At 34.1% G+C, this 64,982-nt stretch overlaps 1 protein-coding gene across 1 annotated transcript; it reads right to left on the bottom strand.

The window, feature by feature from the left end:
- Positions 1-16,108: 16,108 nt before the first annotated feature.
- On the bottom strand, positions 16,109-38,191 carry LOC103486131 (uncharacterized). Its single transcript, XM_008443987.3, has 10 exons — positions 37,655-38,191; positions 36,590-36,710; positions 36,333-36,418; positions 35,526-35,925; positions 35,004-35,104; positions 34,411-34,477; positions 23,450-23,677; positions 22,625-23,083; positions 17,212-17,284; positions 16,109-16,397 (listed from the first exon to the last, which is right to left on the bottom strand). Exons 1-10 carry the CDS (start codon positions 38,068-38,070, stop codon positions 16,153-16,155), a joined length of 2,196 nt encoding a protein of 731 aa, XP_008442209.1. The 5' UTR covers positions 38,071-38,191; the 3' UTR covers positions 16,109-16,152.
- Positions 38,192-64,982: the final 26,791 nt, after the last annotated feature.

Raw genomic sequence — 64,982 nt, 5'->3', positions numbered from 1 at the left:
TTATGCATTCTCTTATCAAAATCATAAATTATTCTCAAGAGTAGGTTTTATAGGTCATCTTTACCCTTGAGAATGTATTGTAGAGTGGGTTTAACCTTAGAGAAAAGTTCAAATCCATCAAAGAAAAGCACTTTAGTTTGTTGATGCCCCTGTCTATTGTTTTGTAGATTTTATAATTTTATCTTGTTTTTCTTTCCATCTTATTAATCCATCATTCCCTATTCAATGAAGTATCCTTATTTCCTTTTTATTATGACTTGATTTTTCTTAGGAGATTCTGTTTGGTGGATACCCTAAAAGGATAATATGTTTTAACCAATTTAATTGCATTGAACCACATCGATCTCACTTTCTATTTTTTCTTTTTGTCGAAAATTATATTATCTTGTTAATTTGAATTGACCTTTTAAATTAGCATGTTATTTGAAATTTTAAGAAGTTTAAGATGTAGGTGGTCCTTGCAAAAGAATATGTGATTAAGAGTATATACATAGGATATCATGTGACCTTATAAGGCATATTGTAGAACGAGGGGTTCCAAGAAACTATTTAAGATTTGATTAGCCATCTAAATTGCTTCCGCTTACAAGGACACTTAAAAACAAGACGGAATAGAAGTTGTTCTCCATTCATAGAAAATTGGTCGATGTCGACTTGGTGCGATTTAAGGTAGTTTATCCATTGGTTGAAACTAAACTTGAATTCCTTGATTTCTGATTATTATTGTTTATCTTTATTTTTTGAAACTAATCTCCAAAAATTTCTCATTTTATTAGTCAATATTTAGTTTGCCTTGAAAGCTCTTTCTTAAAGATTTTGTAATGAAAAATATTTGAAAATTAGGAACCTAATTGGTAAACCCTTAGTATCAATATGATTTTGATTATAAGGATTGGTTAGACATGGATTGCTGCTTTAAGATCAATATCTTGAAACAAGAAAATAAGTTTTTTGTCCCAACATTCGAACATTCCACAAATAGGATAATCAATCCCACTTGAATATTTCAAAGTTAAAGAAGTTTTAATGCTAATCTTGAAAATAAGCACAAATGGTATCAGAAACTCATCAAAACAACTAAGTATAATTACTAAATTATCCCTATTTAAACGTCATTAAAAAGGATAAATCTGTAAAATATTAAAATTACATCATAATTGTTAAATAAAAACTAATTAATAAGTTGATACTTGGTCGATTCATATCATCCTCTCCTTCTTTTGAAGGATTCATTCTTATATCAAAATCAAAACCTTGTAAAGCAGTATAGAAGTTATGAGAAGAAAGCAATGTCAGTTCCTTAGCACTTCCCTTGAATGGTCTTTCTTGTAAAGCATCTTCGGAGTCATAAGATGTCAAAGATAGACACCATTTTGTAGTCCTAGTTCCGAAGGAATATTGGTCTTTCCAATCTTCAATCAGTTTGTGACCATCAAAAGAACTTGTTAACTCATATGGAGCTTTGCTTTAATACAATTTTTGCATATTTTTTCTTTTTCTTATATTTCTGTTGCTTTTGTCTCAATGTTATGCCTTTTGTCTTCCAACTCACACAAAACAAGTTTTTATTCTCTTTGAAGCAATGATACAATAGTAGGATCAAACATTATTTTAGACTCTAATGGAGTACAAAGTATGTCAGTTTCAAATTTCCTCCCATCTACTTTCTCTACCCCACTACCATTAACACATGCTTCTCTAGTAATAAGTGGTTCAACAATGGTGCCAAGATTACAATCATTTGAGTCTTTGCAATTTAATGACTTAGTTGACAAAAAAATCATGTTCACGCATTGACTTTTGTTTACTAGTGGTGGCACTAACATGGAGCTTAGATTTTAGTGTACCTTGAAGATTGTCTTTGTAATAGCCTTTTTATTTTTTTAATTTATTTATCTTGATGGCAATATGCACAATTTTTTCTAAAGTCCTCACAAGGTTGAATTTCTTTTCGATCGACAAGCATATTGACATTCGTAAAATTGATTCATGGCAGCTTTCTGATCCTCGTAAATGATCATTTCCTTAATTTTCGATCAAGACGTTTTCTCATCAATAGCTTAATTTCTTTCCATGAAGGTATTTCATGATTTTTGCTTCTCCTCCTTTTTGAATAGAAACGATTCCTCCACGTTAGTGCATATTCCTTGATTGTTGAGACAATAAATTTTACATTTCCTTTTTTACTATAGTGGTGATGATAGAAAAAATGCCTTCAATTTCTTCCTTCCAAACAAGGGTACTCCTCAAGATTTGAAGTACTTCCAAAGAACAATGGAAACATACAGCCATTTGTCAAAACTTTTCTGTGTGTACATGACTCGTGGAAAACCACTTGCTTGTAATTCATAAAAACTCAGCTGCTTAGTTGATGTACCTATTTGACCTGTTGTTCCAATATATATATATATATATATATATATATATATATATATATTTTAATTAACAATCCATGTCCTCAGGTTCTCCAATTCCGGATTTTTTTAATTCTTAATTTCCTTTAATTTTTTTGCTCAGACTTCAGTAACTTCAGTTCTACAAATAATTTGTTGCCTCATTCATCATTTCCAAATAACTCTCCTCTTTCCATCTGAGACTCTTAGACTTGTCGATTTCTTCTTTCAAGATGAACTTCATTTTTCCTTCGATTTCAATTCAATGGCTTTGTTCCTTTTCTTTTCTTTTCAGAACAAGAACACCAAATAAAAACTAAACTAAATCTAAAATAAATTTAGAATACTCACGGATACATTCTATCTACAGTGCTTGAACTCTCGATAAGAAAATCTTAAGATTTGATACTTAGAAACCTAATTGCTGAACTTCTAATATCAATATGATTTCGACCCTAAGAATTGGGTTAGACATAGATTGTCCTAAGATCTATTATCAATATCACAACCATATCAAAACACTAAAACAACAAATTCAAGTTGTTTCTTTAAGACAATTTTATTCACCCTCTTAAGACAATTTTGCTCACCCCGGTACTCGAGTTTGAGAGTAATTTTCTGTTGGAAAATGAACTAGGGTTAGATGCAATATAATTAATATAATTTTTTTTCTCTAACCCTTAGAACGTAAACAGACTGTGCATAAACAATTAAGTCACAAATAAACATACCTCTGTGTCGATGTTCTAAATTCCAATTGCCTTGTTCTGATAAAGATGATCCACCAAGCTCGCCGATGTTTCAAATTCGAATTGCCTTGTTCTGATAAGATTCGTATCACTAAAACGTTGCAAAATCAACGGGGTTCTTTGATAGTATCCACATACGAATTGAGATTTTGACTCCTCAAATTCAGAATGAATTTTATGTCTTGGCTTGTATGTAAAATAAGACCCCTAAGGTCTTATTTATAGGCTTCCTAGGGTTTTTCCTAATAAGTTTAGGATTTCTAATGAGATTCCAATTCTCTAATTGAACTTATTAATTACCTACCCTAAAAATAATTCATAACGTATTCCAACCTATTATAATTATCGGGTTAAAGATAACATTTGAATAGATTAATTCTTATGTTTGACATTATGATAATCTCTGGTCTAAAGGATCAAAACAATCAATTATTAGAGGCAAGTCCAATTCTTATTATCTAATAAGAAAATATGATTATATTTTATATCTTTACATATATAATCAACATATGATTATCAATTATAACTCATACTAATCTTAATTTATTATTGTTCCCACAATATTAATCGATTAGAAACATTTAGAATATAATAACATATTCATGGATATTATTATACTATAACATACAATTGAGTAATGATTAGAATAATAACTTTTATTAAATAATTAAACAATAAACCAATTATCCATAAAATTATTATAGAACAAACTAAAAAACCAACATTGTCTCCCAGGATAGAACATATTACCTTTCTTCTAGAAGTAGCACCATGTCCAGAAGATCAACAAACAAAACTTTATGGATGTACCAAACTTTCTTCAACGATTTTTAAAATGGATACATATTGCAGGCACTGGTTTAGACCAATTAGGAATATCTTCCAAATTTTGAAGCAATTCGACTTCTTCTCCAGCCTTATATATCTAAGGTTATAAATTTAGATTCCATTGTGGATCGTGCTATAAGACGTAACCCCTTGTGGATTTCCAAGATACAACCTCACCTCCAAGAGTGAAAACGTAACCCCTTGTGGATTTGGAATCTAGTGCTCGATATTCAGTTGGCATCATTATAACCTTCAAATACAGCATGATATCGTGTATAGTGTAAGGCATAATTTTTATTATGCTTTAAGTATCCCAAAATTCTCAAGATAGCTTTCCAATGGTCTTGACCTGGATTACTTGTATAGCAACTTAGCTTGCTTACAACATAGCAGGACGTGTACAACTCATGATGTACATTAAACTACCAATGATGCGAGAGTATTCTAGTTGTGCTATACTATCTCCATTATCTTTACCTAAATGGAGACTAGCATCAAATTGAGGTCTCTGCTATCACAATGTCATATTTTTTATATTTTTCAAGCATTTTATCAACATAATGTGATTAAGACAACACTAACCCTTGTACTTTGTAGGATTTTAGAAATTTTAATACTTAGTATAACATATGCAACACCCAAATATTTCATCTCAAATTTATTGGCCAACTTTTGTTTAGTAACCGTAATAATGTTGATGTTGCTACCTATAACTAGCATTTCATCAACATACAACACACAATGACATGATTATTTTCATTACTTTTGATGTATACACATTTGTCATATTCACTAATTTTAAACCCATTTGCAAGCATTACATTGTCAAAATTTTCATGTCATTGTTTTGGTGCTTGTTTTATAGACATAGAGAGACCTTATTAATTAGCAAACTTTTGTTTCTTGATTGAAGAAAACAAACCTTTCAAGTTGTTGCATATAGATCTCTTCATCCAATTCACAGTTTAAAAAGGTCGTTTTAACATCCATCTGATGTATCTCAAATCCATGCAAAGTTGATATTGCTATGAGTATGCGCATGGAAGTAATTCTAGTAATTGGTGAGTAGGTATCAAGAGAGTCAAGTCCTTGTTGCTTGTAACCTTTGGCAACGAGTCTTGCCTTTTATTTATCTATTGATCCATCGATCTTTATTTTTCCTTTAAAAATCCATTTGCAACCAAATGGTTTACTCCCTAATGGAACATCAACTAGTTCCCAAGTATGGTTATGCATAATGGACTCAATTTTACTATTCACAACATTTTTCCAATATTGAGCTTCTGGAGAGAATATGGTCTCTTTAAACGTTTGAGGTTCATTTTCTAACAAATATGTTAAAAAATCAGGCCCAAATGGTTTTGAGATCGTCATCATTTTACTTCGTTTAAGTTCCTCATCCTTTCTTAACTCAACATTTGATTTATTGTGAGATCCAGTCGTTATCGCATCAAGAGAACATTTTTGTAACCTTGTTTCAAAAGACATTTTGTGTAGAAAAACATTATCAAATAATGTTGCATTCCTTGATTTCATAATTTTATTAACATGTATATCTGAAATATCTAATTTATGAACTAGAAATTCATATGCACAACTATTGCTAGAATAACCAATGAATATGCAATCAACACTTTTTAGTCCTATTTTAACCATTTTAGGTTTAGGTATTACAACATTTTTGCTAGGCACCCCCAAACTTTTAAGACTTTGTACGAAGGTTTTCTTCATTTCCATTTCTTATAAGGAATATTTCGTGACTTCTTATAAGGTATTCTATTTAATTAGTAATTTGTCGTTAACAAAGCTGCTCCCCACAAATTTTGGGGTAAACATGAACTTATAAGCATTGCATTCATCATTGTCTTTAAGTGTTCGATTTTTCCCTTTAGCAATTCCATTTGATTGAGGTGAATAAGTAGTAGTAGTTTGGTGAATAATATCATGTTTTAAACAAAATTGTTCAACAAGAGGACCATATTCACCTCATTGATCACTTTTTATTGCCTTAATCTTTGTGCTTAGTTGATTTTCAATCTCATTTTTAAAAATCTTAAACATTTCAATTGTCTCATCTTTGCTTCTCAACAGATAAACGTAACATGCAATCATCTATAATAGTAATAAAATACCTTTTTCCTCCTCTAGTTTTCACAAGTTTAAAGTCACAAATATCACTGTGAATTAACTCTAAAGGTTGAGTATTCTCTCAATTGAAGGAAAAGGTGTTGTAATGCTCCAAGTTTAGAAGGGGCACATAAACGAACCGATATCATATCTGAATGAGAGGGATCCTGAGAACATGAAAGTAAGGTTAAGAAAGACTTAAAAAAGATTTACTAGTTATTACCTATACCAACAAGTGGACCTTTCTTTTTTGTGGCACGATCATAGGAACTCCAAAGTTAAGCGTGCTTAGCTTGGGAAAATTCTATGTTGGGTGACCTAATTCTGAATCTTGGGCCTGGTGCGTTACAGGTGCTTTGGTCATTTTTTATTCCAAAATAGATAAAGAGACCACGAGGACCTACTATTATGCTCAATGTAACTCACATTAGAAGTTTAAGATAGAAGAAGGTGGTGAGGTACAATGAAAATGGAGTAGCTATTGGTAAGAATGGAGCGAAGTTAAAGTCTTTCAAAGGGTATGTAATACATTATCATGTCCCTATCACATATACATCTTGGAAAAGTGTGCCTGCAGAACTGAAAGATTAGATATCCAGTATAGTTGAAGTATATATAATTTCCATGTGTTTATATTGTTAATGTTCCTGATGTATGTACACTTTACTAAGTACTTTTAAATATTTAGGCCACATTCGTTATTAGTCCAAGATCTAGGAAAAACATTCTCCAAATTGCAGACATTTCATTTTGTCAGTTCAAGAACTGGTTAACAACGAAATACATTATGCCACATAAAGATGAACCACAACTTCTACAAATTCCACTAGAAAAGTATTCATCTATTGATCAAAATCATTTCGAAGAATTTGAAAGGTCAAGATTATGTGAGACTTTTCAGGTATGAACAACGTTTATTGATCAAAATCATTAGGAAGAATATTTGTTATTTTCTCACTAACTCTTTATACATTTGAATGTAGAAAACAAGACGATTGCAACAAGATTGACGATCTAAGAACAAGTACAATCATAGAATTTTGAGGAAAACATAAATTAAAGGCTATCATTGATAGCAATTGATAGTTATTATTGTATAATAGTAAGAAGTACAACCATAAAAAGATGTTGCCAAGTTATTATTGTTTAAACATATCATTGATAGCAATTAACAACAAGTACAACCATAAGAAGAAAACCAATGTCCAACATCTACATCCACTTGAACTTCAGCCTTCAATAGGCCAAGTATCTCCAAATTATAAAAAGATTGACCTTCAACATTTCCTTTTGATCATCTCAAGATGGCAAGAATAAAACTAAATGTGTAAAATACCTCATTATTATATTAAATAAAGAATAAGATGTACAAGAATACAAACCACGAGATTTAGGACATAAATCTAAAAAAACAATCGACTTCAAAAACCTTAGTACTTGAAAACTCAAAGTTAATGGAATAATTTTTTCATTAATTTTCTTTAAAAAATAAAACCAATGTCAACCGTTTCCACAATTTTAAACATATCATTGATAGCAATTAACAATAAGTACAACCATAAGAAGAAAACCAATGTCCAACATCTACATCCACCTGAACTTCAGCCTTCAAAAGGCCAAGTATCTCCAAATTAAAAAAAGATTGACCTTCAACATTTCCTTTTAATCATCTCAAGATGGCAAGAATAAAATTAAATGTGTAAAATACCTCATTATTATATTAAATAAAGAATAAGATGTACAAGAATACAAACCAAGATATTTAGGACATAAATCTAAAAAAACAAAATCGACTTCAAAAACTTTAGTACTTGAAAACTCAAAGTTAATGGAGTAATTTTTCATTAATTTTATTTAAAAAATAAAACCAATGTCAACCGTTCCCACAATTTTAGTATGACAATTTTTTATAATGCATAACAACTAGAGGAGTCGTAATGGGTGGCAAAACCAATTAGACAAATTGCAAATGAAACTAAGGTTTTTTGGATGTATAGTAAAATTTGTAATTATATATGTAACATACTGAATTTAGGAAAGGAATATGAACGATCTGATAGCACATCTAAATGAGAGGGATCCTAAGGACATGAAAATAAGGTTAAGAAAGGCTTAAAAAGAATTAAGAGTTTAATCTATACCAACAAGAGATGCACCTTCCTTTTCGATGGCTCAATGATAAGAACTCCAAAAGTTGGGGACAACTCAATATTGGGTGACCTCTTGGAAATTTTACTAAGATGTATGTGAGTGAGGACAAAGCATGTTGAAAGGACTCGTGTTGGTTTGTGGGAACATCTTTCACTCTAATAAGCCTTTAAGACAAGTAAGAATGATGTTGCCATATCGCAGGGGATGTAAAGAAATGTTGGGGATCTGAATTCTGAATCTTCGTTTGATCCTAGGCCTGGAGCATTTCAGATGGTATCAAAGAAGAACCTTTCCCAGTAAGATGTGGTTCGAGGATAAACCAAGCAAAAACTGATGGACATGTAACATCTTAAGTTTAGGAGGGGGACATGAATAGTCCGATATCACATCTGAATGAGACGGGTCCTAAGGACATGAAAATAAGGTTAAGAAAGCCTTAAAATGAATTAAGAGTTAATACCTATACCAATAAGATCCACCTTCCTTTTTGGTGACTCAATCATAGGAACTCCAAAGTTAAGTGTGCTTAGCTCGGAACAATTCTATTTTGAGTGATCTCTTGGAAATTTTCTTTGGATGCATGTGAGTAAGGACAAAGCATGCTAAAAGGACTTGTGTTGGTTTGTGGAGACCACTTTCACTCAAAATAAGCCTTTAAGACAAGTAAAAATGAAGTTGTCAAATCACAAAGGAATGTCGGGGATCCGAATTCTGAATCCGGTACCTATGGCGTTACAATATTTGGTTTTTTTTTTTTTTTTTTGTATTCCCTCTCCCATCTATGGATTTGAAGTTATGATGGCAGATGACAAATAAGCATGAGAAAGATTGGAAACCCTATTTTGTTTACTTTGTATTTCAAATTTGTTTTTTTTTTCTTTTTATGAGATTTAATGTTTGGGTTAGTTGCATACATGGTAAAAATGTTTAAAATAATAGCATATATGGCACAAGGATAAAATAATTGCATGTATATCATAAATAATAGTAAAAGACTAAAATACTCATGTCCAACCACCATTATGGCGTCTCTTGCCGAATTTCTCAAATTAAAAACTATTTCTGATGGCATCTATCAATAATAACAACTATCACCAATGTCATTTACCACTAATAATTACTATCAGTGATATTTGCTATTATTGATAGCTTTCAATTTGAGAAATGATTATTTCACACACTTCTTGATTTTTTTCCGTTGAAAGCTATCACTAATAGCTACTAGGGGTGAGCATGGTGGGCCGAAAAACCGAAATGAACGACCGAAACCAAACGAACTGATTTCGGACGGTCAAAAGTATAATATGGGCGATCGGGTTCGGGTATTAGAAATAAAAAATCGAATGCTGGCGGTCGAGTTTCTTTAAGATATCGGTCGGTCTGGTAAACCGATCAAACCGACTCTTTTTTTTTAAAAATATATATACATATATATAATATTTATCAACTTAGATTATTTTTTTGACTCCCCCTCACGCCGCGTTTGTCCTTTGACTTCATTGGTCGTCGCAGATCTCTCGTTTTCCCTCAGTTGGCCATCGAATCCGTTGGTCGTCCGCTGTTCATCCCGTTCGTCGGTGACTCGCACTCCATTCATCCCGTTCATTTAGGCCGTCACACTCTGTTCATCCCAGCTCGTCCATTCATCGATCGTCGCAGACTCGCAAGTTCGCTGTCGTTGGCCGTCGCACTCTATTGTCTGTTCATCGGCCGTCGCAAAGTTTGTTAGGTATTTTTTTCTTTTCTTTTTGCTAAATCTTGCAAATTTTTTTGCAAAATCTTCCTTGCTTCATAAAACCAAACCTAATTTTATATCTCATTTGTAAAACCCCTTTCAATTTCCTCACTATATAGTGTATCCCTTTTTCTTTTTTTTTTCCATTAATTTTAAATTTCATTTCAATATTCTTTCTTAAACTCAATATTTATTCTCCTCTAATTCAATTCAACATTAATAAAATTATAAAAAAAATAAAATAAAATAAAAAGAAAAAGTGAGAGATTCATGGTATAAAGTGATCAACAATAATTACCTTCTTACTTAATATGAAATCAAATATTTTAGATATATAGTTTTGTAAGCAAAGTCATGAAATAGGTAAAGGTTGTGCGATCTTTGTCGGTGGGCATTGGATTCATGATTGAAACTTGGTTGTTTGGATGTAATAAGTTACACTTTTAATTAACAAAGTTAGCCTTCAAAGATATACTTTCTGTTTTAATTTTAGAGACAATTGCGAATATAACAACTATACCTAATGAATTAGTAGATACATCATACTTCATAGTTCATAGGGTAAAACAATTTGCACATCAAAATACATAACTATGGAGTTGAACAAAATTTTAATTTTAATTTTAGTTAATTATGAAGTTGAACAAAAAATTGTGAAATGGTCCCATCATTTAGTTCTTATAGATTTTATTCTTTTTTTTTAATGGAATCTTTCCTTTGGGTTTCTTTTATTCTTCCCACACACACTAAAATGGAATATATTTTTTTTACTCTCATTATAGTTAAATCAAATGGATTCAACGGATATGGAGTTAGAGTGTGATGGGAGCTATGAAACTTCAAAAATCGTAAGGGACAAAGATACGAATGCCAAGCGTAAAACCATTGATGTTGATTCATATGGGAGAGAAGAAGTTCCAAATCCCTCGAAAATAAGGAAGAATGTCAAACAATCAATAGTTTGGGACCACTTTGAGAGGCTTAAAGGTGATCCTAATGACCCTCGAGCTAAATGTAAATATTGTGGAGTTGTTTATGCATGTCATTCTAAACGTAATGGTATTGAAACTATGAAGCATCATTTAGAAAATTGCAAAAAGTACCCTTATAAAAAAAAAGAGAGACCAGACCCAAATGACATTAGCTTTTAAACCTAAAGACAAAGTTGGGGATAATTCTTCTTGTATGTGAGTCATTTAGTTTAGAGGGTTGTCGGGAAGCTTTGGTTGAGATGATAATAGTTGATGAGTTGCCCTTTAAGTTTGTGGACGGTAAGGGATTTAAGAAGTTTGTGGATAAATTAACATGTGGAAATCATACTAGATTTGTTGTTCCATCTCGATTTACTCTGGCTAGAGATGTGCTTAAGTTGTATGTGAATAAGAAGAATCGTTTGAGAGACATGTTTGTAAAAAATAAGTATAGAGTTTCTGTTACCACTGATTGTTGGACATCGGGACAAAATATTAATTACATGGTCCTAACGGCACATTTCATTGATTCTGATTGGAAATTACATAAGAGAATACTTAGTTTTTGTCCAATTGAGAATCATAAAGGTGATACTATAGGTAAAACCATTGAAAATATTTGAAGGATTCTGGCCTTGATAGGGTAATGACTTTGACGGTTGATAATGCAATTTCGAATGACACTGCTGTTGCTTATCTTTTAAAGAGATTCAATAAAGGATTATTGTTTGATGGAGAATTTCTACATGTTCGTTGTTGTGCCCCATATATTGAATCTTATAGCAACTGATGCTTTTAAGGAACATAATGATTGTATTAATAGGATTCGATATGTTGTGCGATTTATAAGGTCTTCTCCTGCTCGTTTTTTGAAATTTAAAAAGTGCATTGAACTTGAAAAAATAGTTTGTAAGAGTTATGTGTGTCTTGATGTTCCCACAAGATGGAACTCCACATATATGATGATTGAAGCTATCGTTAAGTTTGAAAAAGCTTTTGATAGATTAGAAGATGAAGATGCCTCTTATAGACATGATATGTCACCGAATAAGGAAGATTGGACAAATGCTAGGATGTTAATATGGTTTTTAAAAGTATTTTATGATGTGACATTGAAGATTTCAAACTCTTTGTATACTACTTCAAACTTGGTTTTCCATCAAATTACAGTGGTTCAGAATTGTATACATTTGAATGCGGGTAGTTCAAATGCATTGTTAGTTGAAATGGCTAATAACATAAAGGAAAAATTTGAGAAATATTGGGGGAACAATGAAAAGAATAATTTGTTGTTGTATGTTACTATTGTGTTGGATCCTCGAAAGAAATTAAGATTTGTATCTTTTTGTTTGAAATTTTTTTTTGGTGCCGAGGTTGCTGAATCCATGGAAAATGTAGTGGAACAATGTTGTAGACGTCTCTTTCATGTGTATAGTATTACTCAAAGTGGGAGTAAACAAGGATGTAGTAGTACTAGTACAACTAGTACACAAATTATTTTAGGCTTGGATGCTAATATTGATTTTGATTCAAATGAAAATGTAGGTGAAGATCTTGTCTACGACACGATTGTTGAGGAATTTGAAGATGATGCTACTACACCTTTCGAACAGGGGTCTTCGAAGATTGATATCTATTTGTTGGAAGCTAATGTTAGGACCGAAGGTGATTTTGACATACTACAGTGGTGGAAGATGAACAGTGATCAATTTGAGGTTCTTGGTCGTATGACTAGAGATATTTTGACTATTTCAGTTTCTACTATAGCGTCTAAGTCAGCTTTTAGTACTGGAGGGCGTGTTGTTGACTCATCACGCTGCTCATTGGCTCCTAAAATAGTTGAGACTCTCATATGTACTCAAAATTGGATAAATTCTGATCCAATAGATCTTCAAATTCAGCATGAATTGGAAGAAGCTTCAAAATTTGAAGAAGGTATTATTTAAATCTTTACATGATATCTTTTGTAGTTGTAATGTGTAACTTTAGTGAAATCTTAAATTATTTAATAAATTCTTGATATTGATTATGTAGGATTCCGGGTGGTTATGGAGAACGAAAAGGAACTTGAAGACCTTCTAGATTTTGATAAATTGTCAATTACCGACTAGGCGATTACTAACTAATTATGATTTAAGACTTGTAATATTTCTATCGACTAGACTATCATAGTGTTTGTTTATGTTTGTTTATGTTTTACTATTTGTGACTCTTAATAGTAATGTGGTGAAGTGAATTGAAATTGAATGTATTTGTAACTCTTAATTGTATTTTTTAATTCACTTTGGTAGTATGTTAGTTTACGTTCTTATTTTTATGTTGTTTATTTTATTGATTTGTGTAGGAATTATGAACTAAGAATTGAAATAAATAGAACTAGATTTTATTTTTTTTACATAAATATATGGTTTTAAGACAATATAAAATATATATCATAGAGAGTAGAGACGTAGATTTTTCTATTGAAATTAAAAAGAGAAATAAAACATAATAATGTCATTCTTATTTTTTAAAATCGTTTATCAAAGAAAGCAAGAAACACATAGCGGAAGGAAGGAAGGAAGGAAGGGAGAAAAAAACCCCGACCAAACTGACCGAACTGACCGACGGTTGGACTGATCGATTTTGTTGGAAACGGCGACTAAAGCCGGTTTTCCAACTTTTGTGTCGACTTGTAGTCGGTTCGGGGTGGTTTGGTCGGAAAATCGACCTCGACCGCCCGATGCTCACCTCTAATAGCTACAATTAGTGAATATCACTAATAGCTATTATTGGTTGTTATCACTAATAGCTACTACGAGTGATAACTTGTCGCCCTTCCGAATATTTTTTCTCTATTTTCTTAAATTGAAAGCTATCGTTGATAGCAATTCATAGTTATTATACTTTTCTATCACTAATAGATCGTGCTATTAACTATACCTTTTAATTTGAAATATATGTTATCAGTTAATATAATTGAAAACGACTATCAACGATAGCTTTTATCATGATAGGCATTGAAGGGTAGAATAACTTTCAATTTAAGAAATATGGTTTCAATTGCTATAGTTAGCTACTATCACTGATAACTTCTATCAATGATAGCTTTCAATTTGAGAAATGTGATATCAGTTGTGGTATCACTAATATCTTCTATTGGTGATGTTGTTATAAATTGATATTACTGATAACTATTATAGGTAGTTTTTCTATATTGCTATCAACGTAAAATGATATCACTGACATTATTTATTAATGATTGAATTAGAGGGATATCGTTGATAGCAACTATAAGCAATATTATTAGAATGATACTTTTTTATAAGCGATATCTCCTTGGTACTTGGTAAACATATCAATTTTGAATTGATGGGATTTAATTAGACTATCAAATGATATTTTTGATAGCTACTATCAATGATATTCTTTTATTACTATCACTTACAATATCTATCAGTGATAGCAACAAAAGAATATCCTTGATAGCATCTATAAGTAATATCTCTAAGAGGCTACTATATCCCAATAATATCAAGGTAATGCTACTATAAAGTAATATTGGGGTTGTTTATTTTTAGCATGAATGGATAAAGAAAAGAGATCCGATTAGCATGCTATTGGTAATAGCTTTGAATAGCTAATAACATACCGATAGTATAAACGAAATTGATATATTAAATTATTAATTTCATGTTATCCTATCAACATTTATATCATTTAGAAATTCAAAGCTCAAGTAATCAGTGATAAACTTTTGAAAAATATATTGGTATATTAGACATGATGTTATTGATAGAAGCCATCAATGATAGCATGAGAGGAAGAAAACTGAAGGGAAAAATTTACATTTTAATAAAATTTACTATATGATCGGTGAAATTTTGCTATTTTTGCAAATATTGTTCTATATTATATTTATTTTCTAATTTGAGCTATTTGGTACAAATTTCCTTAATTTTTTCATGTCTTTCTACGTCATTTTTCTCCAGCTTACCAAACTTTAGGAAAATTTCGATACCACTTGTTATTAGAGAGAGGGGAGAGATTCATATTTTATTTTTCTCTTTATTCTTTTATTGTGAACTTACCTTTTCGTTATTCTTTTATTATTGTTGTCATTATTTTAAATAATGTTATTGTAAACGTAGTTATAACTCTTTTAACCTGTGTTTAATAGATATTAAATTAGAGAGGTCCAATAATTTTTAGATTAAACTTTTGGTATCAATCAATATCATTGGCCATAAGATAACAAGTAACATTAGAAAAATCAAATGGGAAATAAGTATCATTAGCAATTAGTACAAGAATAATATACCAAATAACAACAAATCATAATCAATCAGATAATAATCGAATAGTAATTAGTATCGTTAGAAATCAATATTAAATAATAACTAAACAATAATCACACTACATTTAGTATCATCAGCAACCAAATAAAAATTATTATCAATTAACAATTAAGCACCACTTAGATAGAAAGCTAATATCCTTCACGATCTATATAAGATAAGAAATAGTAATTAGTATCCAATATAATTACAATCAATATCTTTAACAATCAAATAATAATCAATATCAAAAAACAATCGATATTAGTAATAATTATCATAATCAAATAGTCAGACAACAATTAGCATCATTGACAATCAAAATTAGATAGTAATTAGTATCAATTGATAACTCATATTTGATAATAATCAAACAACAATAAAATAACAATCAATATCTTTGGCAATTAATATCAGATAATAATCGGACAACAATTAGATAACAATCAACATCATTGATAACTAGTATTATATAATAATTAAAGAATAACTTGATAACTATTGGTATCATTACCAATCATATTACAATCAATATCAGGGAACAATCAAAGATCAATTAAAATCATTAGTAATTAGATAACAATTAGAGAATAATTAGGTATGAAAATGACATCATATACTTATATGACAACCCAACCTTAATAAGTGGACAATAAGACACGATTCACATTTTTAAATATAAGAGACATTTTGGTCATCCGAGCATTTCAATTGGGTTGGACTAAAATTTTTTATCATCTTTCTAAAATCATAAAACATTGTATACGAGCCTAATTTTAACAAATCAATTTGATATTTTTGCAATTACCCCTTGTAAAAACAGGCCAATCACAACACATACGCTTAAATATATATACACATTTATAACTTTTTATATGTACACTACTCAACCCAATTAATATCCAAATATTTTAGTCCTGTAAGCCATTTTTCTGTGTCCTGAGAAATATAGGGTTTAGATGGAGCTTTACTTTCACCATCAACATCATTCGCAACTACATAATCACTCTTCCTATCTTTGGCAAAGCTTGGTTGTCTGTTAGGATGTCTCACTTTTAGCGACAAAAGACGAGAAACTTCATGTAGGCCACCCCATTTTTCGAGTGCCCGTGCGATGTCGTACCTCCCTGCAATGACAAGACATTGTCAAAGTCTTCTTACTTACATATGATATAAAAGAAAGAAATGTTTCATGAAGTAATGGCAGAAATTGAGTCCACTAATCTTATTATATCACTCTGTATGTATATGATATTATAGTCTATACGTGTAATTAGGTATAATTGTCCTTTATCGAAGTGTACATTTGTTAGGATACTTTCTAACAGTACACAAAGAACACTAAAAGATGGATAGAATTATACTGTAACATCAAAGAGAAACTACGATATAACTCAACGCATTCTGTTTATATCCCATATTCCCAAATTCCCAATTAGGAATTACCACAAAATTCTCCACACCTTCCTCCCAACCCAGTCACTCTATTTATACCAACAGCCTTAACCATCTTTGCTTAATTACTAATATATCCCTCCTAATTCCCATAATAATACTCTACTACTAATCAATAATCATATTAGTCGTATAACGTTCTTAGTTTAGAGTTTCATTGTACACCTATTTAAATCTGAATAACTCTTAACCTAAATAACAGCAAGTATTTTTCCAATACAAGTACATGGAATGAAATCCAAGAATTTTATGAGTGCCCAACTAGGTGTTTAAAATCTACCTACCATAATATCTTAAATTCGAGGGATGATTCAATGATGAAAGAAAGAGATTAAGCATGCCAAAACGAAGGTAGCTCAATTAGCATAGTGCTTTTACTACTGATTGAAGTTAGAGGTTCGATTCCTCCACTTCAGATTTTAAAAAATAATAAAATGAAAAATAAAAAAAAAAAGAAAGGAGATTTTATATTCAGTGGCTTTGTACCTGCTCGTTCAAAGGACTTCCTACTGGGCATGTATGATGGATCCATTCCCCAGCTCTTCTGGAACCGATTTATCTGTTTATTTGGCAACATAATTCATGATGTCTTTTCAACAAATAACGCATGAAGCAAACATCTTCATCATTCTAAAGGCAGATGAGTAGCTAGAATAAGAAGTTTAGTATGACAAATGATTAAAATATTTAAAAAAATTGCTTAGGTTTACTTGGCAAAAAGTGATTCTCATTTGTTAAAACCACCTGTAAGCATCCTTAAAAGGTTTCTATTTTTGGAAAGATGTGTTTTACTTAAACAATCTACTGTTCGTATATATTGGTATTAACTTTGCGATTACAAGAGAATGATGATAAACTCTATCTGAGAGTGAGAAATACAGAAAACAAAAACACAAAGAAAGAAACTATCATTAAACTCAATCTGAGAGTGAGAAATACAGAAAACAAAAAACACAAAGAAAGAAACTACCCGCTGCCTTACCTCTCTCTCAAGGAAGTTCTTCAGAAAACTCTCCACCAAAAAATAATCCCCCCTTCTCCTCCCCGTAACTTTCTTATTTCAATCATTTTCTCTAATTAATTGTGGTCCCACCACTGTGGTCCCTCTCCATATTGCTCACTCCCCCACTCGCACGTGCGCTATTATTCTTCTCTCTCCTACTATATTTAAATACAATCGCGTCTAACATTACATTCCTCCTCCAAAATCACCTTGTCCTCAAGGTGAAAATCTGGAAATTGTTGCTTGAAATCATTGCAGTCTTCCCATGTTGCTTCATGAGGTGGTAGACCCTTCCAACTAAAAAGTACTTCCCACTCTCTTGTCGATGGGTTCTTCCGATAGCCAAATACTTCTTCCGGTATGGTCAACCACTCTTGATTCTCATTCATATATGGTATAAGCTGATTCACCTTGGCATGATCACCCAATGCCTTCTTGAGTTGTGATACGTGGAACACAAGGTCTACTGAAGAAGTAGTTGGTAACTCCAATTTATAAGCAATATGTCCTATTCTTTCCAGAATTTTACAAGTCGCAAAGTATTTTGGAGACAATTTCTCATTTCTTCTCTTCCTCAACGAAGTTTGACGATATGGCCTGATTTTCAAAAACACCAGATCTCTTACTTGGAATTCCACCTCCCTTCTCTTCATGTTTGCATATTTCTTCATCTTTCTTGAGTTGTTCTAAGGTGTTCCTTCAAAGCTCCCAATGCCACGTCTCTTTCCTTCGATTGCTGGTCCATTGTGGAGTTAGGTGTTTCTATGTTACCATAGTATATCAAAGGGGGAGGCAATCACCCATAAACGGCTTGAAAATGAGTTATTCCAATTGAGCTCTGATATGTGGTGTTGTACCAGTACAAAAACACCTCAAGTCTTCAACTCCTTGATTTACCACCTCAATTTGTGCGCCTAACTACAGGTGATAAGCTGAACTTCGGTACAATTTGGTTCCTACTAATCGAAACATTTCACTTCAGAAATGGCTAATAAACACTCTATCACGATTAGAAACAATAGATCTCGAATAGCCATGTAAACATACTATTTCTTTCTCAAAGACTTCAACAACTGATTTTGCTATACAGGGGTGTTTCAAAGCTATAAAATGCTACTCATTCTGTCAACCACTACCATAATCACTTTCCATCCTACAACTTTTGGAAGGCCTTCAATGAAGTCCATGGAAATATCATTCCAAAAAGCATCAGGCATCTCCAAAGGCATCAGCAACCCCACTAGGGATAAGGCTAAAGTTTTATTTCTTTGGCATATCGAGCATTCTACACAATACTTCTTCACGTCCTTTTTCATTCCTTCCCAGTAGACTTCTCCAGTCAATCTCTTGTATGTTCTAAGATATCCTGAATGCCTCCGAATATTGAATATTGAGTCATGATAAGTGTGCAAGATTGTGGATAGCAAGGATGATGTCTTCGATAGCACAAGTCTCCCCTTATATTTCAATACACCCTGTTGCAAAGAAAAGTTGGGAACTTCTTGCTTCTGGGCTTCTATTTTGGCTATGATCTCTTTCAACCGAGGGTCCTCCACTTCTTCTTTAATAATAACCAAATCTAATAAGGTGGGGCCGAAATGTGATTTAAATGCACTGCTGGAGGTACTCTTGACCGGGCATCAGCATCTTTGTTCTCAAGGTCAAGCTTGTAAACCACTTCAAGTGTGTAGCCTAATAACTTGACTATCCATTTCTGATATTATGGTTGTATCACGCGTTGTTCTAATAAAAATTTCAGTGATATTTGGTCTGTCCGAACAAGGAATTTCCTCCCCAATAAGTAGAGTCTTCACCTTTGTATTGCAAGGACAACTACCATTAGTTCCCTCTCATACATGGGTTTGGCTCGGTCTCGCATTGACAGTGTGGCTAAAGTAAGCTATAGGTCTTTTAGCTTGAATTAGGCCCACACCAACCCCATAACCAGAGGCATCTGTTTCAATTTCAAATGGAAGGTTGAAGTCAGGCATTGCCAAGATTGGGAGAGTCATCATAGCCATTTTCAACTTTTCAAAAGCTAGCTAAGCTTCTTCTGTCCACTCGTAGGCCCCTAATTTCAGCAATTGGTTTAATGGAGTGGCTACATATTCATAGTTTTGTACAAATCTTCTATAGGATCCATTCAAGCCTAAGAATCCTATAACCTCTCAGACGTTGGTTGTTATTGGCCACTCCTTGATGGCTTTAATCTTCTCCAGATCCACTTCTATTTCTTTCCTTGAAATGATGTGTTTGAGGTATCCCACTCGTGTTCTTGCGAAATTACATTTCCTGAGGTTGGCATACAACTCATTTTCACGTAATATTTCCAACACCAATTCCAGATATTGTAAGTGAGCTCTAGGTCCTTGCTGTAAACTAGGATGTCATCAAAGAAGACCAGCATAAAATGTCTCAAATATGGTTTGAATATTGTATTCATCAAGGCTTGAATAGTTAACCCAAAGGGCATAACTAAGAATTCGTAATGGATTCATTCTGATTTGGTGATAACCTGCCTTGAGATCAATCTTGGAAAACATATGAGCTCCATTCAACTTATCGAATAGTTCCTCTATAACAAGGATAGGAAATTTGTCTGGAATGGTGACGTTATTCAATGCTTTGTAGTCCACGCAAAACCTTCAGTTTCCATCCTTCTTCTTGACTAATAACACTGGGCTTGAGTAAGGATTGTTGCTTGGTGGAATTACACCAGAAGTTAACATCTCATCAACAAATTTTTCCATTTCTTCTTTCTGTTGATGTGCATATCTATAAGGCCTCACATTCACAGGATTTGTTCCCTTCTTCAAGTGAATATGGTATCCAACATCTGTTTTAGGTGGTAGTTCTTCTGGCCAGTTGAAAACATCTTCATACTTAGCTAACAGGGCTGGAATAGATTTGCAGATTGTAGGTATTACCTCCTCATCATACAATTCTTCCATGGTCAAACTCCCCTCCATTGATGTACATTCAATCAAGAAGCCTTGATCATCTGTGTACCAAGATTTCGTCATACTTATCAAACTTATTCTGGTTTTAGTCAGACTCGGATCTCCCCTTATCACTATCATATGGCCCTCAGGTTGAAAAGTCATGCTTAAATTTCTCCAATCCCCCCTTGGTCACTCCTAAGGAATGTAATCATTGCATTCCCAAAATCACATCTACCCTTCCAAGTTCCAATGGCAAAAAGCTATCCATTATTCTCCAATCTCCCACCAATAACTCTATCTTTCCACAAATTCCCTACCCATTAATGGTCGTGTCGAGCCCAAGATTATGCCATAATTTGATGTTTCTTTTATAGGCAGATTCAATGATGTTACCAGCTTATCAGATATAAAATTGTGAGTTGCCCCACAATCAATTAGCACTATCACTTCCCATCTTTGATCTTCCGTTTGACCTTCATTGTACCTTGATTAGTCAAGCCCACCACTGAGTTTTTACAATAGGTATAGTGATTAGGGCCTTCTTAATCCTACCTCTCTTCGTGTGATTTCTCTGTTTTCAACTCTATGAGCCAACTTCATCAATTGAGCCAATCCAGTGGGCTCCCAGCACTCCACTTCTGCTTTGATCCATGGGCTTTAGCCCATTCATGAACATCTCCTCTAACACTTCTTTATGTAAGTAAGGTAAGGGCGCAACCAGCTTGTCGAACAAGTTGCGATACTCTTCTTCGGTTGTCTCTGGTTTAATAGCCAAGAATCTTCCATATATGGTTCCTTCCCTTATTTATCGAAATCGGATGAGTAATCTTTGTTTTAGGTCTGCCCAATTTTGAAATGGTTCACGCTCGTCGTTTGATCTGTACCAGTCCAATGTCGCTCCGTGAAAGCTGATTATAGCTAATGTTATCTTCTAAAAGTCAGTCAACTTGTGGATTTGGAGTACCAGTCGGCTCCGAACAACCAAGAATCTGGATCATTACCGTTAAAAAATTAGCATCTCCACCTTCTTGAACTTGCTCCGATCATTCAAATGTTCCTCTCCTTAAGTTTTGCTCATCTTCACTTCCGACTTGGTTTCTTTCGTCGTCGCATCACTTCCTTACTTTCAATCGGACGTCCCTTACTTGACGATCCTTCCATCCCCTTGGTCATCGTCAATTTCTCCTTCCCATTCCTTGGATGTACTTCAGCAATAGTTGTTGCTGTTGTTGTTTTTCCACTTGGATGCCCAGCCTCTCAATGCTCTTAGCCATTGATGATAGGTTCTCTTCAATCATCGGAAGTTTATGCACTTCCTCTCATATTCCAAAGATGTCTTGATCGAATGCTTCAAGCTTTTCCTCGATCCTTTTCTGTGCCATTGCGATGCGTTTCCTAGGTAATGAAGTTCTAATACCAATATGATAGAATACCAAGAGATGTGTTCGTACATAATGATATTAACTTTGCGGTTACAAGAGCATATTAATAAACTCAATCTGAGATTGAGAAATACAAAAAACAAAGAACACAAAGAAAAAAACTACCCTATGCCTTTCCTCTCTTAAGGAAGTTCTACAGAAAACTCTTCATGCAAAAATGATCCCCCCTTCTCCTCCCCATAACTTCCCTATTTCAATCGTTTTCTCTAACTAACTATGATCCCACCACTGTGGTCCCTCTCCATATTGCTCACTCCCCCACTCGAACGTGCACTATTCTTCTTCTTCTCTCTCCTACTATATTTAAATACAATCAAGGGTCTAACACAAACTCGCTCTAAAACTTCGTAGTAAAGTTATCTACAATGTATACAAAGTTTCAGATTTTAATTTAAACGTGAATCAGAAAGCCCAAGTTTCCATGCTAAACATAAAACTTTAAACCAACATGAAGAATGAGAAAGTAAAAGGCAAAAGGTTTTCAACAAGTTACAAGCGAAGCTAAAACATACCTCTTCCTGCAAATTGTCAAATTTATCCCAGTAACCCTTTGGCTTCCGGTGTTTATAAGCCAGAGAAAGATTCATAAGTGATGCAATCCTTCTAAACCCACCCATACGTGTGATTGCCTTTTCAATATCTACCCTTCCGTGCATGCGAAGTTGCTTTCTCATTGGCATAAATCCTTCCTGCCCGTGTTCTGAAATAAACTTGAGCACCTCTGCTTTAAGAACTTCAATATCTCTTTGTAATCCTGGAACTTTGGGCCTTGGTCTGAATGAAGCTCTCCCATTGATGGCCGAAACTCCCTCAGCTGTTGTCGTATAACCATTGGATTGATTGCATTGACGTGGTACACTTTTCTCCTCTAAATTACCTTGATAAAGTACTTCAAAAGAGTTTTTCAAACCCCTTTTCTCAATGGAGTCTCGAATTGCACATAAGTTTGAAGGAAGATCTTCATATACAACCTGACGACATGTGTGATTGATTGTTAAAGAACTACAAGGGATGGCTATTTCACATTCGCAGTTATAACTTGTAAAAAAAATTGCAATGAAGTAACTAGTGAAACATATTTTGTTTCCACAAAAAGAAAGTGGAGAACTGAAATTTATATAATATTTCCAGAAAATCTACTATTGTTTTCAAAGTATTATACATTTAAGATGGGAGTATGAATGTAAACTACTGACTAACAGTATCTACATGATAGAAGCAAAATTAAATTAGCCAAGAAACATAAAAAACAGGAGAGAAAAGAGAAATAATTTCTTTTTCAAAAAAGATAATAATAAAAAGAGAGAGAGAGAGAGAGAGAGAATGTAAAATGGAACCTCTTCCATTAGAGCCTCCGAAAGAAAGGTGTCTTTGTGCATTCTCGACTCCACCGAGTATTTTAACAGGGTATGATGACTTCCTAACTGCTCAAAATGCCATTTTCCGCTAAGAGAGTCGAAGTCTCCTTCAACCTGTTCAAAGCTAATCTCTTGTTCAAGCTGTTCACACAAGTCCAAAACTACACGGGCATGCAGAACCATATACAGTAGACCCTTGCATCCTTCCTGCACATAGGAAAGAATTTTTGAGAATTAACATGATAGTGCTTAGTGCTATAATATGTATCTATATCATAATTATTTATAGTCGTCCTTTATTATAATTTTACATTCTCTAGATTAGGGTTTCTTAGTTGTGTATATATATATATATATATATATATACGTATCTTCAACCTGATTAAATAATAAGATCGTTATATTCTCCAAAAGTACATAGTACATGCTACCAAAGCCATTTAGGGTTTCAAACATCCATTTATTTGTTTATTCATTTCATGGCTTCCTTCAAATAAGGTTAGGGTTAGGGTTTAAGTTTGGGTCATCAAGCTTGAGTGGCCATTTGTCTACACCGCCAACTTAGAAGGAGCGTTGTCATTGTCCACCTCAGTCTGGGTCCGTCATCTGCAGAAAACAGTTGTGCGTGAGGTTCACGCACCGTCAAAAGGAAATTGTTCCGTCTCCATGCGCCAGCACGTGGGAGCTCCATTTTGTTTTCCGTCGGTTGGGTTTGACTCGATTTGCGTTTTCCGACTGGTTTGTGCATTCTGTATCATTGAAATCTACTATGGGTGTGAAGTAATTCGAAAATACCCTTTTGTGCTTAGGGTTTGTTGTTTCTGTTTCAATTTAGAGTTGTTCTGCTCTTTGGTTCATCCTTGATTTCGTTTTTTATTTGCTCTTTCCACTTGTGTGATCTATAAGTTGTTGGTTAGCTTGTAATGGATGAAGTGAAGCATATAGTTGTATCTAATGTAATTTCCCTAGCATCCAACGTAACTGAGATCTAGCTACTATGATTGGCATTACACAATTCAATTTTACTTAGTACAGATATCGATGATCATGTGACTGAGGAGCCATCAGAAGATGATAAGAAAAAGCTTCACTTCGTGATGACGCTCGACTTTATCTTCAAATTAAGAATTCTATTGAAAGTGACATTGTTGTTTTGGTAGATCATTGTGATTCTGTGAAAGAGCTCCTAGAGTTTTTAGACTTTCTATACTTTGGAAAAGAACAAGTTCATTGAACGTTTGATGTCTATATGCAATTTTTTCGAGTTGAATAGAAGGCTGAATATATTACAAGCTACATTATGAGGCTTAAGAAGACGGTTGCCGAACTTGCTTTACTATTACCTTTTAGCTCTGATGTCAAAGTTGAACAAGCTCAATGAGAAAAGATGGCCGCTAAGATATTTTTGAACGAACTGTTACCTAATATTGGAATTGCTAAAACATAGATCCTTTCTGATTCTGAATTTTTTTCGTTAAATGAGGTCCTTCAATCGTGTTCTTCGTATTGAGAATTCCCAATCTGGTTCACCTATTTCTCAACCTATCGGTGCTTTAATCAGTAAGAATAGTAATAACTCTCAGAGTACTTCATGGATGACTAACAATATCCAAAAGCCTAGTTATGATATTCTAAAATCCGATTCTCAAGATATTCGAAAAACCGATTCCAAAATTTTGTCCCTTGTCATCTTTGAATTGTGATTCATGTTAGTTTGCTAAATTTCATCATCTTAGTTCTAGTCCTATAGTCCATAAACGACCTTTTAAGTAAGTTCACTATGATATTTCGGGTCCTTGTCCAGTTGTATCTCAAACAGGTTTTCGCTATTCTGTTATTTTTGTTGACGATTACTCTCGTGTGACTTGACCATATTCAATGAAAAATCGTTGACGATTGTCTCATTTTTGTGATTTTCAAGCTGAAATTCGAACTCAATTTAATGTCTATCTCGAAACCTGCAGATTGATAATGCTAGTGAATATTTCTCTCATGTACTTGGCTCTTACCTACGTGCTCATGGCATCATTCATCAATCCTCTTGTGCAGGCACTCCATCCCAAAATGAAGTTGCTAAAAGAAAAAACAAGCTCCTACTTGAAACTGCTCGGGACTTATCCTTTCAAATGCATGTTCTAAAGCGCTTTTGGGCTGATGTTGTTTCCATTGCTTGCTTCCTAATTAATTGAATGCTTTCCTCTTTCCTCAATGGCGAGATTCCTCATCATGTCCTATTTCCTACCAAATCTTTATTTCCTATAGCCACTAAGATCTTTGGTTATGTCTGAGACGTTCGTCCTTGTCGTACTAAGTTAGATCTGAAGTCTTTGAAATTCATATTCTTTAGCTATTGGCATTTTCAAAACGGATATCGTTGTTATTATCCTACTCTAAACACGTATCTCGTATCTACTGATGTTACACTTTATGAAACTTTACCTTTTAGTCAACCACTGTCAAGTCCAAGTTGGGGGAGAATGACGATCTTTTTATCTATGAGATTACCTCTTCCACATCATCCTCTCCTCCACCTTTCTCTGTGTCTCTTCCTTCTGGCCCACCTATTGTTTTAGTCTACTCCAGGCGTCCTCCACAACGACCTTCATACCCATGTTTTCCACCGCTGACTTCTTTGCCATCTGATCCAGGATCAAGTGATGATCTTCCATTGCCCTTCGAAAAGGTAAATGTACTTGTACTTACCCTATTTCTTCGTTTGTTTCGTATACCTAGTTGTCTTCTGTAAGATCTCCCATATTACATACATATAAGAGGAGGGACAGAAAGGTAATTCAACTGGACAAAAATGATGAGGAAGGAAAAAAGTGAATGATCGTGCGTGTGGGGCCCAGGGTGAGAGAATGTGGGAAAAAGCCTATATACAGCACCTTTTGGGATTGGGTAGGTAGGTTTTATTTTGGGATAAGGAAACTTTGGTGAGGGCGGCTGCAGCAGCCGAGGGTTACCCTAGAGTAGGCTACAAGTTGGTATGTTTATTTGTTATTTCTTTGTTTATGAATGTTCTTTCATTGTTAAAGCTTATGACTGTATTTTGGCAATATAAATAAATAAACAAGCAGAGGCTTCTCTGTTTTTCTTGCCATTTAAGTTTGGGTCCTTAGAATTATTTGTGGGTAACCTAACAAATTGGTATCAGAGCCTTTAGAAACTGGGGGTGTTCACGAGGCAAATGGCTCAGTGACAGATGGAAGAAAAAGTAGAGGGAACTGAAAAGGAACTCTTGAGCTTGAAGGAGATGCTGCTAGAAATGAAGAAGGCTGTAGAACGATTGGCAGATGAAATGAAGGAAAATCATAGTTACAAAAAGAAGGAAGAATCGGGTACTACATCCGACGGTTCAGTGATGAAATTAAAAGGGAAGATGGATGAGACCGAGCCGGTGACTGAGACCAATGGAACAGTAACTGACCGGAGCAAATACAAAAAACTAGAGACGCCGATGTTCCTGGGAGAAAACCCTGTGTCATGGGTGTACAGGGCTGAGGATTTTTTTGAGATAAATAATCTGCCTGAAAGTGAGAAGGTCAAGGTTGCTGTGGTCAGTTTTGGCCAAGACGAAGTCGATTGGTACCGCTGGAGTCACAACAGGAAGAAAGTGGAGTCCTGGGAAGATCTGAAGAGTAGGATGTTTGAGTTTTTTAGAGACTCGGGACAAAAGAGTTTAGGGGCAAGATTGATTAGAATTCAACAAGACGGTTCCTATAATGAGTATGTAAAAAAATTCGTAACCTATTCAGCCCCACTACCCTACATGGCAGAAAGTGTGTTGGTTGATGCGTTTGTGACCAGACTAGAACCTTCCTTACAAGCAGAGGTCATCAGTAGGCATCCTCAAACTTTGGAAGAATGTATGAGGGAAGCACAGTTGGTGAATGACCGAAACTTAGCTCTAAAATTGACGAAGATGGAATTGGGAATGGCAGAGTGGGATGAAGGGGGATCATCTAAAATCAAGAAGATAGGAGATGCTGAAAAGCCACCACCACGAAAAACCGATTTTCAAATGAAACAAATCACCATACCTATTAAAGGTAACTTCAAGAAGGGGGAACCACCGGTGAAGAGGCTGTCTGATGCAGAATTTAGAGCAAGACTAGACCGTGGATTGTGTTTCAGATGCAATGACAAGTATTCTCCTGGACACCGTTGCAAAACCAAGGAGAAAAGAGAACTGATGTTCTTCATCATGAATGAAGAAGAAAATGAGGAAGAAAACAGCCATGAGGAAGTGACAGAGGGAACCGTAGAGCTGAAGAATTTGGAACTCACCGAAGATATTGCAATTGAACTCAAGGCTATGACTCGTTTGTCCTCAAAAGGAACTATGAAACTCAAAAGATGGATAATGCAGAAGGAGATCGTGGTATTGATTGATAGCGGGGCAACCCATAATTTTATCCATCAAACCTTAGCAGTGGACTTACAACTGGGGCTGGAACAACAAACCCAGTTCGGATACACTATTGGAAATGGAACACGCTGTAAAGAAAAAGGGATATGCCGAAAAGTGGAAATAAACTTGAAGAGATCACCACCATAGCAGATTTCCTGGCCGTAGAACTAGGCTCAGTCGATGCAGTCTTAGGAATGCAATGGCTGGACACCACAGGTACCATGAAGATCCATTGGCCTTCCTTAACGATGAGCTTCTGGAATGAAGGTAGACAGATTATATTGAAGGGAGATCCTTCCCTCATCAAGGCAGAATGTTCGTTAAGGACATTAGAAAAGACATAGCAAGAGGATGATCAGGGATTTCTATTGGAATGGTCGAACATGAAAGTAGAAGCCGAGGAAGTGTACAAGACCGATAAGGAAGGGAAAGGAGACGAAGCTGACATCCCTATTTCGATTCTTATTACAACAGTACGCTGATATCTTCACAACCCCAAAAGGCCTCCCTCCAAAAAGAGATATCGATCACCGGATCTTGACAATGCCCAACCAAAGACCGATCAATGTACGACCATATAAATATGGACATGTTCAGAAAGAAGAGATAGAGAATTTAGTGATTGAAATGCTACAAGATGGAATCATCCGACCAAGTCGTAGCCCGTATTCAAGCCCTGTTCTATTGGTTAAAAAGAAAGATGGAGGGTGGCGATTTTGTGTGGACTACCGAAAGTTGAATCAAGCTACAGTTTCAGACAAGTTTCTCATTCCAGTAATCGAAGAATTACTAGATGAACTGTATGGAGCTGCTGTATTCTCTAAATTGGACCTCAAATCAGGATACCACCAAATTAGAATGAAGGAGGAAGATATAGAAAAGACAACATTCCGCACCCATGAAGGCCACTATGAATTTCTGGTGATGCCTTTCGGTCTCACAAACGCTCCAGCAACATTCCAATCATTGATGAATAAGGTTTTTAAACCCTTCCTTAGACGTTGTGTTTTGGTATTCTTTGACGATATCTTAGTGTACAGCAGTGACATAACTGAACACGAGAAACACCTAGGAATGGTTTTCGCCATGCTAAGGGATAATCGGCTCTATGCAAATCACAAGAAATGTGTCTTTGCTCATTCTAGAATCCAATATTTGGGACACCAAATATCCAAGGCAGGGGTGAAGCGGATGATGATAAAATTAGAAGTATGGTAAATTGGCCAAGACCTTCAGATGTGACAGAACTAAGAGAGTTTTTGGGACTGACTGGTTATTACCGACGTTTTGTTAAGGGATACAGTAATATTGCGACGCGCCTCACTAAGCTACTACAAAAAATGCCTTTAAATGGAATGAAGAAGCCGAAACTGCTTTCGTGAAGCTGAAGGTGGCCATGACAACTATACCGGTCTTAGCACTACCAGACTGGAATCTGCCCTTTACCATAGAAACAGACGCATCAGGCAGCGGCTTGGGGGCAGTTTTATCGCAAAGAGGACATCCCATAGCCTTTTATAGTCAGAAGCTGTCGCAGAGGGCTCAGGCGAAGTCGATATATGAAAGAGAATTGATGGCTGTGGTGTTATCGGTACAAAGGTGGCGGCATTATCTGTTGGGGAGGAAATTTTCTATCCTATCTGACCAGAAGGCCTTGAAGTTTTTGTTAGAACAAAGAGAAGTGCAGCCTCAATTCCAGAAATGGCTAACCAAACTCCTCGGGTATGATTTCGAAATACTCTATCAACCGGGGTTGTTAAACAAAGCGGCAGATGCTCTCTCAAGAGTTGAACCAAGGATAGAGCTTCATGAAATGACAACTTCTGGAATTGTCTGACATCAGTATTGTGAGTGAAGAAGTAGACAAAGATGAAGAGCTCCAGCTAATTGTGGCAAAGTTGAAGAAGGAACAGGAAGTGGGAGGAAAATTCGAATGGAAGAATGATAGATTACTCTACAAAGGAAGACTTGTACTACCATGGACTTCTTCCCTCATTCCTAGATTGCTACATAGTTTCCATGATTCAGTGTTAGGAGGCCATTCTGGGTTCCTACGAACGTATAAGAGGATGAGTGGAGAACTTTATTGGCAGGGGATGAAGAATGACATAAAGAAGTACGTGGATCAGTGTGAGGTTTGTCAGCGAAACAAATATGAAGCTACTAAATCGGCTGGTGTTCTCCAACCTCTACCAATTCCAAACAAAATCTTGGAAGATTGGACGATGGACTTTATAGAACTACCTAAGGCAGGGGGCGTGAATGTAATCATGGTGGTGGTAGATCGCCTAACTAAATACGCCTACTTAATCACTCTTAAACACCCCTTCTCGGCGAAACAAGTAGCTCTAACCTTCATTGACAAGGTGGTTAGACGACATGGTACCCCAAACTCCATCATATCGGATAGAGACAAGATCTTCCTCAGTAATTTTTGGAAGGAATTATTCGCTACAATGGGAACCCTACTGAAAAGAAGTACTGCTTTCCACCCACAGACGGATGGACAAACTGAAAGAGTGAATCAATGCTTAGAATCTTACTTGAGATGCTTTTGTAATGAGCAGTCGCACAAGTGGGATCAGTTCATACCGTGGGCTGAATTATGGTACAACACTACTTTCCATGCATCTACAAAAACTACTCCCTTTGAGGCAGTCTATGGTCGTACCCCTCCCCCTTTGCTATCCTACGAGGATAAGAAAACCACTAACAATGAAGTGGAATGGATGTTGAAGGCCGTGGCTTAGCTCTTAATGCCTTAAAGGAGAACTTATACTTAGCTCAATTGCTGATCTAAAAAGAAGGGAACTCAAGTTGAAGGTGGGAGAGGAGGTGTATCTTAAACTTAGACCTTATAGACAACGCTCCTTGGCGCGGAAGAAATCAGAAAAATTGGCTCCAAGATTTTATGGGCCTTACAAAATCATTGAAGAAATTGGAGCAGTGGCTTATCGGCTGGACCTTCCCCCAGAGGCAGCAATACACAATGTCTTTCATATATCACAACTCAAACCAAAGTTAGGAGCACAACAAGTAGTCCAGCACCAGCACCCCATGTTGACAGAAAATTTTGAACTACAACTCTGGCCAGAAAATGTCCTAGGGATCCGTTGGAATAAGGTGTTAGGTGCGAACGAATGGTTAATCAAATGGCAAGGCCTACCTGAGAGTGAAGCTACGTGGGAATCGGTTTATCAAATGAACCAGCAATTTCCTTCTTTCCACCTTGAGGACAAGGTGAATGTGGAACCAAGGGGTATTGTAAGACCTCCCATATTACATACATATAAGAGGAGGGACAGAAAGGTAATTCAGCTGGACAAAAATGATGAGGAAGGAAAAAAGTGAATGATCGTGCGTGTGGGGCCCAAGGTGAGAGAATGTGGGAAAAAGCCTATATATAGCACCTTTTGGGATTGGGTAGGTAGGTTTTATTTTGGGATAAGGAAACTTTGGTGAGGGCGGCTGCAGCAGCTGAGGGTTACCCTAGAGTAGGCTACAAGTTGGTATGTTTATTTGTTATTTCTTTGTTTATGAATATTCTTTCATTGTTAAAGCTTATGATTGTATTTTGGCAATATAAATAAATAAACAAGCAGAGGCTTCTCTGTTTTTCTTGCAATTTAAGTTTGGATCCTTAGAATTATTTGTGGGTAACCTAACATCTTCACCCACATATTCCTTTGTTACATCTTTTAATTCCACCTATATCCTCAACTCTATTCATGAAGCTTTATCTCATCCTAAGTGGCATAGTGCAATGACTGAGGAGATAACTGTTCTCTATGATAATGGTACTTGAGATCTACTTTCGAGTCCAACCGAAAAGAAGGCTATTGGGTGCAAATGGGTGTTTGCTATAAAGGTAAATTCCGTTGGAACAGTGGCTCGGTTGAAAGTTCGTCTCATTGCCAAAGGTTATGCCAAATGTATGGAATGGATTATTTTGATACATTTTCTCATGTTGCCAAGTTAATTTCCATTCGACTATTTCTTTCCATGGCTGCTACTCACAATTGGCCTTTACATCAACTCGACATTAAGAATGTTCTTCTTCATAGTGATCTTCCAGAGGATGTTTATATGGAGCAACCACCTGGGTTTGTTGCTCAGGGGGAGAGTGGTAAGGTGTGTTGCCTTCCACAATCTTTGTGTGAACTGAAACAAAGCCCTCATGGATGGTTTGGTAAGTTAAATCAAGCACTAGAATATTTTAGCATGAAGAAAAGTACATATGATAATTTCGTATTCTATCGACGATCTGACAATGGTATTACTTTGTTTGTTGTATATGTTGACGATGTCGTTATCACTGGAAATGATGTGTTAGGTATATCTCCTCTCAAGACTTTCCTCCAAGGTTTATTTCATACCACAAATTTGGAGCGATTGAAGTATTTCTTGGGTATTGAAGTAATGACAAGTAAGAAAGGTATTTACCCATCCCAATGGAAATATGCGTTTGATTTGTTGTTTGAGATAGGTAAACTAGGAATCAAACCATGTAGTACTTCAATGATACCAAATTTTCGACTTGCTAAGGAATGAGAATTCTTTAAAGATCCTGAGAGATATAGAAGATTAGTTGAAAAGTTGAACTATTTAACAGTAAAATAACGTGGCATTGCCTATTCTATGAGTATAGTAGTCAGTTTACGTCTTCCCCGAGTCTGGGTCATTGGGCTACAATAGAACAAATCCTATGTTATCTAGAAGTTGCCATTGGACGTGGGATCTTATATAAAGATCATGGTCATACAAGGGTTAAATGTTTTGAAATGCTTATTAGGTTGGATCTTGAGAAGATGGGAGATCGACCTCTGGATATTGTGTTTTTGTTGGAGGAAACTTGGTTTCGTGGAAAAGTAAGAAACAAAATGTAGTTTCAAATTCAAGTGTAGAGTTAGAGTATAAAGCTATGACACAATCTGTATGTGAAATAGTGTGGATACACTAACTTTTATCTAAGATCGGATTCAGTGTTATTGTGTCAGCTGAACTATGATGTGAAAATCAAGTTGCTCTTCAGTCTTCACATTGCATCCAACCTAGTATTTCATGAACGAAGTAAACATATTGAAGTGGATTGTCATTATATTCGCAAGAAAATACAAGGGCTGATTTCCATGGGATATGTGAAGGCTGGAGAACAATTGGGAGATATCCTTACCAAAGTAGTAAATGGAGCAAGAATAAGCTATCTGTTCAACAAGCTAGGCATGATTGGCACATTCTCTTCGGCTTGAGGTGGAGTGTTATAATATGTGTTTATATCATAATTATGTATTATTCTTTATTGTAATTTTACATTCCCTGGATTAGGGTTTCTTAGTTGTATATATATATATATATATATGTATGTATGTATGTATCTTTAGCCTGATTAAAAAATAAGATCATTATATTCTTCAAATATACAGAGTCAAAGTAAGTAAATCTTAGACTTTATGTTTTAAGAGCACATCCTACTGACTGTGCTAGAATTAGTGCACTTGTCGTGTGTTAGAAGCCCAGAAGTAGTTTTGTAATTTATGTTAACCTAATTATTCTTTCCTTCTTCATTTAGGCTCCTGTTGCCCATTAATTTTCCCCTCTTGTATCGTTTGTTGCATAAGAAAATAATAAGAAAGCTCTTTACTGTGGTTTTTCTCCCTGTACTAGGTTTCCACGTAAATTTGTGTTAGTTCTTTGTCGTTACTTTCAATAGACAGTTATCAAGTACAATTTGACGAAATAATTGACTTAGTCTCACTATTTATCTGATTCCTAACCAACTAATTGCTTTAGCTAACTAAATTAAACTGTTAGTTGCTACTGGTTACCCTTAATAAGCTAAATGTTGTAAAATGCCTACATGCATAGCAAATGTAAAATGCAGAAGGGTAGCAATCACAACAAGTAACATTACATCAGGTATTAAAAGTAGCACTAGTAGAGTGTCAAGAGAGTCTGAAGTTTGGTTCATCTGGTATATTAATTAAGAAAATACTTAAAACCCAAGGTTGCGCCTATATTTGTCCATTCCATCAGCTGTACAATTACAATTTGCAACATGGCAAACAGTAAATACTATCATTTCTTTCTTTTATTCTCTAAAAAAGTTGAATTACAACATTTCTATTGTGTAATAAGTGAGGGCTGCATGGGGTAGGTCCAGTCAAGACTGCACCTAATCATTGCCCCATTGTTAATATTAACTCATCCTTGTATTATCATAAATTAGACAATAGGACTGCAAGCGATGCATATGAGAACCTATGGCTCTAGACTTTCTTATTTTTCTTCTCATTGTGTATAGCAGCTCTATTAGTTTCCCGTTGGACATTCCTTTCCTCAGTTATTTTTCTTTTAAAAACTTTTTCATTCAAATTCCATAGACAAAAGGCGGTAAGAACCAAACCAACACGTGACTTACTAGACAAATCCAACATGAACATTGTCAAGTCCAACATGACTCACTAAGATAGATAAAAGAACTGCTAAAAGCAGGTTCATCAAAATTGCAATAACATTCCAGTTTCACCTGAAGAATGCGAACTTTGTTGCTTTCTCTTGACAATATCTTGCTGATTGCTAAATTTGGAACTACTCTGCAATCAATTAATTTCATTAATAAAAAGATTTTCAAATAAATTAAGAAAAAAAAAACTTAGAAGTACTCTGCAAGCAATAATGCCCAAGAAAATGATAAGACAGACAACTTCTACAAAAAGAATACTAAAGCTCGAAATAGCACAACTATGTACAGATGAATGAAGGAAAATGCTATTCCAAATGAGCACACCCAAAATCCAGGTCAATGAACAGATGCCTAGTTTGAGGAGGAAGAAACATTATATCTTCATCAGACTCTTGTTCTTGATTCTAGCTGTTATGTTCAATTAATGCTAAGTTAATCATGTTTTTGCAATTTTATTTGAGAAGTCTGCTAAAAATAGTTTAAATGATTTGACAAAGTCCGGACAAGAGCATTAGAAACTCTTGAAAAGATTAAAATTAATGCACCAACGTTTAGAAAACACCACCCTTCAATTGCTAGGCAATGAAAATAAGATTTAAAAAAAAAACAGAAAAGATAAAAGTAGAAATTGAAGAAAAGAGGCAAAGATAACTTACTCGGGAAGACTTTCATAAGCAGTCAGTACATTCCAGACTTCACGAACTGGAGCTTTCACTGTTATGCTAGCTACCACACAACGATGGACGCCTCCATTTTCCTTCAGTGAGATTCATAATATAAGGAACTTTGGCCACTAAAGAGCCATAAATACAAAATTGGATTACGTTCATTGAAAAACCGCCACAATTATTTATTTCTACTATGCTAGTGGCTCTGATGATGAATCTAAAAGGTGTCATCATTAGATATTAGATACAATTACGTGTTAGAGTAGAATCACATTATAAAGAAATAGGGGATTCAGAATAAAATTTTTCTACGGAGAGGATCATAAAATGAAAGAAGATTCAAGGCATGCAAAAAACAATCCCACATAAAGGAGTCCTAAACTATCTACAAGAAAGGACTCCTATCCAAAACGACAAGACCCAGTTAATTAATTACAAAAAGTCCAATTCATATAACGAGACATTAAACCTCACATACTATCCCTATAAGTCAGGGGTTGATTCACCTACCAACAAACCATCAAATCTGCGAAGATGAACTTCATCGACCATGCAACGCTTGTCAAGTCGGCATACTTTTCCAAAAACTCCCCAGTTGGTATTCAGTTCATTAGATAATGGGGGCACGGGTCCTAAATTGGAATTAGAATTACCCCCTCTAGAATTTTCCTGTACTATTTCATCCTTCGCACATGTAGCACCATTGAGTGTATTAGAGAGAACCACGGCCTTGGAGTCTTTAATGTTTCCTACTCTTTGACCCCCTTCAGATTTCTCTTCGGCTCTACATGCCAAGGCACGTAGATTCACAGGTAGGTCTGATCTAATTATTCTTTCCAGAAGAATGGCAGGAAAGTTGAATCTCGGTATCACATTAACTTCATACGACAGCATTGTTGGAGATGACGACCTAAAGGAAATAGCAGTGATAGCCGTGCATATTAGCAACTAAAAAGCACAATATCCAGACATGATAACTTCAGAAGAATTCAACAACATGAAAAAATAGTTTAGCTATAAATTTTCCTTATTTCGTAAGAATCGGTCCTTTTATTAAAAATAAAATAAGACAACCTAAGAGCCGAGGAAGAGGGAACGCCCACCCAATAAACTACAAAAGTAGCAACTTTCAATCACTAATAAGCACTAAAATGAAATCAACCAATGAGACCAAATTTAAATCAAATGCAGACTATAAGACTAAATAACAATTTAACCCTTCTATGCTAATGTCTGTGAATGACATAAAAATTACTGTATTTTTGTATTCTTATATTTTTAAAGTTAGTGTCAAAGAACAAATAGACAAAATTTTACCTTGTACCAGCTTTTATGGACCATTTGCCTTCAAATTTTTTGAAGTCCCCATCGACCATGGAGAAAAGGAGTTCACGACTACCATCCTAAGACCAACAATTCACTAAAATTAAAAGGTAGCATGGTCTCAATAGTAACAGAGGTAGTGCAAAGAAATGTATAATACTGTGATGCTAATTAGATAGCAATATGCATCATCGAAAATAAAATGATAAAACAGGTCTTATAAACAGAGTATGGCCTCGGGGTTTTCTCACCGAATTTAGATGCTCTTGAAGATCCAAGACAACTCTAGCTTCAATATGCCAATACAATGCTCGTTGCAGACCTCTTTGTTCCAACCATATCCGACCAGGATGTGGACAAGGAATTCTCCCACTGGACAGAATCACAGAACATAATGACCAGTCCACTTATACAACAGAGATAAATAAAACATGGTAAAATATCTCAACAGCTAGAATAAGATCTTTAGGAAATATGTGCGATGTTCAAAGTCAAACTATCACGAAAAAATGGTTTGGAAGGAAAATATACTCGGCAGTTTTCTGCAGTAAAGCAGTACATAATTCAAGGTGAGTTACAGTAACACCTACATTATTTCTTTCTTGTTTAATCAATAACTGTCATCATGACACAAATATTTGATTCATTGTGTAACAGTAAAAAGGTTTCTTGGTATTTTAATAATCTTGTAATATAACAACCAATGGGCTCAACTTGCCTCTTTACTCGATATAATGATCCACATGACAAAGACAACAACTTTAATAGTTATTATTTCACAAGACCCTGATATGCCGACCAAAGTGATATATGTTTGTTGGAGCAATATAACAAACCAAGATATGTACCTCAAGTGCAGGCACGACCATTTCAATCAAGCACCACCACACTAATAAAACTTTGTAACTTGCACCTCCATGTAATAACAAGAGCTTGATTCAGACAGAACTACCGACATGACTAATGCAGAAGTCTAAATAGTTAATGTTAGTTTGTTAAAGAAAGTTTTAGGCAATCAACCCAGGTTCTTAGCACTTTTTATCATGGTAACTGTCATCTCAACCAAAGAAATATGACATTTATGTAATAACAACGGATCACAGACATATAATAACAACAGACACAAATACCAAACACTAATGTCCTAAAGTAACCACCTGACGAAAACTTGAAACAACAACAGATTACAGACATGTAATGCCTGAAGAAAAAAGTATTACGAATATATAGCACTTTCCTCATACATTTCACGGAACAACATGAAAACAAGAACACGTAACGAACGAGCATTTCAAAAAAGAAATCAGCCACAGTACCTGGACACAAGATTAGGTATGAAATCAGCGAGCCGCTCATAATCCGTAAGAACATTCCAAACCGATTCAATCCCAGAATGAACAAAAATATCAGCACGAATCCGACGCTCCCTCCACGACACAACCTCCACTTCACAACGAACATCTCGCTCCCTCTCTGCCTCACCTTCTTCACCATCTCTTCTACCTCCATAAACCCCACTTTGCCTTTTCAAATTAGAGCCCTTTGCAAAGTACTGGGAGGAATTCCACTCAAATCCATCAGCTGCAGAAAGGGAGACGCATTTGGTGCGCAATGGAAGAGAGGAAGAGGAAGTTTGACAATACTCCGTTTGTGTAGCATAGACACCAGATGTTAGCGGCAAAGGCGGCCCCAAAGTGAAGCTTAAAGCTCTGCAAACAATCATGGTGTTCATGAAGACATCAAAAAGAGAAACTGAAAATTGGTTAATGGGAGAGTGGAGAGTGGAGTGAGAATGGTGATGACAATGAAACAGAGTGAGAGGAGAGAGATTGCGACCATCGTTATAATGTTTTTGTTTGGTAGTAGAAGAATATGAGTGGCTGTAGTGTAAGCTTTCAAAACTCAATAAGGGTATTTTTGTCATTTCATAATGTTTGTGGCTGGTATTGCTCCCTACGCCTTGAGATTATGTTTTATGTAATGATATTTTTATTATGGGCAAATTACGCAATTCACCTTCACAAGTTTTGATTTTTCCTCAACGAAAGTGATTGTGATAATAAATTTTGTTTCATGAGAAAGGGAGGAAATTATATCTAGCCCACGTAAGTCACTCATTCTCATTTATTTATTTTTTTTATCTTTTTCTCTTTCTTTTTTAATAACAACTAGAGGCGAGGAGATTAAACATCAACCTTGATACAAAGGTCATACAAATACCATTGAGTCAAGCACAATTTCACAGGTTTGAAATTCTTAAATCCTACAACTTCTAAAAACGTTTATTTAGTTCATAACCTTTTAAAAAGAGTTTTATTTTGGTCATTGCAGAGTTTGGGTGTCAAGAAAACTTGTAGGAAATTAATTCCAGATTCGAACACTCCACAAGCAAAGTGATCAAACTTATCTGAATGTTCTTGGCATGCAACTCTGAATTAAGTACTGTAAAAGAAGGTGATGAGACTTTGTCATCTACTAGAGAAATTCTATTGTAAAAACTACCCTAAACATCAAATTATCAAAAAACTCATGTGTTATATTTGGTTACTGTAAGACCCGTAGTTAAGAACGTAGATAAGACTCGTAGTTAAGAAAAGTAGATAAGATCCGTATTTAAGATAAGAAGTAAAATTTTGACCAAGTGTCCGAATCAGGCGTTTTGGGTGGTCTACACAACAAGCGGTTGGTTAGTTCGCGAGAAAGGTTACACGAGAAGAGGTTGGTTAGTCCACGAGAAATGTTACACAAGAAGAGGTTGGTTAGTCCGCAAGAAAGGTTATGAGAGAAGACTTTTGATGGCTTAAGTGACAACTATAGAGGTTCGTTAACAAGGCTAGACGTTTTGGGCAAGCTACATGACAAACTTATGGCAATCGATTAAAAGTTAACCCAAGTGTCTTAAGTTAATCATATGTGTTTTTGCGGCTAAATATGAGGTGGATTAAAAACAGAAGGTGGCGACTTATCAAGAGCTTAAGGGTGACTAAGCTTATTTAAAGATTAGTATAAATAAGGGTCTTCAGCCAAATTATTAGTCATAGTTACTCTAAGAATTTGAAGAGAAAAGTTTAAGTGTTTAAGTGCTGCCAAAGTGTCTATGCAAGAAGACTACGCGAGAAGAAGGAGAAGAGAAGCCTTTGAAGTTTAAGTAGTGTAAGTGCTTTCTCTAAAGTATTTAAATGAATTTCCAACGTTCTTTATAAAATATTTACTGATTTGAAATAATGATTTCAACATGCATGTTTTCAAAGAGATTTCAATGAAAAGTTTATGTTATGTTGAAAGCATGCTTTATGTGATTTCAATGATTATGAAATGGTGCTTAAATCATTAGTCTACTTCCTATAAATGAGCTGACTGTTATTTGCACATAATAAATAAAGGTAGCCACGTAGAAAAGGACTACATGTGGAGTGAAGCTGGCCAATGTAGAAAATGACTACATTGTGTTTAGTGACCTGAGCAACAAGAACGAATCAGGATATTCTTGAATGCTGAGGATGAAAAGGTCATCTTAGTAGTCTAAATCCAGGATAATGAGTCCTTGCGTAGAGAATGATTTGGGATTCTTGGCGAAAGAAATGACTTGACTAATGTGTGATATGTGAAATGTGTATTGTTGTGATATGTGAAAGGTATGTTTGATATACGAAATGATATGTTTGCATAAGAGATGTATTTATGCAAAGTGATATGTTTGGAGAAATGATGTTTACAAAAAGGTATTTCGCGAAAAGGGTTTCATAAAATCTCATTGAGTCTTTTAGACTTACGTTTTAATTTCCATCTTGCAAGAAATAGGCGTTAAGGGCAGGTAAGGAAGGATGGGGGGCTTGTTAGGCGAGAAGGCTGCCAAGATGCTTTAGCATTAAGATTTAAGACTTGTAGTTATTTTTAGGTTATAAAGAGTTATAAAACGCTTTGTTCAAGTTAATAAAAGTATATGTTTGTTTTATTCCTCTTATTAAGTTGTTTTATCGCATAAATTATGACTGTAGTTAAGCAAGGAAGGAGTTGACGATTAAGCAAAGCTTAAGGACCTCAAGACTGAGTGTCTTTGGCATCTAACTGCGTCAAGGATGCTCAAGTCACGTCGCATCTCGCAAGACAAGTTAGTAGGTCTACGAGGCAGAGTGTGACAGTTGCCCTATTTTAAACTCATCCTACAACAATAAAAAGGACATAAAAAGTCCATTCTACCCCTAACTCATAGGAACTAAAACTCAAATAAACATATATGGATCCAATGTTAAAAACCCCAAAAAATAAGGTACGTTTTTGCAAAATAAAATAAATTACAAAGCTCAATTTGTTCCATCATGTAGCATCAACTGACTTCAATTATAAATTTTCGGATAAATTATTGTTGCTGCTTGAATCTCCTCAATTGAGTGCACTTCCTCTTGAATGTGAGAATTCAATGGTAATAGTAGTTTTTTTGGCTTTAGAATGTATGATTGGTCTCGAAGGTAACACAAGGGTGTCTTGATTCATATTAATTCTGTTAACTCTGAGGTGGCTTCTTTATTTGATAGCTTTCTTTATTTGGATGACTAAGCTACCAAATAAAATAATAACTTTTAATAATTTAAGATTTTAATTTTAATTAAAGATTAGATAGTAAATTGGTGTTTTATTAGAGAATTCAAAAAGTCATTTTGTCTTCAAGATTTTTAGCATCACCATTTTTGCGCATTGTAATTCTACTTCAGTTTCTCAACTCATATGCTTAGATACAATTCATCTACATACACATTAGTACCTCAAATTTGTGATATTTTATGATTCATTGAAGTGATTTTCTTTCTTTTCCTCTCAATTCTTTATTTTTCATTTTTTGGAGGTACTGTGATTCATTGTGGGAATATTTATCTAAATTCCGTAGAGTTTATTTTAGAAAAATTGGCAAAAAATAGAATATTTGACAAAATATTTACGGTTCATAGAAAAATCAAGTATAATAAATTTTATCTTTTAGTGGTTTTGTTTTATTAAGTGTAAATAGTTTGTCAAATTTTTCTATTATTTTAAAAACAAACCCTTTATTTTATACATTTGTTGTACTTATTTTATTTTTAGTTTATTTCACATTGCCATGGATGTTAACAGTTAACACTAATATGTCAGTTCTATTTTATTCTTTTTGTTATACTCAATGTCGTTCTTCTAATTTGCTTCAAGATTTCAATTTGAAAAATAAATAAAGGGTAGAGAGTCAGAAAGGGGATGTGATAGATTTAAGTTTTGGAGAAAGCATAACAAAATTAGTTTTAAATTTAGATTTATTTGATTCAAGTGTGCTAATTATGTTTGTGTTGACATAAAAGATTCTTATAGAATAAATTAGTAAGATTTCTTGGTTATTTATCAATTTAATTAATATGCTGAATATATAGTCTAACCATCCAAATATAGAAGTCACATCATCATTCCGTTAAAAAGTTAACGGAATTCAAAAAATAGAGGCTAAAATAAGCTTTTTTCAAAAGTTCGAGGACTAAAACAGACGCTTTTAAAACTTTAGGAACCAAAATAGAACAAGATATAAAGTTTAGGGGACCAAAATAAGATTTTGACTATGAGGCTCAAATCCGAAATAGGGAGTCCTATTGAAGAAGAGAGGCATTGAGAAGTGGGATGATCCTTCTAAAATGAAATGAATGATTATTCTAAAGATAAAGTTCAAAGAAAGGAAGGAAGGAAGTTGCGTTTGAAAGAAGGCGATGGAGGAAGAGTGTCACGGTGAAGGAGTTCTATTACAAGAAGAGTTAGTCATTCTGGTAAAGTAACATGAAGCGAAGTCAGAAGAAAAGTGGGCGCCTATGGTCTGTCATGAGAAAGAGAAGGTGAGAAAGGAAAAGGCAGGAAAAAGAAATTAGCTTCTCGAGAAGGAGACAGTGAGGAAGAGTTTGGCTTCTCGAGGAGATAAGGTTTGTCTCGAGGGAATATCTAATCTGGAGTTGATCGTCGGCTTACATGTTGAACTTAGATTTGGTTGCATGGTGCGACAAGGCGGTAAGGCAACATATGTAAAGTGGTAATTCGGAATTGGCGGGTAAAGAAAGTAATCGATCCAAATGATTAGTATAAGTAGGAGTGGAGGCTCTAAGTGAGGTGTTGTTATTTGGAGGTTTTGCCAAGAGAATGTAAGGAGTTGAGTTATGATGAGAAAGTACTAGGCAAGGAGAGGCGTTCGGGGAAGAAGAGGATCAGACATTTGCATGAGTGACCTTAAACTAAACTATTGCATGGATGACTTTCTTAAGCTAAACACTCATGCATGGGTGGCTTGTAAACTAAATGTTTTGTAATGTTTTCTTAATAGATTCTTTCTGAGTCTGAGTCATGAATAACGCGTTCTATATCTCTATGTGTTGTTATGTTGTTGTTGTTGTTCGAAAAGAAAAAAACTATTGATCTCTATGTGCTGAATGTGTGCGAACCGTTAGCCTTATTCTTATCAAGTGAGCAGTGATTATGTGGTGTGCACATAATATGGCGTTGTGTGGACGACCAATGCAACAAGAAATTAATCAAGAAACTTCTCAGATGTTGTGGATGGAGTGAACATCACAGTCGCTTAATCGCAAGATACTAGTGAGAGTGAATCACAGTAGGCTTCATGAGGGGGAGGATTCATGTTCTTGGTAGAAAGGAATAAGAGAAAGCTAATGTAAGATTTCTGTGATTTATGAAATGAGGTGTTGGAATACGTGTTTGAGAAATGAAAATAAATTTGTGCCCGACTTGTATTCCCAAAAGGTTTTTCAAAATCTTCAATCACTAAGTATTTGACTTACGTATTTAGATTTTCTTTCCCCAGGTGTTGAGGCGTTGAGGCCAAGTAAGAAAAGTTAAGATGGATTGTGACGCGGAAAAGCTAATTGAGTTATCCATCTTCGAATGGTTTAAAGTTATTACGTGTAGGGAGGAATGCATCCTAATTTTATGTATGGGATGAGTATTGTCTTCAAGACGTGTTGCTATGCGATCAAGGAGAAGGATTAAGAAAGGGGTTCTTATACTTTTGAACACCTTAACGCGAAGAGCAGTACCAGTGGATGAAAGAAGGTAGGGAGCTTAGAGCTTAGAGTTTATTTATGTGCCTTGCGAGAAAGGAAATATAATTGTGAAGTATTGGATTAAGTAATAAAAGTAAAGTTGTGTTACTATTTTCTTTTCACTGCGTTGAGTTGTAAAGATCTTCCGAGTTCAAAGTAGAGCTCTGCATTGAAAATTAGTAAGAGAAGTTCTGTTACTAGGCGTTCAACTCGTTATCTCATGGAGAGGTACACGTTGGGTGTCTAGGCGGCACACCTCCTTCTAGTAGCATGAAGTGGGGGGGGGGGGGCATGACATTAACCTTAAAATAATTAACTTAGGCTATGTTTAGGGCTAGAAGTGGATCGGAGTAGAGTGTGCTATAATAGTCTACTCCTTGTTTAGGGCAATGTTTAGTTAGGATTATGATTTAAAATAACTCACATGCCTTACTATTCTTCAACCCTAGGAGTATTGTTTCAAGGGCTGGAAAGTTCATCGATAAACTTTCGGACACCACCTCAAGTACTCGTCGTTGATCAATCTCAAACCACCACCTTGACTCTACCAATGAACCTCTGACAACCAACTTTGACGATTGTCGCCACCGATCAACCTTGATTTTTTTTAATAAAAACAATTGTAGGCTAACCTTGAAAGCCTTGTTGGAAAGTTGTTTGGGTAAGTGTTGAGACATCCTACAGGAAAGGATGCGAAAGAAAGCAGACGACGAAGAGAAGCGTTAGCCAAAGGACTCAGTTGCATAAAGGTGAGTAACTGATAGGAATAGATGGCGAGAGAGGCAATGCGCTGAGCGAGACATTGGCAGAATACCGCAAGACGTATCGGTACCTTAGAAATTGAGGTGAGAAAGTAAACATCTTGTCAAGCAACATGATGACTCGCTGTGGGAAAATAAACTATGGTAGCTTCTTCGAGACGAGAACAGGAACAGTCCCAATGAGATAAGGTGAGTGTCTCAAGGGAAATTAAATAGCCGTTGATGAATAGACAATGTGTCAAGTTTGGATTGGTATCATAACCGGTGCGTGCTAAAAGGACGCGTGTAAGGCACATAAGTGACCCTTGGATGTGAAAGGCCTCTAAAAACAGGGTCGAAAAGCCAAAGAAAGGTGCAGTTTTTCCTAAAAGAAAAAGTGTAGATTTTTCTGATGAGGGAAAAAGGAGAAAGTTTCTAATGCTGAATGGATGAATCCTCCAGCCGTCAGACGAAAAGAGAAAGTGGGAAGCTGAGAAGGGAGAAGTCAAGGCTAAGTATTTTGTGTGAGTGACACATTGTTTTAAAAGCTGACATTTAAGCATAGTTTTCAGTTACTCAAGCAATAGCTTGTGAGTGACAAAAATGATTTACATATATATTGTGAATAATGTTATAGTGCTTTGTTTTATGAGCATTGTTCGAAAGGTATGAATGTGGTTTTAGTATCCTTCTTTGAATGATCAAGTATGTTTTATGAATCCTATTTCTGCGACTGTTAAGATCCATTTTTGTCAACATTTTCTGAAAGTAAGGTAAAAGGGGTAAACATTCCCATAAACCAAAGTATTTTTTTAAAGATGGAAAATCATGTTTTATAAATAGTGGTAAACGATTTCAAATATGATATCTAAACCACTAGTTGATCTTTGTTCTAAGAAGTAATGTTTATACATGATGCATGTTGAGTATTCTTTCTCTGTGTTGACGATTACTAAAACTCTTTTAGACCAAAGTTAATCAACATTCGTTAACTAAAGAGTCATTCCACTAAAGACTCTTAGCTGCACTCCCCTCACTATAGATATATTTCTGTCCACTTGATATAACCATAATGGGTAAGTCGATCCTTCACAGGTTGTTCGTAATCTTGGCTGGGTTAAAATACTGTTTTACCCCCGAGATTACATCTTGCTCTTTAAGACCCACTGATCCACTATTGAACAATTGGTTTAAGGTCCAACCTATAAACCAGAATCCTTTTCGGGCCAATGAGAAGGTGGGGCCCCTTGTTCAAGACTTGGATTCAGTCCTTAAGGGAACAACCTATCTACTATCCCAGAAGTGGTTAGGAGTGAATTCCATCTTGCACCCTATGTCCTTAGCTATCCACTCGGTCTTACCCCTGAAATGGGAGGCTTATTGGGCCAGCGATGTTGAGCTGCCCTCACCTATGCAGATCTAAGGATACTACCAAATGAAAAGAAGTTCATAGTTAGCTCAGGATTAAGATCAAGTTACCTAAGTCATCATAAATGAAATAGTCAGTTTATAGTTTACGGTGTTATAACTAAAAGTGACTACTTTGTGTTCCAGTCTTATGTAAACCATTTACATAGGATGCCCCCACTCCCATGTCTCTACATGAACGATTCAGGATTACATCGTTTGTACTAACTACGGAGCGGGCCACATCCATAGTGTTTATCCAGAATAAGGCGCCCAACCTTATTCATACACTATAGACCATTTGGGCTATTAACTTGAACTTAATCCATGTTTATGTCTCCACATAAAGTTCAAGTATATATGAAAAACTAGTAAATAGCCTCGAGATCTTAAAATTATTGGTTTTAAGATTATAGCATTTAATAATAAATTTTATTGAATCAAATAACAAAGTATGAGTTTTAGGACACAAATTCCAACACGACTGTGTGTCATGTCGTTGATGACTTCATAAATGATGGTTGTGAATAATTACTCATTCAAAGCAGATATAGCGATGACGAATAATAATACTGACGAATCATGTATTCACATATATTTCATTTTTTATATATTCAGTTTCAAGTACTCTCATATTTTGAATTAATTTTGGTTTATATGTCGTTAGGTATACTTTGTCTAATTTCCCTACTGGTTTAGATGAGAGTGATTCCATTTTTTTATTTTAACGCCGAGGAGATTAATATCATAAGAGGCACGTCATTTGTGGACGACACATTAGGTTAGTCACCGTTACATAAACAATTAATTGCATAAGTCCGGAGTTCTGTTTATGAAATTATTCTATTTTCTTAGATGCCTCTCAACTTACTGGTCGAACTTTTATGAGATAGGAGCACTCGAGGAACCTGGGGTTGGAACGATATGTCGCACAACACAAGAAGATCCCCATATTTATTGCTCCAAGACAGGATAAGTTGATCTCGCCACACGTTGTTCGCTTCACCAATACCATCGGTGTGTTAACTTGAGATAATTTTCCAGTTCGCTTTCTTAAGTGAACTGACATTACATCAGAGTACATCGAGCTCGTGAAGAGTGGTTTATAGGTAAGTTTTTAAATCACCCGTACATATATGGTACCTACGTATATATATATATATATATATATATATATATATATAATCCTAATCCATGTGTACTTTTCTTTTGTAGCAACGTTTCGTGCCAGAATTCACAGATTTAACACTTACTCGGTTTGTTGAGCATCAAATGCTCACCTTCTGGAAGGAGTTAAGGGGGCAGAACTCCGCCATTTTAAGAAGTTCAGTGATCTTCAACTGGGTTGTGCCAACCCACCCCCGAGAGTGAAGAATCGTGTGCAAGATTGACACTTCGTATGTGACCATTACCTTACTGGAAAATTTTAGGTGATTTAGAACTTTTAATGTTCTTAAGTGGTAGTTCATTTTTTTTACGTAACATTTTGATTGTTTACATGTAGGAGCAATCATTGATGAACAGGCTTGCTTGAGCAAAGTAGCTCTAAAACCACAGTAGCGACACCAAGTTGTTTCTACAATGATAGCACGATCTCGCTAAACAACGGGGTCATGTAATCGATTATGTGCAGTTATTCAAGGAAAAACACTATTAGGCTAGCCGATTTGTTTCGTCGGCGGCTACTGATGCTCATGAAATTTTCTACAATACTTTTGTCTTATTTTGCACAACATTTAATATACACTTTTGACTTAATTAATAAATTTTTTATTGAGAATCAAATGTTGGAACTTCATTTCTAGCTTACCCTAGAGAGTTCTCAACCACTCTCTAAGGACGAGATATGCGAGACAGCTTGGGTAGATGGTCGAGCTACTCAAAAGGTTTTGGTTGGGGTCTCAACCTAAAGTCTTGACACTCTGCTGGCGATTCTTCGTCTACATCCCACGAGAAAGAGATGCATGCCAGGGAGGTTAACGAGCTAAAAGCTCATCTTCGGGAAGTAGAAGAATAAAGTAACCAGCGGTACGAAGAAAATGCTCGACAGATGGAAGAAATGAATAAAATGATTGAAGAACTCCTTTGGACATCGAGAGGACCTTGATTTCATTGAGGTCATAATTTTGAACTTTTATGTTTTTTAATTTCTTATTAGTGATATATATATTTAAACTTAATTTCATGTAATTGTAGGTTTCAAGACATGGGGGAATTGCATCCGCACCGCGTAGATTATGTTTTTAGTTTTCATTATTCATGTACTTTCTGAACTACAAACGTGTCGCATCAGTAGTTCATTTAAGCCAACATGCATGATGATGTCGGCAGTACCCTATTAGCGATGCACTAACCAACGTCGACATTACCTCATTGTCAACGTGTTGACCATGTCAACGAATCACGCATCGGCATTACCTCTTTGTGATGTCTTCTCATTTGTGCATTGACGTTTCCTATCATGACACTGTACTAACGACACGTGTCCTGACATGCATGTCCATGTTGGCATAGCCTTTCCCGAACGCATTTTGGGTTTTTTACTATGCATGAATGCATCGGTAAAATCCCAAGTTCTTGTAGTGATAATTAGAAACCAATATATTTTCATGTTTAAATATTTTGTTACACATAATTCATGTCAAGAAATGTGATTTGACGACACTGTTTCTGTTTAAATAAGTCTGTCGACACTCGTTTGACGTCGTTATTTTTCAATTCACTACACATATTTTCTATCATATATTTCTCTTGTAAAAAATATTAAATACATGATTTAACATTACGCACATATGTTTAGAAATATTTTTATATTGATAATGAAATATGTAAATTACATTGTCGATGAAGATTTTACAATAATCCAAAAGATAAATTAACTGTAATATTACATGTATGTGTGACCTAATTTAATCAAACTAACGCATAAATGGACTTGATTGATACTGTAACGATCCAACTCTTTATACTAAGTTGAGGTCATTACTAAAAAGAAACAATAACAAGAGACACTTTTTCGAAAAGAGGAAGAATAAATTTTCATTAAAAACATAATACTGAAACATTGATACATATACGTGGAAGCAAAACTGAGTCCCCATATGGCATGTCATGGATCATTCTATGTCGCTCGTCTGTTTTCCTCTACCTTTACCTTTACCTTTGCCTTAAATATTAAACATAGAAATAGTATAATAAACATATACTCAGTAAGGGACCCACTACTAGTCTCGCTAGGTGTCGGTTAACTTTCCATTAGAGTCTTGAAGAGTAGTGCCCCTAAACTGGCATGTTCCTGAATACGTGCAATCTATAATCCCGTAGGAACATCTTTGGTCTTTAGTGAACCCAAAGGAACACCTAGGATAAACTAGTCTTTAGTGGACCTAGAGGAAATACTAAGACAATCGGGTTGTGAGTGACCCCGTCGAGTCATTTATATATATATCATCTCATACTAGACTAGTGATCCTATCAGACTACATAGTCCTAAAAAGGTGGTGATCCCGAGGGACACCCATATGGATATGACTCTAATAGACAAAGTTAACAAAACAGCCATCCATAGCATGTAGCATAACATAAACATGACATGAATATTAATCTTAACGTCCTTAATCATGTGATTATATATCATGCATCATCATCAACGTAAATCAGTCATCATCATCAACATACTACCAGTCATAAACATAATATCAGTCATCATCATCAATTATCAATCATCAACATTAACACATTATGCATCTTAGCTACATCAATCCATAATGAAAAATTGCATGCAAGCCCTTAACTTCAGTTCGAATGTCTAGTAGGAGAATCTCTTACCTGGAGATTTTAGCCAAACAAAGTACTCCCTAGCTGACAGTAAAAATTCTCCAATTAAGTTGATCATAATTATAAAAGGAAATTTCAGTATCTTAATTAATGAAATTAGCAATTGGCTATCATCTAAAAATTCTCTCAAATTAATTAACTTTATAAAAAAAATGGGGTTGAAACCAATTCAATCTTGATTGGAAAAAATCCAAGATTTAAATCTTAAAAAAAGTTGTCAATTGAACTTTTAAAGAAATCCCAAATAGATCCAAAATTAAATTAACAAAATATTAATTTAATTTCATTAACTTACTAAGGTTACTCAAATGGAAGTTGAAAAAAAAATCTCTTATCCATGATGGGAAAATTCATCACTTTAAATCTTCAAATTTTGCCAAAAAGACCAATCATAACTAAAACTGGTGAGGCGGTCGCAGTAGGGGGTTTCAAATATTTATCTTAGTGAAGAAGATAAAGAGTCTTTTTCTTTTTTTCCTTTTCTTTTCAACTTAGGAATTTCAATGTTATTTATAGACCCAAATAATAACAATAATATTTATTATTATTATTTTCTTTTCCTTTTAGTATATATATATAATACCAAAATACACATCTATTTTTATTTCCATTATCTTTCCTAAATAAATTCTTTAAATGCACAAAATCTTAGACATTTATAACCATTAATAATAATAATAATAATAATAATAATAATAATAATAATAATAATAATAATAATAATAATAATAATAATAATAATAATAATAATAATAATAATAATACTTCTTTATTATTATTTTTTTCTCTCACCAAAATCTATGATAAACATATATATTTATTTAAACATCATTCTCTCTTCTAAATAAATATATCTTTTCTCGTTCAATCAAATCAATCATATCTCTCTTCATGGATTATCTTCTTTTCCAAATAAATATAATTATATTTTGTCATATAATTAACTTCACTTTTCCATATTAATTATTTACACAAAACCAAATAATTAATATCATATTCCACCAAGAATTCAAGTTATTAATTAAATATATATATATATATCTGCATCTATATATATACTCAATTAAATCCAATTCCACCAAAACCAACTTTCCCCTCCAAAATCTCAAATTAACTTAAATCCTTAATTCTTTTTAATCAATCAAATCTTTTCCAATAAATCACTCATAAAATTCCAACATCAATTATTTTAACCCAACCATTAAATTTTGGCTGCAATCCTTAATATAACACCTAAATAATTTAACATAATTAATAAAAACTCCTTAAAGATTTGGGATGTTACATTTCTTTTCCTAATAATTATATTTCAATATATAATTATCAATTTTCTTTTTTAAATAAATCCAATTTCTTCTCTTTCTTTATTTATCCAATCATAACTTCTCTCCAGAATCTGTTGGAATTGATGTCCTAAAACTCGTAGTTTGTAGTTAAATTATAGTCTATTCAATAAAATGGTTATTGAAGACTTATTACTGAAAATAGAATACTATAATTTTGAATCTAATAAACTAAGGTCCTAAGGCTACCTAGTGTAGACTTGAACATTATGTAGAGACATAAACGTGGATCACGTTCGAGTTTATAGCCCAAACGGTCTATAGTGTATGAATAAGGTTAGATGCGTTATTCTGGAAATGCTATGGATGCGGCCCACTTTGTAGTTAGTACAAAGGAAGTGATCTAAATCGTTCATGTAGAGACATGAAAGTGGAGGCATCCTATGTAAAGAGTTTACATAAGATGAAACCACGAAATAGTCACTTTTAAGTTATAACACCGCTGACTATATAAACTCACTATTTCGATTATGATGACTTAGGTAACTTAATCTTAATCCTGAGCTAACTATGAACTTCTGTTCAAACGGTATTATCCTTAGATCTACATAGGTGAGAGCAGCTCAATGGTGCTGGTCTATTAAGCCTCCAATTTTAAGGATAAGACCGGGTGGATGACTAGGGACACAGGGTGAAAGAAGAAATTCACTCCTACCCGTGGTAGAGTTAGTAGATAGGTTGTTCCCTTAAGAACTGAATCCAAGTCTTGAACAAGAGGCCCCGCCCTCTCATTGGCCTGAGAGGGATTCGGTTTATAGGTTCGGCCTAAAACCAATTGTTCAATAGTGGATCAGTGGGACTCAAGGAACAAGATGTAGTCTCGAGGGTAAAACGATATTTTAACCCAGTCGATATTAGGAACAACCTATGAAGGAATAACTTACTGATTATGGTTATATCAGATGAACAAAAATATATCTATAGTGAGGGGAGTGCAACTACGAGACTTTAGTAGAATGACTCGTTAGTTAATGAATGTTGATTAGCTTGGTCTAAAAGGGTTTAGCCAGTTAATCTCGGTTCATTGGAGCCCATGATCTATAGGTTCATTAGGTTCCCTGTAGCTCATACGGAATTAACTTAGAACAACATGTTGGAATAATTCGAATTGTTCAAATTATGTAAAGAGAAAGAAATCGACAACTACATGTTATATAGTCGTCGGTTATAGCTTTGAGTAAGAGTTTTATGTTTAAATGTGATTTAAATATTAAAAATATGAATAGGGATTCATATTCGAAAGCTCGGAATTAATGAAAATGGTCAAAGTTGTCAAAAGTCAAAATGTTGACTTTTGACTTTGAAAAGTCAAACATTGACTGGCTTTATATTCAAATGTGATTTGAATTTGAAAGAAAATGTGATTTGAATTTGAAAGAAAAATGAATGCGGATTGATGCTCAGGAGGTTGGAATTAGTCATGACAGACAAAATGGTAAAAAGTCAAAATGTTGACTTTTGACTTTGACTAAAATGGTTAAAAGACCATTTTGCCCCTTGACCAAAGTTAGTGGGACAATCCAACATTTTGTTGGATAATTCCACTAACTCTTAGTAGGCTATGTGGAAGCTTATGGTAATGACACCAAGCCCACTAAGAGAAAATGGAATGGTGATTAATTCCACTAAATGTTAGTGGAATGCAAGGTGTTGAGATTTTGGCCAACTAATTACATGCAATTTAGCATGTAATTAGGTTATAAATAGTCATCTTTTCAAATTGAAAAAGACTTTTTGGCCATTTTTTATTTTCAAAATTTTTTTCCTCTCTTCAAAATAAAACTTATCTCAACTTAATTCCCTCCAATTTTTCCACATCTCTCTCTAATTCCTTCAATTAACGTGTCCCACAACCCATTTCTTAGTTTGGAGATTAGCGGGTCAACTTTAGTGGGTCCGATTTGAGTTCGAGAGAAGATTTCAATAAGTCGGAAAAAGCTTCAAAGGTTTGTTTTTTTTAACCCTAACTAGTGTAACTAGGATTGTGTTTAATGCATGTTAATCTTTTAGTGTTTAGATGTAATTAGAATAAAATCTGATTCTTTTATCCACTGCGCTTGTTTCGTTTCTTCAGAATCAATATTTATATTTATTCAAAATAATTAATTATCTTCCACTATAATTAATTATTATTTATCTTTCTTCAAAATAATTAATTATCTTCCATAATAATTAATTATTAATTAGAGGTCTTTTCAAAAATATAAAAAAGCGACAAATTACTTACACTGCATAGAACAATTCCGAAAATGGAAAAAGCCCAGAGGCCCACCATGTAAAATACCAAAAATATCCCTTCAACAATGCCCATAATATATTTGGTAACGCAATTTGGTACACGATCGTTTAGATTTGACTATTATTTGGTACACGATTGTTTAGATTTTTTTTTCAATTCTATCGTTTAATTTTATTACACGATTGTTTAATTAATTGGGTTACATGATCGTTTAGATCTGTCTACACAATCGTTTAGATTTGGCTACCCTAAATCTAAACCATTTTTTTTCAAAATTTGGTATAGAATCGTTTAGATTTGGCTACACGATCGTTTAGATTTCGGGTTCCAAATCTAAACGATTTTTTTTAAACTTGGTATACAATGGTTTAGATTTGACTACACGATCGTTTAGATTTGGCTACCCTAAATCTAAATGATCTTTTTTTTTCAAAATTTGGTATAAACGATTTTTTTCAATATTCTTTATACACAATCTTTTAGTCTTTTAGTTTTTGTTACCCTAATTTAAATGTCTAACCAATTTTTTCAAGATTCTTTAATTTGATTACCTAATCTAAACGTAAAAAAGAAAAGAAGAAAGACGATATGATGCATGCAATGAATGAAAAAAATGGAAAAAGAAGAAAGAGGAAGAAAGACATGCACATACCTAAAAAAGAGAGAAAAACAAGAAAGACGATAGAAAGAAATAGATTTGGTTACCCAAATCTAAAAAAAAAAAAAGACGGAAGAAATCGCCTGAAGAGTACAAAGGAAGACGATAAAAAAATCGCACAGAGGAGAAAAAGATGGAAGGGCAAATATGGAATATTTGAAAAATGGCTAATTTTATGAGTTTTGTTACACAGGCCGTAAATATTTCAGTAGTTTGTTATATTTAGGAAAGTTCCCCTATTATTTATCTTTCTTCAAAATAATTATCTTCCACAATAATTAATTATTATTTATCTTTCTCCAAAATAATTATCCTTTTACAAATAATTATATTTTTCCAAAATATAATTATTTTCTTTTTTCTCCCTTAGTGAATATCTTTTCTCCAAAATACAATTATCTTTTCTTTAAATAATTATATTTCAACAAATATAATTATCTTTTCCTTTCACATAATAAATATATATATATATTTCCACAAATACATATAATTATCAAATCTCCAACAAACACTCTACAATTTAATTAAATAACATTCATAATTATTTTATTTAATTCAACTTCAATAACACAAAAAAATCCACAACTTTACTTAATTCTCTTAACCTACCATTTAATCAAAATCTCAACAAATACCACATGCCAAAACCTCTAATTAATTAAATATTCATCCAACAAATATTTAATTAATTTCAATTTTCACAAAATCAAATAATTCTCATTAAATGAATTCAAAATAGTGCCCAATAAATTAAATCTAATTAAACAAAACTAAGATAATTAACTCCAAAATTATCTTAATTTTGAGGGTGTTACAAATACCATGGTCCACGAATTCTTCAACTACCTGCAGATTTAAAGAAAATGAACCTTAATCAATATTCATTACGGAAAATACATAAGCATAAGCATAAACATTAAGTACATGCAAAAGAAAGAGATTTCACCTTCTTTATAATGCTGACAAATGAACTTTTTAAAATAAGCAAGGTTTTCAATAAAAGGACCAGGGACATAAAAGATAAATAAAAACACCGACTACATAACATAAGCATAAACATAGTAAATAAATGTTACAAATGTAAGTTTCAATTCAATCTTTACAGACCCAACAATGTTCTAGTTTGCTTCAAGTTGAAACTTAAGCATAAACTTACCCTTAGGCCCTCTCCCCCCTCCAAAGTCATTACAAAACAAAGTATCAAGTTCTTAAAACAAATGTCTAAGCCGATCTAACAAAATAGCTTTTCAATGACTACCATAGCTACTAGATAGCCAACGCAACAAAGTTCAAGTTTCTAAGTACTACATATCAACATGATTCCTAACACATATGGCTAAGCGGATCACACAAAATAGCTTTTCAATGACTACCATAACTAAGCGGATCACACAAAAGCAACAAAAAAAAATCATCTAAGCTATTGAATTTTTTTTATTAATTTCTTTGATTGGAGGAATAAATCTTTTTCCTAATATGAATTTATACAATTTGAATAGGTACTGGGTCATATAAGTTTATCATCAACTCATTTTATCATTTACTAGAGGAGATTAAATTGAAAATTGTTAGAAATCATGGGAACTCATATTTATAAAAACATGTAGCAATTCTTAACTTTCTTTCACCCAAGCAGATTTAACTAACAACTAAAGAGAGTGAAGGGAACGAACAAGTGGCCTAGGATAGAGGAGCACCGTAGTAACCACTGGATGGAGGAGCGATCACTGTAAGAAGAACCGATAAATGAGGGACCAAGGAGAAGCACCGAACAGTAGAGACGTCGAATGGAGATGACACGAGGAAACTTGTGAGCAAACTGGATGAATCAGAAGATGACGACAAACAGAAAATGTGAGGAACACGACAACAGACGTTTAATGTGAGGAAACTTGATGACGCTTACTAATAAAGAAGATCAAAAAATGAAGGCAGCGATTGGTGGAAGGGTTTTAACGGCAGAAACTGGAAGAAGAGCTTTGGAGAGGTGGTTAGAGGGTTTTTTTCGATGACGAACGAGGGAGAAACATTTTGGTTTCGCATTTCAGAGGTACTATCACGGTAAAAAAGCATATGATTAAAATACACTAATTAGTAAGCTCACTAAATATATATCATGCAACAATATATGAAAAAATGATATGGAAAATGTTATACTAGTTGCAAGCGAAGAACCAAGAAAAAGGGTAATGAACTCACCAATTTACCTTGAAAAAAGAATTTTTAGATTTACCTTTACGTTTTACCGTAGTTTGGTGGCAAGTTAGGGTGTCGAAGCCAGGCGAATGGTTGCTAACAAAAATTCTTGAAACTAAAACTTAAAAGGAAACTGGTTAGTAAAAAAAGGAAAACATAAAAGAATATGTAGAAATATCAAGAAAATTTGTAACAAATAATCAAAGCAAGTTGTTCTTGAGATGCAAATATAATCCACAAACAAAAAGTAGAAATTAAGTTCTATGAGAAAAACAAGGCGAGGGGTAATGTGCATTATTCAATTCCTATCATTGAGCTAAAAGAAACATGAATGACTTTTGCTTTAAAAAGGAGATTCTTGGTCAAGGTCCTTGCAAGATCAACTTGCTTAAGTTGATCTTGCAAGAACCTTGGTTAAGATTCAATCATCTAATTAAACAAAGAAAGATCAAACACATGCATACAAAAATTGCTTTATCCACACATGTCATTGATCAAAGATATGTGACAATCAAAATCTTAACCAAGAAGTTAAATCAAGTAAGCTTTGCCTTAACTAGTTTCAAGAAAAGAGATAGGGACACACACAAGCATTCATTGTTAATCCTTGCAACAACAATTCATGCTAAATTCTTGTTCTTTAAAATAAATTAAAGTACCTTGCATACTTTTGAGAAAAAAATGCAACAAGGGTTTAATTGAATTGATTGAATTAAACTCATATTATGCCAAGAACAAGGATGATTTATCTAAGCTTTAAGACGATCGATCTTTCAAGAATTAACATGTTCATAACAAGCAAGAAACAATATGAAATGTCTTATAGATAAAGATAATCAATTGAATCTTGCACTTTAATTTTCTAACAAAAATGCATCTTGCATACTAATTAAACAATCAAGAACGAATCAATAGTTTATTTCACAAAGAACACATGGAATTGAAAGTAGAATTTGTTCTTAAACAAAAGTAAAGAATCAACATGCTAAATTTGAAGGAAAATGGAAGAAACTCTCAAAGAAGTTGAATACCTTAGAAGATTACCATTCCACTAATTCTAAAACAAAAGTGCTTGATAGAAGAAATTTTGGTAGAATTTCTGGATGAAAATAGGAGAAGAAAGAACTTTATTATGTTTTTTTTAGAGAGGGTTTTACAACCTAAGTACGATTGTTTTTGTTAAATGATGGAATGAATTGAAAAATACATTGAAGATGGGTATTTATGGGAAAAAAATAAAAGAAAACCGCTAGGATTAGAACTGCCGACTTTAGGGAGGCAAACACTTCAATTTGATGAAAGCAAAGACCTTTTTTGGGTTTTTTGTGGGAAAATTACGAATTTGTCACTCATAGTATATGAAAACAATGATTTATAGCTTTGAGGATTCGAAGTTGGGACGTTGAGGACGTGCGATGCATCTGTGAGCAACATGTGGCAGAATGCGAATGGTGCTTGTGAACTTTTGTTGAAGTGTAAGGCTCATAGAGGTGCTATGTCACAATCGCAACCTTTTAAACACGGGACAGACGATTGTGTGGCACTTGTTCTACTCAGTTAACAAGTTAGCAGTGCAAAATCCAAAAATCACAGACAAACTTGCGGTATGATGTAGCCTCCCTTCACGTTCTTGAGAAAATTGTTTTATAAAACATGAAAGACAAAGAAAAGCAGTGAAATCATCATTAAAGCAAGCATTGGTGACTGTCAATTGCAAAGAAAGCTTTGATTGCAAAGAGTGCGACAAGGCTTGGTGGGGGATTCAGCTATTAGGTCTCCCCTATAGTACATTTTGAACACTTTTAGCTTTAACAGGCTTGCATATGAAAATGCCAAAACGTCACACCCTATATCGGTGACATAAAAAGAAAAGCAATAGACTAAACTATGTACAAAACATAAAAAAAAAAAAAAAAAGTGATTTGGGGGAATTTGGGCATGTGGCTATAGGCAAACAACGCCTTAGACAAGCATGCTTGTGATATTCTCCCTCATTTAAACAATTCACGTCCTTGTAGACTAGCAAAGTTGGAACTCTTCGATCTCTTACTTCTAGCTTCAAGGTCTTCTGTAACGCCCCAAAAAAATTAAGATAATTTTGGAGTTAATTATCTTAATTTTGTTTAATTAGATTTGATTTATTGGGCGTTTTTTTGAATACATTTAATGAGAATTATTTGATTTATGTGGGAATTGAAATTAATTAAATATTTGTTGGATGAATATTTAATTAATTAGAGGTTTTGACATGTGGTGTTTGTTGAGTTTTTGATTAAATGGTAGGTTAAGAGGATTAAGTAAAGTTGTGGATTTTTAGTGCTGTTGAAGTTGAATTTAATTAAATAATTATGGATGTTATTTAATTAAATTGTGAGGTGGAAAGTTTGTTGGAGATTTAATAATTATATGTATATGTGAATATATATATAATTATTATGTTAAAGGAAAAGATAATTATATTTGTTGAAATATAATTATTTAAGGAAAAGATAATTGTATTTTGGAGAAAGAATATTTTTAAGGGAGAAAAAGAAAAATAATTATATTTTGGATAAATATAATTATTTATAAAATGATATTTATTTTCGCGAAAGATAAATAATAATTAATTATTATGAAAGATAATTAATTATTTTGGAGAAAGATAAATAATAATTAATTATTGTGCAGAAACATAAATCTTGATTATGGAGTGGAGTTGTTATGGTTGGGTTAAGATAATTCTTGTTGGAAGTTATAAGTGTTTATTGGAAAAGATTTGATTGATTAAAAGAATGGGGGATTTAAGTTAATTTGAGTTTTTGGAGGGAAAAGTTAGTTTTGGTGGAATTAGATTTAATTGAGTATATATATATATATATTTAATTAATAATTTGGAAAAGTGAAGTTAATTATATGATGAAATATAATTATATTTTTTTGAGAAAGAAGATAATCCATGTGGAGAGAGATGATGGATTTTGATTGGATGAAAAAGATATATATTTATTTAAAAGAGAGAATAATGGTTTAAATAAATATATATGTTTATTGTAGATTTTGGTGAGAGAAAAATAATAATAATAAAGAAGTATTATTATTATTATTAATGGTTATAAATGTCTAAGATTTTGTGCATTTAAGCATTTATTTAGGAAAGATAATGGAAATAAAGATATATGTATATATTTAGTATTATATATATATATATATATATATATATATATATATATATATATATCCTTAAAGGAAAAGGAAATAATAATAACAATAAATATTATTGTTATTATTTGGGTTTATAAATAGCATTGGAATGCTTAAGTTAAAAAGTAAAGACAAAATAAAAAGGTTCTTCATCTTCTTCTCTAAGATAACCTTCTGCCGCTGTCGCTTCACCAATTTTAGTTATGATCGGTCCCTTTGACAAAGCTTGAAGAATTGATGAATTTTCTCATCAAGATTTAGATAATTTTTCAACCTCAATTTGGTCAAGTTTGGTAAGCCAAGGTAATTAAATTAATGATTTATTAATTTAATTTTGAATCTAATTGGAGTTTCTTTAAAGGTTCAGTTGGTTAAATTTTTAGATTTAATCTTGGATTTTTCCCAATCAAGGTTGAATTGGTTTCAACTTAAATTTGGATAAGTTAAATTGGGAATTTTTAGATACTAGCACCATTGTTAAATTTTATTAATTAAGTTATTGATTTTCCCTTATTGTTTAGGATCTACTTTAATTGGGAATTACTGTCAGCAAAGAAATACTTTTTAGCTAATCTCAAGGTAAGAGATTCTACTACTAGACCTTCGAACTAAATTTAAGAGACTGCATGTATTTACAATTATGCATTGATGGTAGCTAAGATGCATAATGCGATGCTATAGATGATGATTGATATTATAATTGATGATGATGACTGATACTATGATTGACATTGATGATTGGTATGCTTATGATATTTATGATGCATGATATATTCATCACATGAATAAGGACGTTATGATTAATATTCATGTCATGTTATGATGTTTATGATGCTGTTACATGCTTTGGATTGTGGTGTGTCTGTTAAGTTTTTTACCCCACCTGTATCGTGGTCCTATCTATGGGGTCACTTGCATGACTAGGGGTGTTCCTACGGGATCACTCGCACGATTTAGGGGTGTACCTACGGATCACATGCACGGTTAAGGGACAGTTATATTGTGTATACGGGATCACTCGCACGACAAAGGGTGTTCCGACGGGACCACTCGCACGATTAGGGGTGTACCTACGTATTACATATATGTTTATGGAGTGTATACGAGGTCACTCGCACGACTAGGGGTGTTCCGACGAGACCACTCGCACGATTAGGGGTGTACCTACATATTACATATATGTTTATGAAGTGTGTACTTGTGATCACTCACACGACTAGGGGTGTTCGTTCGGGATCACTCGCACGATTTAAAGGTGTTCGTAAGGTCTCACTCACTCAGGTGTGCTCCATTGGACACATAACGTTATGATTATGTTTTTAACGAAAAGTTAACAGATCACCTAGCGGGACTAGTAATGGGTCCCTTACTGAGTATATTTATATACTGACTCTTTCCTATGTTTAATATTTCAGGCTAAGGTAAAGAACTTAAGAAGCTGGCGAGCGACAGCGAGGGATCCGTGGCATGTCATATGGGGACACAGTTCAGTTTCCGCACTCATTTATATGTCTTTCAGTATTTTTAAATTTTAACCATTTTACTTAAAGATTTTATTCTATTTATTTGTTTTTAGTTCTTTAAAATTGTTAGAACCCGCGGGTCACGTTTCCAAATTATTTTTGTTAATTTTGAAAATCTTATGTTTTTTGTGAACGTTTTGATATTAATTTTATAAAGATTTTAGTTATCCTCTTTTAAAAACAAATGTCTTTTGATGTTTATCTTTTTAGTAATGACCTTAACTTAGTTACAAAGTTCGGGTCGTTACATCTTCGACACATTCCCAACTTGTTTCTTTCTGAGGGAGGTTATTCCACTTCACTAGGAATTCATGTATTCTCCTCGTGGGTGTTCTACCTTTCATTACTCTGTTAGCAAGGATTTCTTCAACTTCTTTGTCTTCTTTCTGCTTCAGATCAATAGATGGTCATACACCATTGTTGCGTTGCTTGTCGTTGAGATCTTGATGGTAAGGTTTTAAGTTGCTCACATGAATTACTGGATGAATTTTCATCCATGCAGGCAACACCGCCCAATATAATGCATTTCCAATTTTCTTTAGGACTTCCATCGGCCCCTCGTATTTTCTGGCGAGGTGCTGATCTCTGTGGCCCCTAAAACGAATTTGCTCTACCTTCAGCTTTTTGAGGACTTGATCTCTGGCTCGAAACTCGAGAGGTCGTCGCTTCTTATCATCCCACTTTTTCATACGCTTCAAGGCTTTCTCTAAGTAGGCTTGAGTGATGTTTGTGATAGAGATTAAACGAGTAAGGCGAAAGAAAGATTAAATATAGGATTTTTTAAGAAAAACTTACGTTCAAAGCTCTGATTGATGCTTGAACTACCACTACGGTTGACCTATTATCCTATAGACTCAGAACCGAGTTGTAGGACCCGTTGAATGAAGGAAACTGGGAGAGAGAAAGAAGATGGAAAATAAATATGGAAAAAGGGTTAGATTTTTTATTTTATAAAAATAGCAACCCAATTTTATTTTTAAGAAAAAATGTCAACCTTTTCCCTTAAGGCCCTAAGAGCCTAATTTATATATACTTTACATGCAAGGTTGCATGTGCATGCAAACACATGGGCCAATAACACATAACCCACAAACCATTAGTGGGCTTAATGTCTTCATAGTTTGTTAACACTTAGCCCACTATAATTAGTGGGTTTATCCAACAAAATATTGGATTTTTCCACTAACTTTGGTCAAAGGATAAAATTGTCATTTGGTCAAAGTCAAACTTTGACTTTTCTAACCAAAAAGTCAATATTTTGACTTTTTATAATTTTGTCCATCTTAACTAATTTTGACCTTCCGAGCATGAATCCCCATTTATTTTCTCAAGATTCAAATCACATTTGAATATATTGCCTGTCAAAGTTTGATTTTTCAAAGTCAAAAGTCAACTTTTTGAATTTTTACAACTTTGACTATTTCCATATTTTTCGAGCTTTCGAGTATGAATCAACATTCATATCTTTAATATTTAAATCTCATTTAAGAATAAAGCTCTATTAGTAATCTAAAAATCGATGGCTATATCACATATACTTGTCGGTTTCTCTCTCCTCTCCTATTTCAAATAAATCGACTCATTCCATCATACTGTTCTAAGTTTATTCCATATGAGCTTGCAGGGGAACCTAATGGACCTATAAATCATGGGCTTCAACGATCCGAGATTAACAAGCTAAATTCTTTTATACCGAGCTAATCAGTATTCGTTAACTAATAGGTCATTCCACTAAAGTCCTATAGTTGCACTCCCATCACTATAGATATATTTGTGTCCATTTGATATAACCATGATTAGTAAGTTAATCCTTCAAAGGTTTTTCGTAAGCTTGGCTTGGATCGAAAAGTACATTTTTACCCCTCAAGACTACATCTTTCTCCTTAAGTCCCATTGATCAACTATTGAACAATTGGTTTTAAGGATCAACCTATAAACCGAATCCCTTTTGGGCCAATGAGAGGGTGGTGTAGTGGGATGAAAATGTTTGAATTTAACCATAAGAGAGAATAATACATATGAGTACAATAAACATACCAATAGTTTGTAGTCTGCTTCCACTCTTTCGTGAAGTTTTGAGCTTGTGGATTCTTCCGTACATAAGGATGTTCAATAGTGTGAGGCTTTAAGGATTGTCTTCCACTTACGATTTCGAAGGGACTTTTCCCTATTGACAAACTGGTTATCGTGTTAAAACATAATTGAGCCACATCTAATGATTGGATCCAATTCTTTTGTCTCGCATCAATAAAATGGTACAAATATTCCTCGAGCATACAATTGAATTGTTCAGTCTAGCCATCAGTCTAAGTGTGGTAGCTTGAGGATATATTCAGGCTTATCCCCAAGAAGGAAAATAACTCAGTGCATAAGGTACCAATGATCCTACCATCCCTGTCACTCACAATGCTTGACATAACTCTCCAAAACTTCATGACATGCTTAAATAACTCTCCCCGTAATTTCACGACATGCTTAAATAACAAGTGTGATGTCAACTCGACAAAACATAGCTTGGTAGTGGGGATGAAAGTGGCTTATTTTGTGAATCGATCCATGATAACCAAGATGGCCTCAAGGTCACCCACCTTTGGGAGATGTGTAATGAAATCCATAGAGACACTCTCCCACGGTCTCGTCGAAACAGGCAAGGGTCAGAAAAGCCCAATAACTTTCACTTTTTCGGTCTTATCTTGTTGACAAATGAGGCATGTCTTTGTATACGGTATGACATTGTCTCTCATGTTAGGCCGAAAGTAATCTTTCTTCAATAGTGCATAGGTTCGTTGCCAATCAGGATGGCCGACCCACAATGTGTCATGACATTCATGCAGTAATTTCTTCCTCAGGTCATCTACTCTCGGAACATATAATCGATTTTCTCTCATCAATAACAAGTCTTCTTTGACACAAATCTGTCTTGTTTTACCGGCTTTGGCTAGAGTGATAACAACTTGGACTGAGGGATCCCTCTGAATGAATTCCCTAATGATATCGCACATTGAGGAATATTTGTACTGTGTATGGGAGCTAGCATACACAGGGTTGCATGCTGGCTTTTACGACTAAGAGCATCGACAACTTGATTGTTAGTTAACTACAAGAAATAACATATACTATAGCTAACAAAAAAGTTATAATAGACTTTTTATAGCTTTTTTCGAAAGTCCTGACAACCCATGTTATTAAAAGTCTGAAGCTTTTTATAGTGTTTTTCGAAGCTATAATGAGTGTTATCATAGAGTATGAAGATATAGCTTATATATGTTGCTATAAAAATATTTGATAGCGTTTTTCATTAGAGTTATAATAAGTCTATATAGCTTAAATAATGTGTTATCTTTGACATATGATAGCCTTTTTTCAACGCTATAATAAAGTACTGTAATATTAAGCTATAATATAGTATTTAGAACTATAATATTAAGCTATAATATAGTGTTTGTAGCTAAAATATTAAGCTATAATATAGTATTTGTAGCTATAATACTAAGCTATAATATAGTATTTACAATTATAATATTAAGCTATAATAATACTATTTAATCATTTTCAATCATTATAATAACCTTTTGATACCATTTCGTTTCTAGCTATATAAATCTTTCTATAGCTTTAACTTATGGCTATGAAAGAGGTAACTTTTTTCTCAAAAATAATTTTTGAATTAATTAGCTTTTGATAAATTTTAGTTCAATGACCTAACATTAGTTAAATCTACACACATAAATACTTCATAGCACAATGAATACTAAAAACTTCCATTCATAATGTATTAAGATTACAAAATAAAATAGTCAGTAATTTACTTAATTAATATTGCGGTCTAAATGATACAGAGATAAATGAAGTATTTAGTAAATGTATCAACCACACAAATTAACCCTCAAAATACAAACAAAGTTTATCATAAGTGTTTAAGATTATATGAGTTAACTGTCATCATTGGTTCTTTAGTCCTCTGGTTAAGACTCCATGATGATAGTTAGTGTCTCCATAATCTACCCATCTTTTGGAAGATTTTTTTTTTGTCAATCTTCCACTTGTCCCTTGACTAAAGTGTAAAATAGTTAGAAATCAAAAGTAATGAATTTATTAGAGAAAAAGAAATGTGACATCTACCTAAGCTATTTAAGTGAAATAATGTAACTTAGTACTTGAGTAGATTTTCAAAACACTACTTTCAATCTTGTTAGTAGTTTTAGCTCATTCTCAAGATTCACTGGTACAATCTCTCTCACTAGTGGTCCAAGAAAAGAAGCCAAACCTACCGATTCATCACCAATGGGTTGTCCATATTCATTGAAAATAAGGTTCACCCTTGATTGTTTTCAACGGCTATTGTTTTCATTTTTGTAGATCCTTTTTTTTTTTTGGCAAAGTCATCGTTTCAAATGGGGGTTCTTCATTAACAACATGATCTTCAACTGTCTTCTCATTAGGCAAAGTCGTTGTTT

Source organism: Cucumis melo, chromosome 8, assembly GCF_025177605.1.
Source record: "Cucumis melo cultivar AY chromosome 8, USDA_Cmelo_AY_1.0, whole genome shotgun sequence".
NCBI classification, from domain to species: Eukaryota; Viridiplantae; Streptophyta; class Magnoliopsida; order Cucurbitales; family Cucurbitaceae; genus Cucumis; species Cucumis melo.
Note: the sequence above shows the minus strand (reverse complement) of the source record. Positions and strands in the feature narration are given on the sequence as shown.

Excerpts from the sequence above, each read along its gene's own strand:
- LOC103486131 (XM_008443987.3), bottom strand. The coding sequence starts at position 38,070 with ATGAACACCATGATTGTTTGCAGAGCTTTAAGCTTCACTTTGGGGCCG. Across the intron at positions 35,926-36,332 it reads TCCATAAAAGCTGGTACAAG|GTCGTCATCTCCAACAATGC; the intron begins GTAAAATTTTGT and ends TATTTCCTTTAG. Across the intron at positions 17,285-22,624 it reads TTGACAATTTGCAGGAAGAG|ATAAATCGGTTCCAGAAGAG; the intron begins GTATGTTTTAGC and ends CCAAATAAACAG.